Raw genomic sequence first — 72,089 nt, 5'->3', positions numbered from 1 at the left:
GGTTCACACCGACCTTTGCTGAGTCCGTGAAGACAAGGATGGGACACAAGCTCCACCTGACCCTCGGGTTGCAGAATTACGAGCTGAGCTCGGAGCCGTCAAGGACGAGCTCCACCAAGTTAGAGAAAGCCGAGCTGACGCCTTCACCAGCCAGATCAATCCGATGAGAAGGATGGACGCCTTCACCTCGGATATTATCTCCGAGCCGCTCCCCCAGCACTTCAAAGCTCCCGCACTGGAGATGTACAACAAGAACATGGACCCCAATGACCACTTGGAAACCTTCAGGGCACTCATGATACTGTATGGGTATTCCGATGCATTGACATGTCAGACTTTCTAGGCCACTTTCAAGGGGCCACACAATGGTGGTTCTCTACTCTCCCACCTTAGTCGATTAGCTCGTGAGAATAGTTTGCCAACTTATTCCTTGCTTGCTTCATTAGTAACAGACGATGCTAGAAGAGGTGGTCTCGCTGATGTCCATCAAGAAGAAACAATATGAAAGTCTGCGGTCCTATATTGACCGCTTCAAGAAAGAAGAGCTTGAGGTCAGAGACCTTGACCCCATAGAATAAAGGACCCCCGAAGATGAAAAGGGAAGCCAAGCGTATCAATGGACCCCTGAAGAAGAAAAGGAAGGGTGAAGACCACTGCAACAACAATAGAATAAAGGACAACAAGAAGCCACCGGCCTCAGCCCTGCCTTACAGTCAGTACACACCACTCAACTCCACCAAGACCCAAATATTGATGCAGGTCGCCAAGGAGAAGTACATGAAGTGGCCAAAGAAGATGAAGAGGAACCCCAAGAGGGGAAATCCAAAAAAATATTGCAAGTACCATCGTGGACACCTTAAGCAATTTGTCGAAGGCGAGCCTGGTGCCTCATCCTCCCAGCATCAGCAGCATCAGCAACAACACCAGTAGATAGCCAGCATTATCGACATCATTGTCAGGGCATGGCCTAAAGTGGGGCCTCGGCCTCGGCCCACAAGGCTTAAGCTAGGAAGTTGAACATCCAGGGGCTTGCCCCCAAAAAGTCAAAGCACCAGGAAGCCCTTGCCTTCACAGACGAGGACCTGAAGGGGGTCACAGTCCCCCACGATGACACCCTCGTAATTTCAACCGTCATTACCAACTTCATAGTAAAGAGGATCCTAGTCGACAGTGGCTCCTCGGCTGACATCCTCTTCTACAAAGCGTTTGAGAAAATGAAGTTGGTGCCCGAGCACCTCCAGCCTGCCGATGTCCCACTTGTCGACTTCTCCATAAATGTGGTCAGACCGGAGGGAAGAATCACCCTACCTGTTATAGTAGGAACCGAGCCATGGTAGGTGATGAGGATGAATGAGTTCCTGGTCTAAAGGATCGGCTCGCCCTACAATACAATCATGCGGAGGCCAACCCTTCACACACTCAAGACAGCCATATCCTCCTACCACCTTGCCCTCAAGTTCCCCATCGAATACAGCATCGGAGTCGTTCGAGGGGATCAACAAGCCGCCCGTCAGTGCTATGTGGCAGCACTAAAGGGCAAGAATAAGGAAGCACTACCACTAGAGGGCCTCGATCTCTGGGAAGAGCCAACAAGCCAAGGCCAATCGGCTGAGGATCTCATCTCGATTCTCCTAGACAAGGTTGGGCCTGAGAGGACAGTCTGCGTCGGGTCCAACCTTCCCCTAGAAAGCCTATCCGAACCGACTGAGCATGGACCCAAACTCTAGGCCAGTTCGAAAAAAGAAGAGGAACTTTGCACCAGAGCGTTGGAAGGCCATAGGAGAGGAAGTTGACAAAGTGCTCAATGTCGGCTTTATCCGAGAGATACATTATCCTAACTGGTTATCAAATGTGGTTCTAGTAAAGAAATCTAATAGGAAGTGGCGGATCTATATTGATTTCACTGACCTTAGCCAAGCCTATCCTAAGGATAGTTTTCCTTTGCCGAGGATAGACCACTTTGTCGATGCCATTGTAGGGTATGAGCTACTCAGCTTCATGGATGCCTTCTTCGAATATAACTAGATAAAGATGCACCCCGAAGACAAGGAGAAGACCTCGTTCATCACCGAACATGGTACCTACTACTAAAAGTGATGTCCTTCAGCCTTAAGAACGCAAGGTCTACCTACCAACGCCTCGTCAACAAAGTGTTCAAGGACCATATGGAGAGGAACGTCGAAGCCTACATGGACGATATGATGGTGAAGAGCCTTAAGGTTGAAATGCACACCTCGAACCTGGTTGAGACCTTTGATACCTTGCAAAGATTCAACATGAAATTTAACCCCAACAAGTGTGCCTTCGGCGTCACCTCGGGCAAGTTCTTAGGCTTCATTATCACTTAAAGGGGCATTGAGGCTAACCCTAACAAGATACAGGCCATATTGGAAATGGCGCCAACTTGGTCGGTGAAGGAGACTTAAAGACTTACCGGCCGGGTAGCCCTTAATCACTTCATGTCAAAGTCAACCGACCGCTTCCTTCTCTTCTTCCGAGCCATTAAGAAATTAAAAGATTTTCAATGGACGAAGGAGTGCCAGCGTGCTTTCAACGAATTGAAGATATACCTCGCCTCACCTCACCTCCTCGCTCGGCCTACACCAAGAGAAACCTTGTATTTGTACCTATCAGTCGGGGATGAGGTCGCCATCTCAGTATTGGTTAAATAATGTGGAACACAGAAGCTGATATACTATGTCATGTTCTTTGTGATGCCGAAACCAGGTATCCTGAGGTGGAGAAGTTGGCCTTTGCCCTCATAGTCTCGGCCAAAAAGCTTAGGCCGTACTTTCAAACCCACACGATTGCGGTCCTGACAAAACAGCCCCTTAAAGCCACCCTCACCAAGCCTGAGACCTCGGGACATTTGATCAAGTGGGTCGTTGAGCTCTCTGAGTTTGACATCCAGTACCAGTCAAGGCCCGCAATCAAATCACAAGTTTTGGCAAAATTCGTGGTAGAATGCACCTTCAGCTGAGCCCTCCACTGAGACCCCGAAAATGAGATGGAAGAAGGAATAGGTCGGATGAGGAAGCTCAGCCTATGTGGAAATTCTTTGTCGATGGGTCGTCCAATGCCAAGGGAAGTGGAGCAGGCCTTATACTCCTCACCCCAGTTGATGTTATAGTAGAATATGCATTGAGGTTTGACTTCCCAGCGTCCAACAATGAAACCGAGTATGAAGCCCTCCTCGCCAGACTGCAGCTCGCCAAGGACCTCAGCTCTCAGCATATCGAAGTCTTCAACGACTCACAATTGGTGGTGAATCAAGTCAATGGAGAGTACGAGGCCAAAGAACAAAACACGGCCAAATACCTCGCCAAAGTTCTAGAGCTAGCTCGCCACTTCCGATTCTTCTCACTACAATAAGTTTTGCGAGCCGAGAACACGAGAGTCGACGCCCTTTCTAAGTTGGCAAGCACCTCAGACGCAGCCCCCAACCGCACCGTCCACGTAGAAAAACTACCTCAATCGTCTATAGAAGAAGCATAGGTTCTCCCGGTAGAGGCCGAGCCATCGTTGATGGACCCCATCATCAACTTCCTTCTGACTAAGCAATTGCCTAACGATAGGAACAAAGCCAAGCGACTTCGACGTCGAGCAGCCCATTACACATTGCTCAAAGGAAAATTGTACAAAAGGTCATTCACCCTCCCCTACCTCCGATGCCTTTGTCAAAAGGAAGGAGAATATGTACTCCGAGAAATTCATGAAGGCATCTACGGCAACTACATCGGTGGTCAAACCATAGCTCAAAAAGCACTAAGGCAAGGGTATTTTTGGCCAATGATCCAGAAGGATGCAACCGAGTTGGTATAGAGATGCGACAAATATCAGAGACACTCCACCTTATGCCATTGGCCAGTAACAACACTTTTGGCCTTCAACAGCCCCTACCCTTCACCAAATGGGGGATGGACCTCCTCAGCCCCTTTCCTCAAGCAACGGGGGGCAGGAAATACCTCATCGTCACTATCAATTACTTCACTAAGTGGGTCAAAACCGAACACTTAGCTACCATCATAGCTCGAGCAATACAGAGCTTCTCTTGGAAGAATATCATTTGTCACTTCAGCCTCCTCCACATGCTAGTCACTAACAACGGAAAACAGTTTGACGATGCTAGGTTTCGGGAATGGTGTGCCTCCCTTGCCATCAAGCAACAATATACCTCGATAGGTTATCCCCAGACAAACAACCTAGCCGAGGTCCCCAACAAAACTATCTTGGACATACTAAAGACCAGGCTCGGTCGGGCTAAAGGCCTATGGACTGGCGAATTGAACAACATCCTATGGGCATATTAGACCACACCTCAGACGCCCACAGGAGAGACCCCGTTCGGCCTGACCTATGGAACCAAAGTAGTTGTCCCAGCACAAATCGGCCAACTGACGCTCTAGATCGAAGCGTACGATGGAGGCCGAGAACAGTGAAGCACTTAGAGTGAACCTATACCTACTGGAAGAAAACCGAGAACAAGCACAAATAAGGGTGGCTGCCTACTAGCAACGAGTGGCCCATTACTACAACTCAAGAGTAAAAGAAAGACACTACCAAGGAAGAGACTCATCCTTAGGAAAGTTATGGTCCCCGAGCTCAATGTAGGCAAGCTTGGCCCCAAATGGTAAGGCCCCTACAGAGTTAAGCAAGTCATCGGCCCCAGTACCTTTCACCTTGAGCACTTAGATGGAAGACTCGTCCCTTGGACGTGGAACTCTCAGAATCTCTAGATGTATTACCAGTGATTGTAAACTTAGCGGCCAAACAATTAATGTATAATGCAAAGTTCCTCTATGGCTCAAATCCCAGCACGTGTTCTCACTAAGTTCCCAGGACTCCTCGACCTCGCGATCGGCCGACGTGTACAACCTCCTCCGAGGACCATGCACTTGGACCAGACCATCGTCAGGGCATACGACTCCCTTTGAGCCAATAACGAACACCCAACTCCAGCACCTCACGAAGCATGAATATGCTAGGGCGGCCGAGGCATCGCACACCTCACCACCAACTTCGGTGGCAAATGGCCCCTCAGCTCCCAGCACTTGGTGTGATAGTAGGAAAAATGGCAACCCCAACTACCTCGGTGGTATGCCTCAGCTTGTGACCCCAACCATCTCGGAGAGTCACCTCGGCTTTGCCTAAGCAAGATCTTGGGAGGAAAGTAGGCCAGGCAAGTTGCACCTCAGTCGCACAGGTCTGCCTCAGCCTCCCCCTATCCCAGTAGGCCACCTCGGCTTCGCTTGAGCAGACACTTGGGAGGAAAGTAGGCCAGGGGAGCTGCACCTCAGTCACACAACTCTTCCATGGCCTCTCCCCCCAGTTATCTAAAGTGAGTGCTTAATGAGCCATTACGAGCTATTGTTTTCCTTGTGATCTCTTCAAAGAAAGGACAGGGACCCCTCGATAGAAAGAGAGAGAGAGAGAGAGAGAGAGAGAGAGAGAGAGAGAGAGAGAGAGAAGAGAAGCACTACATACAAAAAATGCTCTTTGTTTCATTCATTTCGCCAAGTATAAGCATTTACAAAAGTTTTTTTCTCTTTGGCCTCAAAGGCCGAGCACATACACATCAAAAAAGAACTAAGTAAAAACAACACAAAAGCACATAAGCGTGACGCCAGTTATGCTTCACTATCAACAGGAGGAGAAATAGAATCCTCGACGCCATCAGCAACCCTGTTGGGGACCTCAGCAGTCTCTTCAGGAGTGGGGGTACCCGGTTACACCTCCAACTCATCCACCTTGAAGCCAGACATCATCTTCAGGATCATCCTCTTAGTGTGCCCTCTAAGTAGGACTTGGATGCGTAGTCAGCAAGGCACTTCTAGTACTCCATCGTCTACTTCCAGATCTGGACAGCCTCTACTGCCTGTACCTAGGCATCCGCTACCTGCTTCTAGGCCTCCAGTGCAATCCTGTCGAGGCGAGCCCATTCCTCCTCGGACCTCTTTAAGGCCTCCTTCGCACGGCCAAGCCAAGCCTACTCTACCTTCAAATCATCCTCCAACATTTTCCAAGGTTGCTTCTCCTCTTTCAGAGTTGAGATAGCTTCGTCTTGACTACTCTCCACCGAAGCTACCCTCAGCTAGAAAAGAACTTTCCCTGAATGACCAACCTCCGGGGCAGGAAATGTAAAAGAACTTGCCCTTCCAATTATGGACAGACGAGGGGTTATACTCCTCCGTAGCTGAAAGTAATACATGCCAGCCTCGGAGGAGTGTTACCTTGGCACAAACATAGCACGGAATAGGCTTGGCATCAACTCCACGTCCTGAAGCCAAGACAACACTAACATGGTTATTATGGTCTTGAGGGCATTAGGTACAATCTGGCTAATGGTGATCCCGTATCATTGCAACAACTCATAAATTAGGGGATGGAGGGGAAACCTAAGGCCAAACTCTAGGAAGTGTTGATAGACGCAAATCTCCCCTTCCTCAGGGGTCCACGACCGGTCTCCAATATTGGGTACCCTAAGTGTATAGGACTGAGGTATGTGGAACCGCCTAGCCAAAGACTTAACTTGGTCCATGTCTGGAGAGTTGTCAAACTCCAAACGTGGTAGACGATCCATAGTCACCTCCAGGCAGCGTGTTCGGCTACCGCCCTAAAGTTGGGTTCAGGAACTGGCTCCCCCTCATCCTATAGGGACCCCTCAGGCTCCCTTGGTGTCACGAATGTGGCGCTTTCATAGGGAGGGTCATCACCCTAGTGGTTGCCCTTTGCACCCCCAAAGGCTACCCTCTCCCTCAGCACCATCACCCCTCACTGAGGAGAGACCTCGACTGCCAATAGTCCCAAATTGGAACTAAGTGGAGTAGGGGTCCGAGGAGAGCTCCCTTTCGAGAGATTGGGAAGTTCATAGCACTTGGGGCCTGAATCTAAATAAGACATTGGAACGAGGTGTTACCTAGACGGATGAAGGCCGAAGGTAACTAGAAGAAGTGAACTAGTCGAAGGCTCTGGGAGCATAAATCACTTGACAACAAGGGTGACTAGAGACAAATGACGAAGAAAAACACGACTAAGGCCCCTATTTATAGATGAACGAATGACCCAGATCTGTGAAATCCAACGGTCGTAAAGCCTCCTCCTTCTTAACCTATCCGGGGCATGACACTCGGCACCTACCCTCGAGGAGACAAAACTACACTGGGCGAACCAACAACCCCGCTCACCGTAGTCTACCAGTTTGGGTGCATCGACCGAGCGAACATGCAGTCCGGTTCACCCGGGGACCCGTCCCCCCTACGGAAGACTCTCCTTGTGCTCGACCCATATTGGGAACAATCCCAACGCATCAACCCATAGTACCCATACCGCGCACTACTCCAAGCCATCGCTGCAAAAGTACAAGGCACAGGCTCGAGCCCCTCATGCTCGGACTCTCTAGCCAGAGCTGAGCCCCCTACAACTTTGTCCTTCTCCCACGAGCAGGAACTGAACAAAGCATAAGCAAGATAGATGTGATGCCACTGTAGGTCATCCTTCACCATACGAGCCCGAAGATGCCTACCAGCATTGACACTTCCATCAGCCGAAGCCAAAGCCTCACCCAAACCTCCACCTCAGCCTTGGGAATGGGGGGCAAGTAGACATGTTCATGGGCGGCTCGGGCTGGGCTTTTACTCTTCATTAACAAGATTTTTTCAGGCCCGAGCCCGAGTCCGACCTGACCAACTAGCCTACAACTTGGGCCCGAGCCCGACCCTCATAAAAAGCCCAAAGCCCGACCTAATAGAGGCTGAAATGCAGGGCGACTAAGTTCACTAGTGGTGCGGTTGGCGCCGGTGCCTGAGTTCGCCGGTTCCTAAATCCTGAGAATATGCGAGTGCATGCGAGTGAGAACTGTGAGAGAGACGAGAGAGAGAGAGATATAGATAGATAGATAGAGAGAGCAAGAGAGAGAGAGAGAGAGAGAGAGAGAGAGAGAGAGAGAGAGAGAGAAGACTCACCGCCAGAGAGAGACGATCGATGCCTGAGTCTGTTGGTGCCTGAGCTTGCCTATCACCTCTGAGACTGAGAACAATGGTTGCTTGCTTGAATTCACGCCGGTTATTGAGAGTGAGAATGAGGAGAGAAAGATAAAAGATGAAAAGAGGGAATAGGAAAGGTTAATCGGCTATGGTTTACAATAAAATACAAATTGTTGGGTTAGGCCGTGCCGAGCTCGGGCTAGGCTTTTGTGACAAATCTCGAGCCCGACCCGTAAAATAGTCAGGCTCGGGCTTTTAGGTCCGAGGTCAAGCCCACGGGGCTAAAGTTCATGCGCAAGTCCGTTAGGGGGTCGAGCCAGGCTAGGTCGGCCCATCGGGCTACCGACCCATGGACAAGTCTAGGGGTAAGTGATATAGGCGCATTCGGTTGGGACAACAACGAGTTGATGTGTTTCCAGCCAACAGGCTGCAGTCGGGATCCATTACGGTGTATGCAAGGCTATGCTGCGGACCTCGTAGGCCCAACCGCGGGATGCCACGTGGCATTGCCAAACGACCACGTCCTGCCCCTCATACAACTCACATATGGGCCATTTGAGTCCAACTACCTCTAGGCAGCCCCAAGTATAAATATGAAGTAACCCCCACAAGGTAAGGGATCTGGAACCAAAAAAGACTCTTAGTATTCCCGTTATTGGAGACCTAGTGCCTGCTAGTGACCTGGTTCGGACTCTCCTGCTTCAGATCTCCTACTTGCCTTGTGTGTGAATACTAACTTAACTGTCGGAGTCTCTGCCCTTTCTCAGATCTCAAAAATAAACTTGCAGTGAGTGTTACCCTCGGCCAATCAGAACGACAACAATAAAACTTGTCTAAAATTAAGGATGTCAAATTAAATAAATCATAACATCTTATGCTCGAATTTCTCTCAACAAAATTCGTGCGTCGCATGGGTTCCAACCTGTTCGCATATAAAGCAATACCCCACTTTGCAGCAAAGCACACATACAAAACAGCCATCTTTATCTCCATGCACATGATATGATGTATATTATCGGCTTAACGGTATAAAGTTCATTATACCAATAGAAAAACTGATTTAAAATAGTATTTAAGATTTAAGATTCTTTTGGTACTTTGTTAAAATTTAAGCAATGATAGACTCTGGGATATTAAGAGACATCAGACATGTCTTAGTTAGAAACTAAAACTCATGTTTACAGGCCAAGCAAATGAAGCAATTGCCTCCATCTTTGTTAATGACCAATCATGCTAATTCCAAATAAGTATGTAAGAGTGATTATTAACTGCAAAATTTCAGATCCATGACCATGAGAATGAGTGCTCTCTCATTGGATTGGGTACGTCCACGTGCTTCTCTCAGTCGTCTCTCTTTCCCAGAAACGATCATGAGAGCGATTAATCATCAATTAACAAGGTGGGGGGTGGGGGGGTCCCGACTCCCGTGTCCCGGCCGCATCATCATATTCCCAACAAGCAACACGTAACGAATGGATTCAGAAATTGTGATTTGTGGTGAATGAGGAGTAACCGTCTGTCTGAAAATTGTTGACCTCCTACTCCTATTGTAAATGCTCGATTCCATTCCCATCATGCCAGTACTCCATTTATCTTCATCCTAAACGAACAAATAAACTCGTGAACCATTAACTTCACCGTACGTCCATAAATTCGGCAGGCGGTCAACTAATTCACTTTCTTTTGGTTTTGGGCTTTTTCCCCACACCGAATCCGGTGCGTTTGTAGAAGAAATCACATTTCGACATGTTGGAGTAAATTTACAACCGACTCAATAAAAACCTCAAAATAATTAACAGAACGAGGGCAACGGGAGCGATCTCAACGTTGATACTTCGGAGCTGGCTTCTTCCCTTTTCATTGGTTTAAAGTAAATTGCAATTCGCGCTACATTAATACATTAGAGCTTTTTTCATGGCTTGTATTATTCCTGAATTGCGACCATAACAAGAAGTTGGTCAATATGATGAGTGGCCATAATATAATCATTTTCCACATGCAGCAGACACTGCCCATATCGCTCTTGTTGGTTATTGGCACCAAGTGTTTGATCGGAACCAGCCATTTCAAAGACTCTCAACTTTCCTTTACTCCAATTAGGTTCAACAATATAACTCATGAGGTGACATGCAAAATGAAAGCAGACCTTTTCCATTTTTAATGAGTCTAACAGCTTCCCCCTTTGGTTAATATCTTTGATTATGTAAAGGACGATCCCCTTCAAGTGATTAATGCATTTCATGAGCTTGATCTTTAACAAAAGAAGAAAAAAGGTTAAAAAAAAAGAAGAAAAAACAGAGCATGAAAACAAAAATTAAATTACCTTCAAAACTTTGTATAACTTCGGTGGTACTTGATAGTGTGTTCATCTCGTGGATGAACCATTTCAGTCCACACCATAGGGTGAATTCACCGTTTTATTGATCGTGGACGGGATTGGTCCACAATATATCGTGGACCATCCTCGTCCACAACCCAAAATCTCAGCCACATTTATATCTCGTGGATGTGGCAGGTCCATAATATTTCTACATTGTATTTTGATGCAATACATCTCTTCTATATATATATTTTTTTTATTTTTAAAGTTTGAAATAAAAATTTTTAATATTTTATCAATAAAATAATATTTTTAATGTCAATTCTAGCACAAGCCCAATGATGCTCATTTTTCACTCTTTTTTAACTTATTTAAACATAATTATTTTAAAGTTTTTTATCAACAAAATAATATTTTTAAATATTTAAATATTTTTTCTATTATTTTACTACCACTTTATTAAAATTAATATTAATTTATCAATATATTTTTTTAATATATTTATCATATAAAATACAAAAATTAAATATTTATGATCAATTATATAGATCATTCATAAAATATATATGAATGATGATGATTTATCCATCCTAATAAATGCTTGGTGATGATTTATACATAGAGAGTTCATATTTGAGATTGGTGATGATTTATACAGAGAGAATTCATCTTTGAGATTGGTGACGATTTGTATAGAGAGAGTTTAGATTTATAGGGTTGAGACGGAAGCCAGACGGTTTTAGAACTCAAGGTTGAAGGCTTTATTTATATATTTATTTTTTAACAAAGAAAAACTTTTTAGAGAATTGTCACTCGAAGAGAAAATCCCTTCGAGTCCAAACACAGTGGATCCAGGATCCAGAGTGCTTTTGGCCTTTATTACTATTAGTATTTTAATCTAACCAAATCCGGTGAAAACCCAAACCTGGCGATCATCCCTTAACAGAGCATGATTAGAACAAAGCACAGTCCTAAACATCGTCGCATTCACGGAGTCTCGGTCTCCACTTATGCTTCTTCCACGACAAGCAGCGGAGGATCGGCCGGCGTAAAGCACGGCCACGTAATCCATGAACACCAGGTACGTCATAGTGATTTAATATCTTCTCAAGTATGGGCGACGTGGCTTTTTGCTTTACCGTCGGATGGAGCAAAGGTTTTTGACTTTTTTCTCCTTGCGGGTATTTGACTGGGCTAAGCATACCTTCGGATTTACACATGAGAAGGAGAAATTTCTTTCCCTACCTCCTTTTTACATCTACTTCACGAGACGGACAGCTGCTTCTGCTTCCCAGAGCTGTCACCTACTTGTGGTAGTCTGGTTGAGCAGTACTTTGTCGCTCTACACACTCCTTGGGATATCTGGTCTCTCTATCTCTCTGGCGTCTACTCTACTCTATCCTCCCTCTCTGGATTCTGGAACATAAGAAGCGGAATGGGGAATGCACGTCATAGACATTGATGATAATGATGCTTCACGGTGAAGAGAGACTAGAGATCAGAGGAACACTTGGAGCTCTCAAACAAGAATCCAGCCTCATTGCCTCCCTCTCATTTTCTTTTTTTGGCAACGAAAGAAACCCAATGCGGCAGGGAAGGGAAAGAAGAACTACTACCCTTGAATGAAAATGTTCTCGTTTCTCCTTGCAATCATTGTTTCAGTTTTACTACTCTCTCTACACAGCTTAGTTCCAGCTACCGCTACTACTCATCCTACCGCCTTGATTTCGCCTCCGGTCAACTTACTTCCTCCCTCTGATGCTCTCTCACTTCTAGCGTTCAAATCAAAAGCAGATTTGCATAACAACCTGCCCTTCTCGGTTAAGAAACGCTTCGACTACTGTCACTGGCAGGGAGTGAAATGCTCAGACGGCAAAGTGGTTCGCCTCGTCCTCGAAGGTTGTGCCCTCGCCGGTGTCTTTGCTCCCGACACATTGACTCGTCTTGACCAGCTCAGAATCCTCAGCTTGCAGAACAACTCGCTCACCGGGCCGATCCCCGACCTCTCCGGATTCGTCAACCTCAAGACCCTCTTCCTCGACCACAACTCCTTCTCCGGTGTAATCCTCGCTTCTATATCGTCTCTCTATCGCCTTCGCACCTTGGATCTCTCCTCTAACAACCTTACAGGCCCAATCCCTTCCGGTTTGACCCGTCTAGACCGACTCTACTATCTCCGGCTCGATAAGAACCAGCTGGTCGGCGCCGTCCCTCCGTTTAACCAGTCCTCTCTCCTAGTCTTCAATATTTCACGGAATAACCTCACCGGCGTTGTACCCGTCACTCCCACGCTCTCCCGTTTCGACACCTCCGCCTTTTCCTCCAACCCTGGTCTCTGCGGCGAGATTATACGCAAGGAATGCTTCCCGCAACTACCCTTCTTCAGGTCCTCGGTACCCGCACCTTCCCCGGCAACGTCCGGACAGAACCAACAGGTGCAAGGGTTTATTCTACCCCCGCCGTCTAAGAAGGAGCACCAGCGAACGAACGTAATCCTGGGAATCTCATTTGGGATTGCAGTTCTACTTGGCTCCCTGGTGTGTTTTCTGCTGACGTTAAACAGACGAAAAGGCCAAGGGGTCCTGACACCGATGATGGCTTCGGATTTAGTAGCTACCGCCGACGCTGCTGCTGTAATGCGCGTAGAAGAAGAGAACGAATTGGAGGCGAAGGTGAAAAAGATGCAAGGGATGAAGGTGGCGAAGAGTGGGTGCTTGATATTCTGTGCAGGGGAGCCGCAGGTGTACACTCTAGAGCAGTTAATGAGGGCTTCGGCCGAGATGCTAGGTAGGGGGACAATCGGTACGGCTTATAAGGCCGTGTTGGACAACCAGCTCATCGTCAGCGTAAAGAGACTCGACGCCGGTAAGACGGCGGTCACAAGTAAGGAAATGTTCGAGCGCCACATGGAATCTGTTGGGGGCCTCCGACATCCAAATCTAGTTCCGCTCAGAGCTTATTTCCAGACCAAGGAAGAGAGACTCCTCATCTACGATTACCAACCCAACGGAAGCCTCTTCTCCCTCGTACACGGTACGCTAGCCACCACCCTCATAAGTCCATTCTATTGTGCCCACAATTGGCGGGACTCAATGCTTCGCCACCGAGTCAAGCCATTCGACTCGGTGTTGCAGGTCGTGGTTGCTTAATTTCAAACTAATAATAATTAATTAGGAAAGCCCAATCCTATAATTAATTAAAAACAAAGTGAAACAGAGATTCCTGCATAGAAACGAGTCCCGACTTCGACAGTCTCGCCTGTCGCCGATGGGAGAAGGCTGTGGAACCAGCGATCCCGTCTCACCCCACCCTTTTTCTTTTCCTCGAAAGAAGAAAACGAAAAGAATGGGGATGATGTAACTCTTCAGAATTCAGATACCTTTCCATCATGGTGGAATGTAGGGGCAGTGCACGTCCGTGCATTCGTCACTCGTCAGAGAAGGTATCTGTACACATGGCAAACATAATGGTTAGGGCCTACCACGTTCGTTGGTTCAAATACTTGAGTGACTACACATTAATTGCCACTTGGATGCTTTTTTCGGGGAGTCCAGAGTCCAGACAATTGCCAACGAGGCAATGACGACTTTTTGATAATCACTACTCTGAAATGTGGGCTCCACACTGATGTGCAAGTTCACTTTTGCTACGAGATGGGCTAAAACCAAGAATCATTGTGGGGACATGGCAATGCATCAAAGGCTCTGATTTATTCATTGTTTAGCGTATCGCTAAAACAATGTCGCAGTAAAAGTGGAGGGTGTTCACTTTTGCTGCGACCTGATTGTAGTTGTAGGGCTGGGCTAAAACCGATAATCATGGGCTCATGGATCATGGTGTATTACTGTGGCCCTGGCCCCCAACTAATTCAACATGGGGATGGGGTCACCCTTGCAATACATCTAAGGCTTTGATTTTGCGTCGTAGGCTCGTAGCAAAATTGTGTCAACTGTTTTTGTCCGTCTAGATGCTTGCTACATTGATGCTGGAACCCTAATATTAATAGTTCATGGATTTGTGTATTTTTCGAGTCCCGAATTCATTAATTTAATATTTGAATAATAATAAAATAATAAATAATGACACAGGTTCGAGATCAACACGGGCTAGGCCACTCCACTGGACTTCATGCTTGAAAATAGCAGAGGACATGGCGCAGGGCCTGGCATATTTACATCAAGCATCCAGGCTCGTTCACGGCAACCTCAAATCCTCCAATGTACTCCTGGGTCCCGACTTTGAGGCTTGTCTCACCGATTATTGCCTCGCTGTGCTCGCCGATACTTCTTCCGAAGATGAAACTCCTGACTCCGCCGGATATAGGGCCCCTGAGGTCCGCAAGTCCAGTCGTCGAGCCACCTCCAAATCCGATGTTTATTCCTTCGGCGTCCTCTTACTAGAACTTCTGACCGGAAAACCCCCATCCCAGTATCCCCTTCTCATATCTAGTGATCTGCTTAATTGGGTCAGATCCGTCAGGGATGGCGACGGTGGCGAAGAGAACCGGCTAGCCATACTTGTTGAGATAGCCACCACCTGCAGTCAGACATCTCCGGAACAGAGACCCACGATGTGGCAAGTGTTGAAGATGCTCCAGGAGTTTAAGGACACGGTGATGATGGAAGACAATCCCTTGTAGTACTGGTTCTCTTTTTTTCCATCTCTAAGCTCTAGCGATGGTGGTTGTCTTTACTACCTACTAGTTACTATTCACACGATCCAACAATCCAACACCAACGACAAAAGTGGGCAGCGGTACCTCCTCCCGAATTGCAATGAAACAATGTATCAACTCCCATTGTCAGTGAATAGTAAATTAGTAATAAACACAACAAATATTTGGAGTTGATCCACTTCTTCTATACCCAAGATATTGGAACCCCATTGAGATTCTGCGCGTTGAGAGAGTTTGACTTGTATCATGCCCAATGAGAGAGTGAATGAGTGATGAACTGATGATGCATTTCTGTGCAAGCAAGGCTTACAAATAAGTATCAAATTTTTCTTCACAAATATGCATCCTGCAACATAGCGGGAGTTTTCGAACCTGATCCAACCCTAGACGCTTCAACTCGATACCGACCTAACTTTAACCATAAATAATGTAAATAACATATTAATTTATAATATTTTCATATACGGTTCTGAACTTTTAGGTGTTAGGGGTTATTAAATTATAAATTATAATATTTTCACCATAGCGTACTTTATTAAGAGGGTTGAGGCTGTTACTAATGGTATTGGTGAAGTTATCATTTCGTTTCTATGCATGTGTTTTGTTTTCGGGCATTTTGTGATATCAAAATACCGTCATGTCATCAATAATTAAATCACTATTTTTTCTATTACTAGTAATTTGGCATGTGCATTGTACATGATAATTTTCTTTTTCTTGAATTTTAGATATATTATAGTTAAGATAGAAATTAAAAATTAATAAAAATAACAATATGATAAAAAATAAATTCAAATGCTTGTAGTAAATATATACATACATTGCATATGAAAATTTTAAATTACAAGCAATTATTATTATTATTATTAAATTTTGTTTTTCATTGCTATCAGCCTATCATTAATAAAAATAATTTTTACTTCAACAAGCATTTTTGTTTAATATAGAAATGTTCCAAAATGTTTTATTTCAATTATGATATCATGAGTTTCTTTGAAAAGTTGGACCGTTGACCTCCATCTATATAAGAAAATAGATTAATTTGCTTTGGGATTAGTTTTAAATTATATATTTCATCTACAATATATAAATAATTTTACTTATTGCACTTAATTTTTGTTTGAAATAATTAATTATTTTTTATATCATATATTTATTTATTTTAATTTTTTTATTATTTAATTATGACATTATTCATTAACCAATTTGACCCTAAATGGTTAAATTGCTTACCCACCACCAAGAGAAAAGAAAATGGTTTTATTTTCAAACTACTTCTCAAAATATTTATATTTATACTATTAAAATTAATGTTGTGGATTTAATTAATAGAATTTAATGATGAGAAAATTATATCTTAAATATAGGATTTAATGAGAGAATATACCTTAGATAATATAAGATTAAATGAGAGAATAGGAAAATAGTTTTATTTCCAATTGGTCTTAAATTTTACATTCCATTTTCATCATTAATAAAAACATTTCTTATTTATCATACTTATTGTTGCTTAATATGTCTAATATATGATGTTAAAATGTTCCCTTTTTTAATTTCTCTATTTTTTGCATTTTATCTATTTTTTATTTTTATTATTTAATTGTAGCATCATGGATTGGCCCATTTGACCCAAATGGTTTAATTTCTTACCACTACCTAGATGAAAACACTATTTTTTCTGGTTAGATTTTAAATTTATAAGGTTTTATGTTATTGGAATTATTAATTTATTATATATAGATTTAATTAATAGAATTTAATGATAAGAAGAAACAAAAATGATTTAAATATATGATTCAATGAAGATGAATGTAAGTTAATACCTTAAATGTTGAGATTTGATGAGAGATAATTGAATGCATTGATTATCTTAAAATTACCTATTTTCAACTTATTTAATATCAATAATAGATTACCTTATTTGCCCATATTTTTTATCAATAAATTTAAACATAGAGCAATAAATTTTGTCTTTAGAAAATTCTAGAAATATTCTAGAGACTATTCGTGCTTTTTAAAATAGTATAGATATTCATCTGTGCATATTGATATTTACAAAAGTGAGTTTTAATTTATGTGTGTGTGTATCAACCGTTGGGGGAAGCTTCATTTTAACGCTTCCCCCAATGGTTGATAATTTATTCACTGTTCCACTAATGTGGCACCTAGTTGTCCATAAACGATTTATCAAGTACTTTTCTCAGTTTTGAAGACAAATCAAGTACGAACATTTATTTAATAAATGGAAACTATAACAAACACATACTATATGTCTTGTTTGTTGATTGTAATGTATATATTACTTCTTGCAAACTACTTAAATGTTTTTTTACTCATGTTTTTTTATGAATATTTATACTTAATTATGTTCATTATGCCTGAATTATAATCATTTGACCCTTAATTTTATATTATTTATGTATTTAGAGGATTCACGTATTTGACCTTTGTTTGCAAGTCCTTGGTAACATCTGTCCGGCATCATAGATTTTTTTTTTTATTAGAGATGCTTGCTTTGTAATTTAGGTTGTGTTTGGTTGCAGTGCAATTTTATTTGCACTAGTACAAATGCATGGGGTGCAAATGAAAAGAATGCAAATTCTGGTTTAATTTTGTTTTAGGTTTTACTTTATTTTACTTCATTTGTACCATGGTTTTCGAACCGTCGTTGACCTAGGCAACCAGTTTTGTTTTACCCTAAACCTGGTCCCTGGCCAAAAATAGTTGAAAAAGTCAACAACCTGTTGACCCGGGCGATCGAACTATCAATCCATCAACCCATTCAACGGTTTTCTGCCATATTTTATTTTTAATTATTTTTTTATTTTTTTGTCAAAATGGGTCATCCGTTCAAACCAGACGGTCGGACTGTCGACCCAAAAATCGATGGCCAAAATGGTTCTGTTTCTAAGTTGTTTTTTAAAACCATGATTTGTATTGCAATCAAACAAAATAAAGTAAAACTAGAAATAAAAATAAATCATAATTTGCACTAACATAATTTTGTATCATTACAAATTTATTTATGCTACAACCAAATTCAACCTTAGGTTCAGTTTGTAAAGAGTATAAATGCAAATATATACAATACAAATACATACAAAACATATGGTTTTGCACTCTAAAAATGTGTATGCACTTAGCCTCAGTTTGAAAAGAGTGCAAATACAATATCTATAGCATAAATACCAGGCTTAGAAATACCGTAAACAAGGTTTTGCATAAGACATATTTGTATTGCACTCTTCCTTTGGAAAGAATACAAATACAAATATGTACAACGCAAATACATACAAAATAATACAAAATACAAGGTTTTGCATTGTACATATTTGTATTTGTACTTCTAGTTAGTTCCTAATGCGTTCCAGTATAGTGAAAATATATGATGTCGAAAATATACGGTATTGGAAGAGTTTTGACCAATCAAAACACACCTGTAAATTTTGATAAATACCACCTGATTGGCTGCCATGTTTCTGATACCGGTTGATTCATCACAAGTTTTTGGATATTGTCTTTCCGGTATCATAGTTGAACCCCAAAATTTATTGTGTTTCTTAAATTTCAAAAATTCACATATGTTCTCTATTTCCTCAAGTGCACAAGGCTTGAATAATAATAATAATAATAATAATAATAATAATAATAATAATAATGTGAATGTGTTCCTCAATATGCATATATCTATCAGAAACAAATAAAAATGTACCACCTGATTAGGGTGTTAGAAGTTTTAACTTAAATTATGGTGCCATTCTTTTCGTGGATATGATACTGATAATCCGTTTGATTCACAATTGAAATCAAATCAGTCAGAAACGGAATGGTTTATGACTCTATGTATTACCCCACTTGTTTGAATCAAACGGGCGGAATCATGTGGAATGGAATTCTTATTCCTAAGAGGGAATGGTCATTCTCTCAAATAGGGAAATGCCGTTTCATTGAGTATGGGAATCGGATTCTAATTCCACCCAACCAAATGGTTGGAATTAAAAAGACCACTCAGATTTCAATTTTAAACCCCTATTTCTATGAATAAAACGGCCCCTGGATTGAAGGAATAGGGAAACATGATTCATGTAGTTGACCACATTTTGGGGCAAGATTTAAGTGATAATGATGATCTTTTTTTCAATCTATTGGTATTATAAGAATACAAAATCATTTAATCTTTTATTCATAAAGGGTTTCCTTAGCTACGGGAATTGCCTTTTTCCAAGGGGCATAAGCATAATAAATGAAAACAAGTTCACTAATAAGAGACATGCCTACAGAACGCATGTTAAATTTAAACCATTTTGAAAAGGATAGAATCCTTTCTGAAGTTAAAATATAGAACATTTCAACTCAAATCCCCAAGACAAAATTTGTAAAAAATTATCATCATACAAAAAAGTGCCATTATTGTAGTAACTACTATCATTATTTATTTATTTTTTAAACTTATAAGGCTATCTAGGAGTGCTTCCCCTTACATATGCATAGCTTAGGCCCGAGCTTCAGCTTTGATTTAGCTGCTTTTATTGAGCCACTTTGTTATTATGATTTTGCATTCCCACCTGATAGAATTTGTCTCTCTTGCCTTTAATGGTGTAAATCAGGCGGTAGGCCTGTAAATGGATCGAATTCAAATTGAATCCGGCTAGTTCGAATTTGAAACTGATTATAAATACTAATATCTGAATTCGATTTAATATCCGACAGATATCAAATATATTGATATAAATTCGATTTTAATCATTAAATCGAATATTCGATTTGATTTGAATTCGACCGATTGACTTTTCGAGTATAAATTCGATTAGATTAATTGTTTTACAATAGACAAATTTTGAAATTTAACTGCAAATTACAATTGAACCCCAATAGAAGCACTCTAAAAGTAATACTATAATCAAACTGACTAAAAAATAATATATTAGAACATTTATTAATTAAATACTTAATCACATTCCACAAAAACAACTTAGACTATATAATAAAAGTTAGAAAATAAGGAGTTAAATGAATGTACCTTGGCAAGCTCACAAACAACCCAATAGCCAAACAACAAAACATGGATCCTTCATCCTTCATCCTTGATGGATAAAACGAAAAATATTTAGAGTTGAGACTAGTTATCTACTATTTAGACAAGTTTGACAAGGACAAAATACTAAACTATTTTAGTTAACGCAACAGCTATTTCATTATTTCTATCAAATGATCTGAGGAGGTGCCAATCATATGTCCCCCAAAAAAGAAAGTTTGCATTTTATTTTGCATGTATATATATGAATTTCTTTTACTTACTTTTCTTTATTCTCACTACTTAAAACAAGCAAAGAAGACAAATAGATTGAATTCTGAGACTAAACACCACCCGGAATTGTAAATTAGAAGCAAGGGCTTGGCTTAATGATTAACCTATAAAGTATAAACTAAGACTTGAACACCAGACTTGATAATGATCATGTCTGAAGAAAGCACTAAATCCAAAAACTGCTTTTTTTTTTCTTTTAAATCATTGCAACAGCTGAAGAGTGTCACAGTTAAGGCTGCAATCGAACTGATTTCTAATAGGAATTACCACATGCATTTGAGCTAGGTATTACCCAGCAACATCTCTAAAATTTTGGCAGCCTGAAACCATTTTGTGAGCAAGTTAATTTATCTCATAACTTGAAACACCTTTCTTTTTTATTTTTAACATCTGCAAGTTATAGTTTAATTTACACAAACCTTAAAAACCTCATCAACCGAAGCCAAATACTAACAAGTAATGCCTGTTAAGGAATACAGATGCTGTTTGATTATCAACACCAATACAAAAATATTGTTTGATTATCAACACTACTATCTATGATTTATTTCTTTATATTTACTGTTCTAATGAGGGCCACTTTTTTCAATACCCATAAAATGGAGATAACTCTGCTGAGACACCAATGCTGACCAAAACATTGAACCTTCGTTAAGCCCTTCAAGCATGAGAACTTACAAACAAATATCTACTTAAAGGTTATTTCAGTTCACTTGCATCATAGATATATTTTAAATAAATTTGAAGAGGAAAACAAATATCAATGCCAATCTATATATAAAACCTGAATTTGTGCAACGAGCTTCTGAAACCAAACAGAACTTTTTTTTTTTTTTTTTTTTTTTTTACATCTCACAAGTTAATTTATCTCAAAACTTGATAAGCTGAATTTTTTGTAAATTTCCATAAGAGTAGCATTAGATATTTCAGCCATGTTCAGTTCAATCATACATGGACTTGATTGGGATTTGCATAGTTTTAACTTTTTTCGTATCAATTCAAAAAGAACCAAATCAAATTCCACATTTTGGAACTTGAAAAATAAATTATATTTCAAAAGGTGGGGTAGGTTGACTCTAATCAAGGCTATGCTCTCCAATTTTCCTAATTGGCAGTTCTTTGACTCAAATTGCAATTGAACCCCAATAAAAGAGCATATTCAAAACCTTACTTTGTTATGAACTTCTGCAAAATAAAAAAAATAAAAAAAGGAAAAGAGGGGAAATAAAACTACAGGATTATAACTAAAGAAGCTGGTTTTCTACTAACAAGAAACTGTTGGAACTTACCATAACTGTAAAATGTGTTTCATATTCAAAAAGGCTGGCCTTGTCCAAAGAATATGTATTATTTGCTAGTCTAATCTAGGGGGAGAAAAAAAGAGCTCAATGTAAAGGATTGCATCTTAAATGCCATTATAGAATGAAGTAGGATTATTTGCTGAGGATTGTTAGATGACACATCCCATTCCCTCACTTGCCTATCATCCAAGGCTGCATTTGGATGGATTCTCACTTGTTTTTCCTCAACTTCAAACCAAAAGCCTGCAAAAATTAAAATTAATTAATAAAATTGCTTTGAAATTATACTTTTGAAAAAATAAATATAAAGATGTCAAAACTCAAGTATTACCTGTTCATTGCTTCCCTTATTAATCAAAGCATGAACTATTCAATACTTCAACAACCATAATCAATTAAAGAGAAAGAGAAACATAATTTTCTTGATTACTTTAGATTATAATCCAAACCATATTCATCAAACTACCAAAATTAAAGACTCGCATAGCTATACTAAGTGTTAATTCAACAAAACCAAAATGAAGAAAAAAAACTAACTAGCATATATCAAAATCAGTCCCAAATAGTTTATAATAACCAATTTATCCATACAACCATCATAGACAAACTATAAAAGATAGTTCAATGCTTCAACTCTCCAAGGAAAATGACCAAAGTTCAAGCTAATGAGCAATCCTTCTTGCAAATGACCAATTAACGTCTTTAAGGCTCCAAACTATCCTTCATGCGAATGACTAAAGTTTAAGCCTACAAAAAAAAAAAAAGAGAAAGAGCAAGAAAAGTATAAAACCACATGTTAATCCAAATCTTGGAAAACATCAATAACAATTCATAAATATTTAAAAGAATAAAAATTATTTTCAATCTTACATATGCTAATTGGATGCACCACTTGCATGACCACCATTTCCATCAAAATTTGTGCTTGCACTTTCACTTCCACTTGGATTTGAGGATGGAGTCATTAGAGTTTTAATAGATTTATCAATAGGAGAGATAGAAGAAGCAGGTGCTTCGTCAAAAGAAATTAAAACATGCAAAGAGAAATATAGAAATGCGATTACTACATTCATTTTAAAAATATGATAAGCTTAATACCAAAAAAATATATGAATATAGTTACTTACATGGAGTTTTTGGTTTAGGGAATGCTTCAATCCAATCTTGTGCACAAAACAAAGCCTTCACTATTTATGGAAGCAATTAACACCGATAAGGATCCAACACTCTACCACCTATACTGAATGCTAACTCTGATGCAGTGGTTGTTTGAATTGCTAGGACATCATAAGCCATTTTTTAGAGAGATTTGAATTTAGAAGAATTAATCGACCACCAATTTAGCACATCAAAATTTGGCATTTTTGGAATCAAGATTCCTCCAAGTATTGGTCCAATTTTGATTTTTTGTAATAGAACACTGATGTTGTTTCATCACTTGTGCACCATTTTTGAAAGCCTTTGATATACTTCTTCTTACTCTCTTGCATCACACCCGAAGCTGAACTTGTTATGGATGATTCAAGGGGATTATTCTCTTCATTAAGAGTGAATGAGGTATCAAAATTTTCATAATGAAAGTAAAGGTTATAAAGGCATTCATGCACTTTTTCCACTTCATCTTCACCCACATAACCATAAATCCTATGCAAATTATACCTCACAAATGCCAAATTGTATCTTGAATCAAAAACCACTGCTACTTCCAAAGGCAAATTAACTTCATCCCAATATTTCTTGAACTTTCCCAATATTTTCCCAACCATTGCTTGAATATAATCATACTTGCTCAATAACCACTCATCAATCTACACATGAATCTCACAAATATTAGGAAAAAAACAAGTTGGATGTTAGATATGTAATCCCTGAAAATGTATTAGTTGCCTCATAAAAATATTCAAAACATTCACAAACAACTTGACCAATATTCCATTCCTCAAAAGATGGATTAAGATTATATTCTTTATCAATTTGTTCCAATCGAGCAAATGCAGCCCTGTATTCCATCTTGTGGAGAAATTCAAAACCAACTCCTTTTTACTATGAATCGTCAATTGACTTTTTATCATTTCAAATTTCAGATTTCTTTGGCTTGAAGCTTGTAGATATTTGACCGATTCTCTGATTTTTCCCATTAAGTGCCTAACAATATCCAACCCATCTTGCACAATGAGGTTCAAAACATGTGTTGTGCAATGCACATGAAACAATTCCCCTAACAAAAGAAGTTTACCCTGCCCAAAAAACCACTCCTTCATGTTTCTAATTATAACATCATTCACAGAAGCACTATCAACAGTGAAAGCCATCACTTTCCTATCAAGGTTCCAATGCAAAATAAGATCTTTGATGACTTTAGTAAGGTTTACAATATCATGCTTCTCTTTGACAGCCCAAAAACCTATAATCTTCTTTCTCAATTGCCACTTATCACCAATGTAATGTGTAGTTAAACAACAATATCCAATATTTTGCCCTGATGTCCACATATCAGTAATGAAACTGACCATGGAATCAAGCCTATCAAGAATGTCATAAAGATTTTCTTTTTCATCCTCAAAGTCATATCTATTATTTATGGGATTATATTTCCATCCCTCTAGTCTGCGGGTTGACTTACTTACATTTGTAGAAATTATCAACATTTGTTGTTAAATTTTTCTTTTACCCTTTTGGTAATGCAGCACTAGTGCTTGTTGCATTAAAATCTTGTTTACAATAATTACAAACAACCATTTCCTCTTTTTTTGCATTAAAGGTTATGTTAAAAATGCTTCCACACTTCAGATGTTCTTTTTCTTTTTCTAGAGACCAATGGGGCAATGCAGCACTAGGACTATTCACATTTTCACCATTTTCACTATTGGCATTAAGTTCAGTGCTAGATTAAGAATGATTAACTGATCTAGGCATTTAATATTTTCTTCAAAAGTAAAAATGGAACCTAAATAAGATTACACAGAATAAAGTTTAAAAAATATTAGAAGTTTAAAACTAGCAAGATAAATGGATAATCATAAAATAAAATTACTAAAATATGAGAAGCAATAAATATTTACATTGTCATTTAGGAATTAGGACAAAAAAAAATGCAACATAAGCACTATCTACATGAATAAACCAATTCATAAATCTATAATCTATTCTATTTTTTCTGTCTCATTTAAGCTGAAAAATCTAGCTCATAAGTCATAACCAGAAAACAATAAACTAATAATCATTATCTAAAATATTGTCAAAATTCAAAAATCTGTAATTTATTCTATCTCATTAGAATAGGAAAATCAATAAACCAATTCCTAAATCTGTAATCTATTCTATCTTATTTAATTTGAAAAATCTAGCTTATAACCAGAAACCAAAAAACCAATAAATCGCTATAAGAAATTTGTAATCTATTCTATCTCATTAGAAAATTAGCATGGGAAAATGTGCTGAAAAATCTAGCTCATAAACCAATAGATCAATCTATAATCTATGAAATCTATGAAAATCAAATTACCTTGAGAAAAGATGCAGGGGATTGATGGTAGCAGGCGTGGCTTACAAGCGGTGGGCCAAGTGTGAGTGTGTGACGGCGTGAATTCCCGGCAACAGTCGTGGGCTGCAGTACATGGCCAGTGATGTTAGACTGTTGAGGGTTGCTTGAGCTTGAGTAGTGGCAAAGGAGACGGCGTTGAGCTTGAGCTTAAGCTATGGCTGGTGACTGGTTCTCAACTGCTATCACTGGTGCTGCCACCAATGATGGTGGTTGCTTGGGCAACGAGTCACTATCTCATTGAGACTCTGAGAGAAGAGAGATAGAGGAAAGATGACTAGATGAGCGACGACGATGTCCGATAAAGGGCTGGTGGTTGCTCGGATGATGAGGGGCGGTGACCAGTGATGGACTGATGGTGATTGCTCGAGCAGTGTTCGGCAACAGCGAAAGGATTGATAGAGGGTTAGGGTTTTAGGGTTTTGAAACTTGAGAGAGAGAGAGAGGTAAGGTTCAACAAAAGACCTAAAGAGTTCGATTTTCAAACTCATTTCTCATTTTATTTTTTTAACCTTTATATTATATATATATATTTATTTATTTATCAAATCGGATCAATGTATATCTGAATTTGATTCAATTATACCGAATCTCAGTCTCGAATTCAGATTTTTGAATACCGTTTATAGGCCTATTGGGCAGTGCTTCAGGTCAATGGGCTCATACCGCACAACACAACTATGCGGGTTGTGCTTATATAACATTTTATTTTTAATTTTATTATAATATTTCATTTTATTATTGCATATATAAACAATTTTATATATCAAAATTCATATAAATAAAATTTTAAGACTTTTTTATTTTTCTTCTAATTTGTTAATTTACTTTAAAATTTTTATTATTTTTTTTTAATTTTTTTTAAATATACCTCTCATGGTTTGGCTTGGTCCACAGCCAGCTTGGCCCAAGGCTTGGCTTGTAGACCAGCCTGACCCACGAAACAAGCTCGCATGGGCTTGGGTCGTGAGCCATGCCATCCAACCTCCCAAAGTATCCTAAGAGAGGGAAACACAAGTGGCCCATATCATGTCGGCCCAACACGACCTGATTTACACCTCTAATTAGAGGTACAATGAGAATGATGTCATCTAATGTCCTACCTCATTCTTAAATACATAACCCTTCTACTTCTATTATCTTTAGGTCACATCATTTTACTTCTCAAAAGCAAATAAGACAATCAAATCATGTCGGCCCAACACGACCTGATTTATACCTAGCCTTTTTACAATTAGATGCATTTACAAGTAAAACACAGCCTTAATCACAAAGAAAACTCAATTTTGTTTCTCAGTCAATAAAAGCTAACCTAAAGGCTTTACCGAATTGATATTCCAATCAAAATGCCAATCACAAATTCAACCTAATTTAATTTATCAAAAGCAAAAGCAACTATTATTGTATGTTAGGACCTGAAGCAAAAGCAATTATTGGTATAGACATTATTATTATTATTATTATTATTTATGTTGTTGGGGCAAATTCTTTAAAATATACTTATGAGTTAATAAATTGATTAACTCTATCCTTACTATTTATATATTATATCCTTAAGTTTTCAACAATTGTCTAAAACCTCCTTCACTATTAACTTTCTGTCACATTTTGTCATTTGTAACATCAAATCATATGTTTTCCAAAAATTCTTTAAGTACCCTTTCTAAATGGCTGACTGCATTACAGGCATTGAATAGCTGAAAAGAATGAATTGAGTATAATTAGAAACCTGGTTAGCTCGTCCATTCCACTTCGGTGATTGCTCGAAGTCACTGCTATGTACCGCTTCTTCAGCAGACAATTAAGCCGAGATTTCTCTTTTCTCACATCATTTTTCTCCTCCATTTCAAATCCTAAAATTGGACGCCAATCCTTCCTTCCTGTATGGATCTTCGTCTCGAGAAGAATCGCACTAACAGTCTTGCCATGACCAAAAGCTCCTTCAAGTTAAAACATGCATCCACGGGAGAGGAGGCAGGCGGAAGCTGCTCGTATAAGAGAGATGTTATAGAATACCAGCAGTAATCGTGGAGAAGGCTGAAAGGAGTGACATTCCAGCCAAATCTTCGTAAAGTATTTTTTTTTTCAGATATGCCAACTTCGTGGGTTGATGTTGCTGAATTTTCGGCTGAGAAGCCAATTGCTGTTTCTTTTGCTAGTAGTGGTGTTGGTAGCACTTCACATCCTGCCAGATCTTCTTATATGCCTCTACATCTCCATAACCGGCCATCTTCTCTGGAACCTCTGATGGCTCTAGCACACAGTGGTCCTTCTGAGCAACGATCGACCCGGTTATATATGGTACTCAACCTAGTGGAAGCCATTGGGGTCAGGGGCAAAGTTAGGATTTTTTATTCAGGGGGTCAGGGGGGTCATGGCTCCCCTCTGCCACCCCCTGGTTCCGCCCCTGATTAGGGTGGTCCTAAGCTTGATTTGGGGCATCTTGGATATGGTATTGGTGGTCGCCTTGGCAGTGGTGGTGGTGGTTGGCAACGGACCTAAAGGGAGAGTCTACAAAATTGAATCGACCAACGAATAGAAAATTTTCATCAGTTTGGTTTTATATATTTTGAAACTTTAAAGAATAGTGAAGGAAAATTTTGATATTTTGTTTTTATATTAGCATTTAACGATGATATCAATTGTCAGCAAACTTGAGGGTAGACCTGTTCATGGGCCAGGCCGGGCTTTTACTCATCATTAATGGAAATGCGTTAGGTCTGAGCCCGGCCCAACCAACGGGCCTATAACTTGGGCCCGAGCCTGGCCCTGATAAAAAGCCCGAAGCCCAACCTAATAAAAAAATTACAATTTTTTTTCCCTTTCTTTTATGTTTTAAAACACAGTTTTACATTCTTAAATAAAAAAAAAAATTATTCAAATGAGCATAATCACATAACCCATTTTAAGTATAATTTTAGGTTAGGTCAGACTAGGCTCAGGCTGGGCTATTTTGACAAAACCCGAGCCCGGCTCGAATTTATTGCGGGCTGGGCTTTTTGGTCCGAGTTTAAGCCCATGGGCCTGTAAACATGTTTAAGCCCGTTTGACGCCGGCCCGGCCTGTCAGGCCACCCGACCCATGAACATGTCTACTTGAGGGTAATTTAAGATGATACATAAACAGTAATAAAGTAAGTCAATTTCCTAAATTGTAAGAATACTTTAAGAAATTTATTCTTATTCTTATTCTTTATTATTATTATTATTATTATTATTATTATCATCTAGCCATTTATCCTTTTAGCTGGGCTTACGTTAAGTGGATTAGGATTAGTTCGGTATCATGAACTAATAAAGACCCAGAACTGAACCAAACATTAATTGGACAATTGGATTTAGGTCTGACCTGATTTGTTTAAGCCCATGGGCCTGCCTGGCCTGTCGGGCCACCCGGCCCATGAACAGGTCTACTTGAGGGTAATTTAAGATGATACATAAACAGTAATAAAGTAAGTCAATTTCCTAAATCGTAAGAATACTTTAAAAAATTTATTCTTCTTCTTCTTCTTCTTCTTCTTCTTATTATTATTATTATTATCTAGCCATTTATGCTTTTAGCTGGGCTTACGTAAAGTGGATTAGGATTAGTTCGGTATCATGAACTAATATAGACCCAGAACTGAACCAAACATTAATTGGACAATTGGATTTAGGTCTGACCTGATTAGAAAGGAATTTAGTTGGTATCTATCATTAGCTATGATAATAACAACTTAATTAGGACTTCAAAATTACAAAGACCACCCCTGTATTATGAGATCTATGACAAAGGCTCCTGTACTTTGTTTTGCGACAAAGACCTCCTTGTACTATGACCGTGAGACAAAGACCCCCTTCTGTTATGTTATAATATTTTTTAATAATTATTTGAACAATTGAAAAAAAAATACTGTTCATCTTCCCTGACCTGAGATACACGAACAGCAGCGGCAATAGACTTCTGTTGAAGTCCTCCCTCTCTCCCTCTCTCTCCTCCTATCTCTCTTCTTTCCCTTCCCCTTTCTCTCCTCCCCTTTTTTCTTTGAGACTTCCTCTGCTTTTCGTTCCTTGCAGATGGAGAAAAATCGGACTGGGCACACCAAAACAAAATTTCTGGGTGAACATCGACACCGGAAGTAGCTTGAGTTGGGTCCAATGCCAACCCTGTACTAACTGCTCCAAAATTATAATTCATCTGATGATTGTATAGTGTTACAACAACAACCATGATCTGAGTTCATTATGATACTAACCCACCTCTGATTTGTGACTGTGAAAGGAGGAGCCAAACATTCACAAATTTATAAAAGGTTTTGGCTGATTGGCTCATGGCTGTGACTCTAAGCGACGGGCAGTAGTTGGATTGTTGGAAAGATTCTCTGGCTCTCATCTTCTCCTCACCAGTCACCCCTTTACACACTCCATGATTACTATGTCTATGTAAGTGAAAAAAGAGTCATGAGAGAGAGAGAGAGAATATATATGTATTGTCTGAACATGACAACCGATCCATCCATTCAATTTCCAACTGGCCTTTAAAAACTTTACTTCCATTGATACCCATCACCCTATCCAGCTATCCTCCGCACCTTGCTTTATTCTTCCATTCCTGAGCCCCAACATAGCCAAATAACCATGCTAGCGAAAGAAACTGCATTCTTGTAATTAATCTATCATCGTTGTTGTTTGGTATAGACTAAGCTTGATTGGAACAATACTAGACGAATGAACATGGCTAGTGTAGGAGGATGGAGCAGAGAGGAGGAGACGGCGTTCGAGACTGCAATTGCGATGCACTGGGCTGCTGATGACTCAAAAGACCGATGGGAGAAGATTGCTTCCATGGTTCCAAGTAAGACTGTAGCTGAACTGAAGAAACACTACGAGGTTTTGGTCGAGGATGTAGATGCAATTGATTCGGGCCAAATCCCAATTCCCACTTATGTCAAGGAGGCGGCTGCCAGCAGCAAAGATCAGCACCTCTTTCTTGCTTCTGCTTCTGGGGCTGTTGATAAGAGGTTGAACTGTAATTTTGGAACTGGATTTTCTGGGTTGGGCACTGATTCAGGCGGGGTTAAATAGATTTTAAGAGAAAAATGGCAAAAAAAAAAAAAAAGAAAAAGTTTAGTGGGGTATTTTGATAACTTAACGCATTCCGTTATCTGACTTAACGGTCAGGAGGGGTCTTTATCTCATGGTCATAGTATAGGGGGTCTTTGTTACAGACCCCATAGTAAAGGGGGTCTTTGTAATTGACCCTATTTTTTATCTAGTAAAATAGCAAACTGTATTGATAAAAATTACAAAAGATAATCCCGGTATTAGTGGAGGATGTGGCATTCTTAGAGACGATTTTGGACACATGATTCTTGTTTTGTCATACTTTTTAAGGGATTGGCACAAATATCTTAGCAGAAATCTTGGTCATCTTAAATGTTAGCTGTTTTGCTCATTAGCAGGTTTAATTGTCAAATTGTTACAATAATTATAATAGAAAGTGCTTCTCTCATCTGCGAGATTGATCCTCTATGGTTTATCCTCAAAATCGACTGACAGGATTTATAAGTTGGTAACCCAAATGAATGTCCCTTTCCAATATACCTTCATGAAGGTAAGGTTGCTGATGCTTGCAAAGAGATCGGCTTCAATCAGTGTAAGGCCTGTTTGAACACTGTTTGAACAGATTTTACAACTTTGCATTGGAAACATTTTACGGGGGAGATATTTTCAATGCAAGGCTATGATAGTTATTCGAACGGACTTTGCACTGATTCAATCCGATTTCGCTTGCAAATCTTTGAACGAAGAATTCTATGCTGGTGAAGCCCTTTTTTTCATGACATCGGATTTTTGATTTATAGTTTCCTTGTATAAAAATTATTAATGGTATTGTGGATTGTAGGTTGTTAAACATACACATGAGCTGACATGCCCCTTGTATGGATTTTGCAGAATTGCAGGGTAAGGCCTTTACGTCCCACTTCCCAAGAAAGTAATAAGTAGACACCGTTTATTAAAATCTTTTATAAAAATATTCAAAATATTCATGCAATTACTTTTGACAAAATGCTTATTTTCTAATTTTTATCTTTGTATCTATTGTTATCCTAAATCTTTTAATCTCTTTCTGAAATTGATTTATTTTTCAAATTTATCCTTCATATTAATGGCTTAAAGGTAAATCTACAACTTTAAACTCTCCTTCTTTTGTTATTCATAAAATGTGTATTGTTTTTTATAAAAATTAGCTTTAATTGTAACTGCATAGGCATTTTGGATATTTTTGTGTCTCTTGTTAGAAGTTTCTAACAAAAGGGATCTATTTGCCAATGTTTTCAACTTGTCGTTGACTCGAACAGTCGAACCATTTGAAACCATTAGTGTTGGGGGAGGACTAGGTGGTTTTGATGACAGCAATGTTGGTCGATTGGTTGTTCACAATGCTGATGGAGCAGAGGAGGACTTTAGTGAAGAAGATTATGACCTTAACTATGATATTAGTGATAGTGAGGAAGGTGAAGACGATAATGACACTGAAGACCTTGATCTTGAGTTTGAGACCGAGGGAATTGAAAGTGGGGACTGTGCCAACAATTATTTGTCTGATTATGAGCCAACTTCTGAATATGAAAGTTTAGTTGGTTCAAATGATGAGGATAACAGAAGGCCAAAAACTAGAAGTCGGTATGATCTTTCCAACAGTTAAAGAATTCAGAGATGCTCTTCGAGAGCATTCAATCATTAAAGGTTTTCAAATTGTTTATATTAAGAATGAAAAATCTCGAGTAACTGGTCGTTGTGCAAATAATGAGTGTAAAAAGGCGCATACATGTTTCTCCGCTCCAAGAGGGCACATTGCACAAAGAGCATACTTGCCCCCGTGTTTTCCGAAATAAGCTGACAACAAATACATGTTGGCATAAAAAATAGGGGACAAACTACGTAATGACGCAACATAGAAATTGCAGTCAATTATGTTTGAATTGAAAAGTACATATGATATTGAAATTTCAAAGGCAAAAGTGTATAGAACAATTAGGGAGGCAATGAAAAAGGTTCAGTAAGTTGCCTCGGTATTGTCAAGCAATATTACAATCAAACCCCGGAAGTGTGGCAAGGTTGCATGTAGAGAGAGTTACCAATAATTCACCAGCTATTTTCAAGAGAGTGTTTCTCTGTTTTGCTGCTATGCGTAGAGAGGCAATGGATGGATGTAGAAAAGTTGTTGGTTTGGATGGATGTCATCTAAAGGGCCCATATGGTGGGGTCATGTTGATAGCAGTATGTTTGGATGCAAATAATAGCATTTTCCCAATTGGTCTTGCTGTGGTGGAAGTAGAAACAAAACCAAGTTGGACTTGGTTTTTAATTCAATTTAGGGATGCCATGGACATAGATGATGGGGCAGGTTGGACTTTCATCTCTGATTGGCAGAAGGTAAAGAATTTTCCTTTTATGTGCATTTTTTTTATTAAAAGTACAAACTACTTTTACAACCAATGTATAATGACTTGTATATATATATATGCTGTCCATGACATTATGCCTAGTGCAGAGCACCGGTTTTGTCTAAGGGATTTGTATGCCAATTTCAAGTTAGTGCACAAGGGTATGGCACTAAGGGATGCCTATTGGGATGCAGCAAGGGCTTATACAGTTCAAGACTTTAATGAGGCAATGTTGAAGTTGAAAAGTTTAAGTCTATTAGCTTGGGAGTGGGTGAAGGCCATACCTCCAAAATGTTGGAGTAGGCATGCTTTTAGCACTAGTGCAAAGAGTGATGACTTAACTAACAATATGTCTGAATCCTTCAACAAGTGGTACAAGCCCATAGTGTCTCTTTTTGAGTGCATAAGGAGAAATTGGATGGTTAAGGCAATGGACAGATATGAAAAGGTTTCAAATGATAACAATGTTCTTCTTCCAAAGATTGCAAAGTGGGTTTCCAAGCAAAGACATTTTGCAAGGTATTATTCTAACAATTACATTTTTATTATTTTTTATTATTGCAAAATTCAATTAAACATTATTTTTATTTTTTGTATGTAGGAATTGTCAAGTGTTGAGAGCTACAGAAACTGAATATGAAGTGCAATATAATGGGATTTGGAATAGCTTTACATGTACATGTCAATTTTGGGATATTAGTGGAATCCCTTGTCGACATGCAGTAGCCGTAACTATCCATAGGAGAGAGAGAATAGAAGAATACTTCAATGTGTGTTGGACTCGAACAAAATATTTAGAGGCTTACACTCCAAAGGTTCATCCTATTTCAGATGAGAAATTTTGGCCTCTTAGCACATGGGATACTATACATGCACCCCCACTAAGAAGGCAACGTGGTAGACCAAGAGTGTCTAGGTGTAAAGCACTAGATGAAGGAACATCAACTCGTAATCAAATCCCATTAAGTCTCTGTAGAGCAACCGGGTCACGTAAACATGTTAGATGCACTAAATGTGGTTAATCAATATATAACTTAACTAATTTAATAGAAACACTGTATATATAATGAATATGGCAAATGTTTGAGGTTCCCACTGCTATATTGAGACACAAACAATAAGCCGACTTTTATGTTGGCCTCATGAGCAATGACATAACCACAAATACAAGGACAATTAGTGCCATTAATCTTGTTGATTTTTTTTACCCTTCAACTGCTCTATCTTTTGAAAAGCATATTGTCTAATACATAATCGGCATTACCTAACCCATTATAACAAGTGATGGTAATTTAACAATATCTAACTATTTCTTAAACCAAAAATCAAACAGGTGGTGAGCAATATTCTAAATTTCCTCATCAAAACAAATCTAATGATCAACTAATAGAAGGGTCAATAAATAGATTTTGCACCAAAGGTCAGGGGAGGACTTTGCAACGTTTAAAGGTAAGGGGAGTTTTAAGTACTCAAAGATGTCAAGGGAGGTCTTTGCAACGTTTAAAGGTGAGAGGAGGTTTAAGTACTTATCAGAAACGTCAAGAGAGGTTTAAGTATTTTACCCAAGCATGATTCATGAGTATTTTGGGTATTTTAAAAATTTTGAGCAATAAATATCTATTTCTGTTAAATTTTTAACGTGCAACTAACAGAAGGGGTCAGTAAGCAACTTTTACACCAAAAGTGAGGGAAGGGTTTTTGCAACTTTCAAAGATGAGGAGAGGTTTAAGTACATCTCAAAAATGCCAGGGGAGGTTTAAGTCTTTTACCCTAAACTTAACAACTTAACGTTTGAAACCTCTACGAGGTGTTTATAATCGGGAATCGGGATACAAACCATAAACCCGAATCAATCGGTAATTCGGTCGGTTCGGTTCTATCAGGTAAACCCCGACCCATTGACGGCATTATGCTGTGCCCATTTGGGAGGAAGACGGAGGAGGATACTTCATAGAGCTCTTGCTCCTAAACCACTTGTGTGTAGAGATGTGGGAACAGCCTTGTAGGCCGGGGCCTTGATCTTAAGCTCCGACTTGTTGGGTGGCTGGGTCATGGTTCAGCCGCTCAGACGCTCAGCAACCAGAACCAGACGTTATATAAGCCTATAAGGGATGGTGGAGAGAGATTATTCTGCCAGAAACATCTAGTGTTCGTAAGGGCGGAAAAGAACACAAAATTTCATTTTATTTCACTGTCGTCATGATACAGGAAGAGTGAGGCTGGCAATGGAAAGCGAAGCGGAAAATATCGGTAAAAGAACAGCCGATACCATGGATCTTACCACAGACATGGATGTAGAGACCGAGCCGGCGACTGTGGCCGCCACGAAGCCAGAGCCGACGAACAACAACGAAAGCTTGACAGGTTTACTCGCATTGGCTCGCCAACTCATCAACGAAGGGAAGCCTTCTTTAGCTCTCCAAGCGGTAACTAATAAGTACACAAAACCCTCTCTATTTTTCCTATTTGTTTCTTTCTTTCCCAAGATTGTGGAGATGATATTCATTTTCTTTCTTCCCACGGAGAGACCTTGTTGGTAACCAGAATATTTATTGTGTATTTGTAATTCAAACTTCCTGAATGCATGTTGGGATTTTAGAAATCTTTCACAGTGTTATTATTTTTCAATTATTACTGATTTCTGTTATAGTCAATAGGTTAAACATTGAAACTGAACTACTATGCGATGCCCAGACATATATAATCAAGACTTTACCATTTATTGGTTATGCGTTTCCTCTAGTAGCTAATTCCCTTTGTTATTTCGGGGTTATATGCTTCTTAGTTCTTGTCAAGGTTGGAGCTAGAATTTTTCATTTTTAATATCTTTTTGTTAATACATAGATTTCTATCGATTTGGTTTTTTTCTTAGACTTGATGTTATCTACCATAACTTCCATCCTTTTTTTCCCTACGATCTTCTTCAAGAAAGTGTAAATTAAATATTAAATAAAAAAAAGTTGATCGAGCATTCGATTTTACGAATTCAGTTGTTAGTCTTGCCGCATATATAGGTCTCATTGTTTTTTCATAGTTTTGCCTTTACAACAAAAACCGTAGGTTTTATTTTATACACAGAATGGCCATTATCCAATAGGTAAACTATCACGACCAAAAGAACAATATCCCTTCTAATTCGCGAACCAGGAATGATAACTTCCCCTACCTTTCCCCACCCAAAAAAATGTTTCCATCAGACTCAACAAATTACCCCCCAAATCCTTTCCCCATCTCTAAGACTCTAACCATTACTGGATTATAACCTAACCACTGTTCCAGTCCCCTGTGTAATAAAAACATGGACATGAGATGAAAGGTATAACATTGGTGAGAATTGATGGCTGCTAATGAGGAAACAGCAACATGGGAGTACTCTCAATGTTAGCTATGAATTGGTTTTGAAGGCAGAAATTCTTGAAGGTTGACTATTGGGAGGTGGACTATGTGAATTTGTGAATTCTGATATTGAACAGAAGGCATTTGGAGTGGTGAGTATGGTGAGACTTACTCAGTTTGTTCTTTCCTTGGTGTTTTTTTTTTTTGAGGGTGTTCCCATGTTCTTCTTTGTGGATTGCTGTTATGGACAAACTTTATATATATATTTTTTGATAAGTAAAAATGGACAAACTTTATATTTTACACACCATTTGTGACTACTGTAAGCTGGTGGAGGTGAAATGGTATCAAACAATGAATAGGTGGTGGACACACTTATCGAGTCTCTATCTTGCCTACAAAGAACTTAGACCTAATTAGAGAAGCAAGGCTCTAGAGTATGGGCAACGATCCTTTGTATATTCTCTGTTGGATTGTTTTGTGTAGCACTTCTCAGGGTTCCAAGCATCCACTCCCCTGGAAGTGTGTATTCAAGAACCAACATCCTGTCCAAGCCAACCTTTTCTTGTGGACAGCCTTGCTTGTTGAGATTCTTACAATCAATAATGTATTTTCATGAGGTTGTTGTAAAATAAATGCTCTTTTTGTGGGATTACTGAGGAGTTAGATACACATTTATTTCTTCGTTGTCCTGTTCATTTAAGGTTTGGGTTTACTTTATTTATTGCCCTCCTTAAATATCAGTGGGCCACCCTAACAGACTTACTGGGCTTGGTATACTCTTGGCCAGTGAAGGGATATTGCAATAAGGGGAAGGAATTGGGAACATGCTCCCAGTTCCTTGCTGCTGGGCTTTTATTGGAAGAAGAGAATGCATATATTTCAAGAGAAGCTGTCCATTGGAAATAGTAATTGGTAAAATCAAGATATAATTGGTCTTTTGGGTATTCATTAGAGGACTTCTGAACATTTTAACTCCAAATCCTTTTATGATTTAATTGGCCTCTATAATTTTTGTTCTTTCGATGCAACATAATGCTGTTCATGGTTGTCTGTTTGTATGTGCCTCTGTGTATTTTAAAAAGTTTGAGTCTTATCCCTTAGGTCCATATCCTTGTAATTTCTCTATACCTTGGTTAGCTGGGATCATTGGGTAATGGCCCTTAAGGCTAATACTGTGTTTGGTTGCAAAGAAAATGGAAGAAAGCCAAGGGAAACCAAAATAGAAAAGAAAGATGAAGTAAAATAGGAAGGTAAAATTTCTTCTTTTTTTTTTTATCTCTATTTTCTCTCTTGAAAGGTAGAGGAACACAGGAAAAGAGTGGAGAGAAAGAATAAGTTAAACCAGGAATACATCAGCAAAGAATTAGCACTATACAAAAAGTCCCTATCCACTCCTGACTTAGTTAAGGCATCAGCTGTGAAGTTCAATTCCCCTGGGGTCCATCTGGATTTACAATCTAAAGAGGCTGAGATATCCCGGGTTCCATTAAGGAGGTGAGCAAGTCTCCGAGGACCCATCTCCTTTTTTAGTATTCCAACTGATAGCATTTCTGGAATCCCCTTTGGCAACTAGGGAGCTGGATGGCTGGATGGACTTGGTGACCCTCAAGCTCACTAGGAGAGCTCTAACTGTAGCTTCTGAAACATCAATAGCTCCCATTGGCCCATTGAGAACTCAAATAACATTGCTGTCGAATTTGAGGATTAAGCCCCTGATCCCAACCACCCTTAGATGGCCTAAGACACTTTTGCAGTTGTAATTAAACTTCAAGATAAATTTTGTATCAGGCCTGGAATTAGGAGTATGTCTTTTCTTCACTCCTTTCTTTTGTCATGATGTTTGTAGTGGTTACAATATCAAAATTTTGTGAGAGGTTGATGTGGTGTTAATAACTTCTTGACCTTCTTATTGGTTCTTCAATCTTCCTTAGTCTAAGGATTGTTGTACAATTTGAATTTCCTAATCTGTGGTCGAGGGGAGTTTATTGAAGAAAAAGCATTTTCTTGGTGCTGCAAGCGTAATTTGTAGACATTAGGGTTTTTTCCCCCTGATATCTGGTTAATTTGTTTTTGTTAGGGGCTTTGTTATCAAAATGACACCTAACTATTAAGATTAGTAACTATCCCATTCAACGTGCAGAACAATTCTTGCTCCACCCAGTGATTTAAAAGGTGCGCCTAGGCACACAGGCGAGGCACATTTTAGGGTAGGCGCCTCACCTAGGTCCTAGGCGCAGCCATTCCAAAGGCGCACGCCTGGTGTGCCTTGCGCCTTAGCCCAGGTGTGCACCTTTTGAAAATTTGACACTTTTTCCTTTTTTTGAGTCTAGTGGCTGGGTTGGGGGCTCTGCCCCTGAGTCCCCGTGCCACGCCCCTCGAGGCCAGCCCAAACAAGTCCATGTTAGGGTCTTAAATTCTGACTTTTCACACAAAAAAAATGAATTTATAAGTTTTAATTTTTTGATCAATAATTGATTATATAGTTTTAATTGCTTTTAAGAAGATATTTTATTAGGATGAATGAATGGACAACATTAACAAATAGGGGGTTCTCAAAGCACAAAGGCGGCTTGCAAAATTAGGAATGTAATATGTCACATTAGCTACTTGATTTAATTGAGAATAAAGAGATTGTGGGTTTTATATGCTTGAAAATGTTTTATATGTTTGATTTCATTTTTAAATTCTCGTTTGAATATGCTTTACATATTATGTTTATGTATTTTAATTTTAGATAATAGGTTTTTTTAAAACATTTATTTTAAAATTTAAGTTTATATTTTTATTAATATTATGTTTTATAATTTTTTTATTCTTTTTTTTTTGACTTTTTTTTTAATTTTGACATTTTTTTTTATTTTTTAGCTTTTTTTTTTAATTGTGCGCTTTGCCTCAAAAAGCCGTGCACCTCGCCTTGCGCCTCAGGTGCAAAATGGCCCTTGCGCCTCAGGTGCAAAATGGCCCTTGCGCCTTTTGCTTTTAAAACACTGGCTCCACCATGGAGAATATACAACCTTGATTTGGAACTTCCACAACATCATTTGGGAAGGGCAAATGAGATCAAGTACCATCGTTCCTTAAGGGAGGCTAATCAGGCAGTGAACTTTCTAGCTAGCATAGGTCACTCTCTTAATGTGCTTAATATCGATGATTTAATTTGTAAGAGTGATTCGTTTTATATGCTGATAAAAAAAAGAGTGATTTGCTTTATATTTCCTTTATGGACTTGTGGGGGTGTACTTCTCCCCATTCCTTGTACTGTCTTTTCCTAACTATCAAAGAGTCTTGATAAAAGATCAAGAAGTTAAGGAAAGATGGGCAAAAAAAAACAAACAAACTATTTTGAAAAGTTAGTAAATGAAGAACATATAGAGGGTGCATGTGGAGGAGGGATTAATAACTCTCATTGTACTTTCATAAAATTATAATTACCAAAGTGGAGGCGCTTAACAAGTTAAAGGAAGGGAAAAGCGCCAGGACTTGGTAGATTGGAAAGGTATGGGGGAGGTAGGCTTATTATGACTAGCTAAACTATTGAATGAAATAATAATCCACACTGTGAAAATTTGGGAGAGAACAATTGAGCAAAGGTTATGACTTATAACATGTATATCATAAAACCAATTTGGGTTTATGCCAGGGAGATTGACCATGGAAACAACCTTTCCATTAAGACAATTGATAGAAAAGTTAGGAGTAGAGAGGTCTATATATGGTTTTCATAAAAGCATATATGAAGTCCCTAGAGAAGGTAATATGGTGGGTTTTGGAAAACAAAGGAGTCCCAAAATGGTATATGGACCTAATTAAGGATGTGTATGAGGGTGAAAAAACCAATGCTAGAACACCTATGGGAGAGACATTAGATTTTATAGTTACAATGGGTCTTCACCAAGGGTCAGTAAGTAGTCCTTATTTATTTGCATTAGTCATAGATGAATTAACATAAACATATTCAAGAGGAAGTTTCATGGTACTAGATGTTTGCTGATGACATAGTATTAATTGATGAAACTAATGAAGGATTTTACATTCAAAATTAGGCTTTTGGATGAATACATAGAAACAAAAGGTTCTAAAATAAGTAGGACTAAAATAGAATATATGCAATGTAAATTTAGTTGTAATAGGAGTCTGAACCAGGGTATACTTAGGATTGGAGACCAAGTGATAACTTAATGTGACCTCTTCTTCTGTTACCTTGGTTCAACATTCAAAATAAAGGGGAGATTAAGGAGGATGTCAATCATAGAATTAGAGAAAGATGGGCAAAGCGGAGGAGTGCATCTGAGATCATATGTGATACAGTGATAGGCAAATACCGCTTAGGATAAAAGGACAATTCTGTAAAACAATTATAAGGCCAGCTATGTAGTATGGGGTTGAGTGTTGGGCAGTTAAAAAACAACATGGCCTCAAAATGAGTGTGGCAGAAATGTGAATGTTTAGGTGGATGAGTGGTAAAACTTCAGAAATGAAGTCATATGAAGGAAGCTAGGAGTAGCTTGAATAGGTAATAAAATGAAGAAAAGTAAATTGAGGTGGTTTTGGTCACGCACATGGAAGACCTTCTACAACACCAGTTAGAAGAAGTGATCAGTTACAACACCATTTAACAATGGATATATGGCACTGAATGTATTGGAATGGTGAAACATGATTCATGTAATTGATCCCATGCTGTTGTGATAAGACTTAGATGATGATGATGAAGAACTCTCTCATTCAAAGTTTTGCTTGAAGCAGGAGTTTCTGATAGGGTTGGATGCCCAAAGTTTAAAAATGTTAATATGCTCATCAGTTTAAAATTGTATTTATTAGGTGTTTGTTGAGCAATATGTTGAGAGAGTTATTTTATGTTAAGTCTTGGGAGGCAGGAATCTTGTAATTTTTAGAAGAAAATAAGGGCGCTTCAGTCCGAAAATTATTATAAACAGGGGCACTATTGTCCTTGCACTTTGGACTCTAATCTTCTCTTCTAAGAGATGTTCATCTGTTTCTCTTAGCCCCAATCTCTCTTTCTCTTCTCCCTCTCTTTTCTTTCTTCTTCCCGGTCTGAATACTAATACAGCTTTGTTACATGGTATCAGAGCAGGGAGATTGGGGTATCTTGTTTGTTCTACTCCATCTTTTGTGTTCTCATAGCTCATTATCTTATCAATTGGATGCCATCTTTTGTGTTGCATAATCAGATTCCTTACTCTGTTCTCGTTCCTAACTCACCTCTATTTCCTCTCCCTTCTTGTGTCTTTGGATGTGTTTTCTTTGCTCATCTCTTTGGTCATCATAGGGACAAACTTGAACCCTTGGCTGTTAAATGCATTTCTTGGGTTACTCTAGGACACAAAAGGGCCACAAATGCTACAATTCTTCGCTTTGTCATCATTTCATCAATGCAGATGTTACATTCCTTGAATGTATTTCCTATTTTTCTTTTCCCAATTATCCATCTCACTTGCTCATTCATGATGATCCTCCTCTTCCTGTTCATATTCATTCATCTATTTAGGTTCTTGTTCTTGTCTCTCTTCCTGCCAAACCACCCCTTTAGTAGGTTTATCTTAAAAAGAGAACATCAGTTCAGCCTTTACCACCATTTGCCTTGCCGTCTGTTGATCCTGATGATGTAGTGCTGACACCTTTGCCTTCAGATATTGATCTTACCTATTGTTCTCTAGAGGGGTAAGCACACTTGTATTGCACACCCTAGTAGTACCTTTGTTTCTTATCAATTTGTCTCCATTGCCCGTGCATTTTTTTACATCTCTCTCTACAATATCTATTCCTAAGTCCATGCAATAGGCCTTATCTGATCCTGGGTGGAGGACAACTATGGAATAAGAGATGTTAGCTTTACATCAGAATGGTACTTGGGAATTGGTTCCACTTCTAGTGATAAGAAAACTGTTGGTTGTAGGTGGGTCTATATTGTGAAGTTTCAGCCTGATGGGATAGTTAAGAGGCTCAAGGCTCGTTTTGTTGCCAAGGGTTTCACTCAAACCTATGGCATTGATTTTGATGAAACCTTTCCACCAGTTGCCAAGATTAATCAATGCGGGTCATTATATCCTTGTATGCTATTCATCATTGGCCATTGTATCAACTTGATGTTAAAAATGCCTTCGTTCATGGTGACCTTGTTGAAGAAATGTATATGGAGCAACCACCTAGGTTTGTTGCTTATTGGGAGTGTCAGGGAATGGTTTGTAAGCTAAAGAAGGCACTAAATGGACTGAAACAATCACCTTGTATGCTATTCGTCATTGGCCATTGTATCAACTTGATGTTAAAAATGCCTTCGTTCATGGTGACCTTGTTGAAGAAATGTATATGGAGCAACCACCTAGGTTTGTTGCTTATTGGGAGTGTCAGGGAATGGTTTGTAAGCTAAAGAAGGCACTATATGGACTGAAACAATCACCTTGAGCTTGGTTTTGAACTTTAGTGATGTAGTTATTGAATTTGGTTTGCATAGATGTCAGATTGACTATTTTGTGTTTAGTAAGACTTTAGATGCAGGTTGTATTATTCTTGTGGTTTATGTGGATGATATTGTGATAACAGGGAGTGGCTCGTAAGGGATTAGCAAGTTGAAGATGTTTCTACAGGAGGGATTTCACACTAAGGATCTGGGCAAACTTCTGTATTTCCTTGGGATAGAGGTTATGAGAACAGTCATACAGATCTCGTTGTCACAACACAAGTGTACTTTGGATTTATTTGAGGAGACAAGTATGTTGGGATGCAAACGAGCTACTACACCAATGGATCCCGACTCTAAACTATTTCCAAGTCAAGGGGAATTTGTTGATGATCCTAGTCAATATAGAAGGCTAGTAAGGAAACTCAACTATTTGACCATCACACGCCCAAATATCTCTTTTGTTGGTGAAGTTGTCAATCAGTTCATGAGCTTTCCTCGTATTCCTCACCTTGAGGCAGTTTTTAGAATTCTATGGTATCTTAAGGCATTAGGCATGGGAGTAATCTACAAAGATCATGAACATTTGAGTATATTGGGTTTTACAGATGTAGATTGGGATGGATCACCTATAGAAAGAAGATCTACCACAGGATATTTTACCTTCTTAGGTGGAAATCTGATTTCTTAGAGAAGAAATAAAGTGTAGTGGCACGGTCTAGTGATGAAGTTGAATACTGAGCTATGAGTTAGGCAATGGGGGAGTTAGTGTGGCTCAAGAACTTTCTTCACGAAATAGGGATTCCTATAAAACTTCCCATGCACCTGCTTTGTGATAATCAGACAACCATTCATATTCCCTTGAATCCGGTATTTCATGAGAGGACAAAGCACATTGAAGTAGATTGTCATTTTGTAAGGAGAAGGTCCAAGATTAACTTCATCTCAAGCAAATTAACTAGCAGATTTGTTGACTAAAGCTTAACATCACCCACAAATTAACTTCATCTCAAGCATGTTTGGTAAGGGTGAGCAAATGGGTAGGTTCTACTTGGAACAAAATGGAACCGACCTCAAACAGGCCTTGAACTGACCCTACCCAATCTGTGTCGAATGATTTTTTTAATCCAAATAATTCATAACCCAAATAAGTGGGTTGGCTAGTTTGCTAGCCAAATCATCAAAACTATAAGAAAGTGTCCCGTATGGGAGTTCCCACTCTTTAAGTGGGAGGGACACTTCACCTAAGAGGAGGAGGTAGTTACATAACTACTCCACTCCCTATTTAAGCACCTTAAGGAGAAGCTAGAGGGTTTCTCCCTATCTCATTGGAGAAAATTGTCTCAAGAGATTCTTAAGAAAAGCCAAGATAAAGAGAGGAGAAAAGAGAAATTCCCAAGGGAAGAGGAAGACAGGGAAGGAAAAGAAATCTCACTAATATAGGTAGAAAAAGGAAAGTCCTCTCCGTGAATACTTCCTATATATGTCTTTTGCTATGTATCCTTCTTCTCTCTTTTATTTTTACTTTTGAGAAAGTAAATAGAGGGAAATAAACCATCTATGATCAGTTGTTTCTACTTGGTCCATTATGGTCCCTCTTTCAAGACAAAGTTAGGGATTAAACCATCTATAGTCTAATTCTCAAGGATTGATTATGGTTCCCTTCAAGTGAAAATGAAGAATAGGGGGATAAAAACTGTCTACAATCAAATATTCAATTTGGTTGACCATGGTTCCATTCTTGTATGCAAAAATCCAAAGGATTAAGGCTATCTACATTTAGAATTTCATTTGATTGACTACAACTTATTGTGAAGAAAGGAGTGAGAAGGAATTCTTTTTTTTGTATCAAAAAGAAAAAAGAGAAATGTATTGTTGTAGAGTTTCTCAATTGTATTTTCTTTTTTTTCTTCTCATTCTTGACACTTGATGTAAAAGAAATGCAAATGAAAAGGTCTTTTTAAGTATTCTATTGTTCTTCTCTTTTGTTCTATGCATTCATTTCTCTAAGTTAGAATCATAAGGTGTTTTCTACTTTCTTGTGGAGATGTAATTAAGGGGAACAATTAGTATGACTCCCTGAATGGGCCTTAACCAAAATAATAAAAACCCAATCACTTGATTGAGTGAATTATGTTGCATGAGAATTTATTAAAAATTTCACACCAACAATCTATTATAGGGTAGGGGTTTTCACACCAACCCCTACCCAGGCCAGTTCCAGGGTCTAGGGGTTTACATTACCCGAACCAACACGATGAACTGGCCTTGGAACTGAACTTGCCTTGAAATAAACCCCAAAATACTTTTTGGGGTGTGAAGATTTGAACCCAAGCACTCGTGGTTACAAAGGCCATGGTTTCACTTGACCATTGAGTTACTTAAGTGATTTGATCATTTGTTTTTATTTTAATATTTGAACGTGTACAATAAGTAGTATAAAAGGTAATATTTACAAAATTTAACTTTAAATTATAAGTTTTGAATCATATAATGATAATCTACATATTAAGTTATCCAATTTAATCAATAAAGATAATATAAGTTTGAAACTATATATTATATTTATTAAAAATCAAGTTTTTAAAGAACATGCTTTTTTTTTGAAGGGAGAGAGTAAAGAAAGTACAGGTTCCATGGGTAGACCTTGGAATCGACCCCATAATCACCAAGGCCAGAACCGACCTTCACAGGGTAGGTTCCGGTTCCAAAAACCTGGAACCAACCCCTACAGGGTAGGTTCAAGGTTTTGCCATGAAACCTAACCGAACCGGCCCATGCTCACCCCTAATGCTGGGTCTATATAACATATACAGTCCAGCTTGAGGGGGACTGTTGATCGAGCTATTTTATGTTAAGTCTTGGGAGGAAGGCCCATGCTCCAGTCCTAAAATTATTATAAACAGGGCCACTATTGCCCCTGCACTTATTTTTCATTAATATATATGCTGGGTTGACTTTCTTAGAGAGATTGGACTCTAATTTTCTCTTCTAAGAGAGGTTCGGCTGTTTCTTGTAGCTCTAATATCTCTTTTTCTTTTTCTTCTTCCTCTATTCTCTTTCTTTTTCCTGGTCCGAATACTAATACAGCTTTGTTACACAATAGCTGCTTGTTTGGTTGGATGTCAAACACGAGTGAGGTGAAAAACCTAGAGTAGTAATTCCTTCAACTATGTATGCTGTGACCAGAGAATCATTCTTGTGCTAATTCAGTAAGTTGACCCTTTCATTCTATCTTCTTCCTTAATCCATTTCCAAGTTGCTCTTTTGAACTTCTGATACATGCATTTTACAGCCCTGCTATCTTTAATCCAATTCTTGGGATTCAATTACTTATTATAAACCCTAAACAATAACCCATTTTCATTCCTACATTCGAACCCTGCATTACCATTTATAGTACCAGTTAGCCAGTCATAGGTAAAGTAGATTGCCATCTTATGTGAACAAGATGCCATGAGCAAGTCTATGACCAACACTGATGGGAGCCACATGCCCATCCATGTGGAGAAACAAGGATTGGGTTGACATACCTCTGCCCCTTTTCAATCCAGTCTGTGTTCTCTCATGTGAATGGAAATGTGTGATGTACATGTTGAGATAGTCTTATTTACAGTAGATCCAGTCTCACATTTAAGTCCATATTCTGCCCCCTTATAAGGATAGTATTAATATGAAAACTGCTTTTTTAGTTGCATCCTTTACAACCCTTAGTTGTTTCTGGCACATGGCTCCTAACAGCATTTGCAAATGCAATTTATCCTGCATTACCATATAGATTCTGCATACTAATTGTTTCTTGATTCTTTTTACCAAAAGGAATGTGGAATTTTCTAATTTCTTTTTTCTTGAGAAAAATAAGAGACAATACTCTAAACCTATGATTGATGAACTTGGATGGGTGAAAGTAGATAAAATTGGTTCAACTTATGACTTATCATGCTTGTCTTTATCAGAATACAGTCCACCAGATTTCTTTTAGTTGTTTAACTTTCTAAACCCTAGCTTCTTCTTCATGACAAAATTAAGTTTCCATACTACAGTAACATATAAGGCTAGCGTTTTTTCCCAATCGAGTTCCGGGCAAATGGCTGGAAATAGAATTTTGGAAATTATAGTTATGAGAGCACCAGAGACAGCTTCTTTGCATGTGCAGGGGTAAGGCTGTTTACATCTGTCCCTATCCAGACCCTGCATTGGTGGGAGACTTGTGCACTGAGCTGCCCTTTTTATAGTTATGAGAGCACTCAATTTCTCAATGCAGACCCTATTAGTTCAACTTCAAACTATACAATTTCAACAGTTGTAGTTAAGTTGAAGTGTTTTTTACAAAAGTGAAAGTCTTGTGCTCATCTCTATGTCAGTGCTTCACTTGACATGTGATAATTTGACATGGCAAAGGCAAAATGATAACCTACATTGTTCTAACCTTCTAGTTGGGTTTGGATTTGCAATTCACTGGATTTCACATTTTAATGATTGCAATTTGTCTTAAAGATGATTGTTCTTCATTACAATAAGGGTCCTGAAATGTAGATATGATAAATGTATTTATAGAACATTTTTAGGACATAAGTGGAAGATTGCCTTTATTATGGTCCAAGAGCTTAGATCCTGGTTAGGTTAGATTACAGGGGCTGGACCTTGATCAAGTTAAGATATTTCTTACCTCAGGAATTAAATTAAAATTGGCTCCATTCTTTCTTTGATAACATGGTATTTATCAAGTACAGCAATGAATATTTAATAATGCAAACATTGTATTTCCATTTTATGTGTAGTCTTAATAAAACTTGTGCAAAGAAATTGGAGATAAAGTTGTTTTGGCCTGATTTCTACTTATGTTTTGACTAGAAGAATTATCTCATGATGCTGACATGATAAAAAAGGGGGAAAAAAGAGAAAGCATGAAGAAATCAAATTTCTCCAAATTCCTCATCTAGTGTTTTTCCGTTTATTTTTTGTAATTTCTAGAACTATTAAATCAAAATATGGTCCCTTCGTTTTGTGATGTTGTGGTACTTGTCAAGTATAGGCATCAGACAGTGTGTCGCCATTTTATTCTTAGAGCTGCTCAACTTCTATGAGGAGTATTTGGATTAGTTGTCTCATCCTGAATTTTCTCATTGATTGACTAGGACCCTCAGTATTACCTATTGGTTCAGATGCAATAAAAAAGAGAGAGAAGACATGAACAAAGAAACCAAATTTCCTAATTCCTCATTCAGTGACAATTTTGTAAATTTTAAAAATGGTCTTTTAAGTCTTTTATCTTTGGCTCCATGTTTGTCATAAAAATCCCTGATTGTCCCAAGGATCCCTTTAATTAGTTAAAAGTTGCAAAAATTTGAAGGGTCTTATTAGAATTTAGAGAAGTTGAAATGGTAAGTTCATTACTTAGTTTTTTTTATAGATTCATTTTCACTTTAAAAATTGTATAATAGATCACACCCATGTAAGGGGACTGTAAATTGGGAATATACAGAAAAACTGCCAACACCCCATTTTTCCCTTACCAGTTACCCAAAAAGATTTTCGTTAAAAGGAAAAGAAGTATGTATTCTCTTTAAACAATTTAAGGATTCCTAAACATGCATACAGCATGTCTTGTAAATTAATTTCATTCCCGACAGCCTAAGCTTTTTGTGTTTTTGATTTTTGTGTCATTATTTAGGCTTTCAGTTGCCTATTCAGTGAGACAATTTTTTTTTAATCGTGTGTTTTTGGAAAGTTATGGTGTTAGTGAAGACTCCATATAGTTGGGATATGGCTTTAAATAGAACAGATTGATGAAGCAGGATTCATGTAGTCAACCCCTTATAGTTGGGATAAGGCATGGATGATGATGATGTGTTGGTGGAGACAATCATTTCATAATTAATAAGGAATTAAATATTTAAGAATCTGTTACTGGGTTTTGAGTTACTAATAAGTCCTAAGATCTTACCAACCCATGTATTTAGATTTAAAAATACTCCTTATTTTAATTGAATATGGAGATTTAAATGGGATGGAATTGAATTGAGATTTGTGTTAGATGGTCCCGACCAATTTTAGTTCATACCAGGTTCTGATCGTGTGGTGTCCTTATTTTTTTGGAATATTCTCATAAGATTCATTGTTCCACAAAGTTGTGTTGGAACCAACGAAGAGTATTATTCATAAGAAAAGCCCAACAAAGAGTATTACACTTGTATTATTATTGATAACGACTGCATTAATAATTAGTAACACACTTTGATCAATGGGTTACTGAGTACAACCAGTTATAATTTCGGCCAAGTTAGGAGTGGAAGGGAATTTGTTGCACCAAGATTACATCCAAATGTCAATTCTGGAAAGGGTTCATGGAGAAAACTCTATTGTTAAGAAAAACTCGGCTCCACAGGCACAGAAACTTCATTTTGTGAAAATTGTGGTTTCAAGTCACTGCATCTCTTAAGCTGGGGCCTGTTTGGTAGTCAAAGAAAGACACTTTAATTTGGAGTATATATACATCTATAAATCGGGTGTTGTATCTTCTAAATAATGACTAGCTACATTTGAGATGTCCTTTAGATGAATCAAACAGTTGTATTGGTATTTGGTAATGGAACTGTGATTAATGTATGGAGCTATATTGCCTAGAGAGGAAAAAAGCACTATTAACATTCCATCTATAGTCAACTCAACCAGTAACACTTTTTTTTTTGTCAATTTGTTCCAATCCAACGTGTATCCATGAATTTCAGTTTCATAAGATAAAGAGCTGATGCAACCAATCAAAAAAAAAAAAAACCCAAAGAAGAAGAAAGGAAAATACAGAGCTGATTCAGTGAAGTTCTGACTGAGGAATAGCTATAACCAAGAATTATTTCTGTGATGTAGTAATATGATTGTTGAGATCTCCAAGATTCACATTTCCCTCTTTGATTACTAGTTTGAACTGTTTTCTTCTTTATGATTGCTTTATCTCTGGAAGTTAAAATCTGCCCAGAACTTATCTTCCGGCATGGAAAACAGGTGGTGATGGCAATGAGATCTAATGGTGGAGAGGCGGCTGTGTTCCAAACCTTACATCGTGCTCGGGAGTTATACAGAAGTAAATTGCAAGCAAATGCTGCTGTTGATGAGTTGGCTTCTTTATTTGCAGAATGTGCAATTGCTGAAGCATGTCCAATAGAATCCAGCAGATCATCATCATTTGCTTCGGTCTCAGTGGGGCCATCGCCATCCGTCATGTCAGACGTTCATAGAAACTCTATTCTTGCAAAAACTGGTAGGGAGCAAATTGTGTTAGATGCCTTTTCAGATGGGAGCAGCTTCATATGTTTACAGTGTGGGGGCCTAGTGAGTAATCATCGCAAAGAGGAGCACCTTGCGTATTGGTGTTGCCAAATCTAGCCATGGAAAGGTATTGATATTTTACACAGCTTAGCCTTTGCATAATTGGTTTGGTGAGGTCAAATATGACGATGATATGGCAAGGTTACATGGGTTGAATACCTATTTTGCATAATATGTAAATGCTTTTAGAAATATGTATAATTACCATATTGCTTTCATAATTGTATTTTGCTTTCTTGCTCGTGTGCTGAAGATGTCAGCTGAGTTTCGTTTGGCATATTATCACCGCTTCAGTTTAAAGTCAAACTATCTCTAGTCTCTTTGGAGGGAGCGAACTTTCACGGATATAATCTGTCTGTAAGACTCTTTTCATGTCTTGTATCTTGAAGGGCCAGTAATGTGTTGGTAAGAGGAACTTGAGCAGCTTAAGTCAATGTTTCTCGTTCTCGCTATTTATAGACAAATTATTGATGGTTTTACTTTTAAAGAAGTGCTTATGATAAGGTGAATGGGCACTTGCGAGCCACCAGTTTTGGTGCATGTGAAATGGGATGTTCTCATTTTTAATTTGCCACCCATTCGCCTAAAATGAACCTGAAGCAATGTTCTGATAAGTCCAGTAAAGGTGGGTTTCAGGCTTTCAGCCCGAGATTTTACCAGTTCAAGTAAAGAAGCATCGATCCAGATAATTCTTCTAGTGAATTCTCCTGTTACATGTTAAAGTTCCGAAGCAATGAAGTGGCATGAAATTTTATTGTATTGGGTCTATGTACGAAAAAAGATTTGTTTGGATTGCACTAGTAAGGAAGTGATTTGTTTGTCTGTTTTCAGTTTCGTGCGTCTTTCTTTGCCTAATAAATATCCGGCGGCCCCCAGTTTGAGTAACTGCAGGTGTCAATGGACTCAATTTCTATGCCCGATTCATCAAATGCAGTTATCCTTTGGATTTAGAACTTATATCCATATTACATATATAAGTATATATATCTAATTAAATACTCTGATGTGGGAAAGACTTCTGACCAATCAAAATCCTCTGAATTTTAATGAAAACCCATTTGATTGGTTGTCACTTTTATGATTCCAGTTGATTGGCTACAAGGTTTTTGGCACCATTTCTTTTCAGCATCATAATTGAACATTTGAATCCATACATTTACTATATTTGTGAAGGTAAAATAAGTATATATATTTTTTAATTTTTAAGTTCTTTTTGTCATTTTAAATACAGTAAGATGGTTGCAGATTAAATTTGAATCCAATTTGAGTCCAGCATTTTAGAGATTTTGGATAGCATTTGGATCTAAACGTTTGAAAATCAGATTACAGCCCTGTGAGTAACCATGTGAACAGCGTGAAGTTAGTCGTTCATTGCCTCAAGAGAAAAAGAAAGTTATCAAACTAAACATAGCCTATATTTTTCCCTTTTATTTTTTGGGCTAATGAGCGATGGAAGAAGTTAGGTTTACACAGTTTATTGAGGTGCCGTTTGACAAATCTTTTTAGAAAGATATTCTAACAGCTCATATGGCCCAAAGACATGCTAAGCTTCCAAGGCCTTGGCTTTAAAGATCAAGACTGTTTGGGTAAGTGCCTCAGACTATAAGGCTTTCAAAAACACATTATTGCATGAAAAGACCTAAAAACTTCATTTGAAGCTTTGTGACATTCACTGATTTCAAAATTTTTGGACCTTTTTAGGCATGTATCTTCTAGTCTTCCTAGCTTTCTTTTTCTTTTTTTTTTTTTTGATAAATCCAAAAGGGGCTACACAAAATGGGGGGTAGAATGTCCCCAGCAATCACTAGACCTGGCAATTGGGTTGAGGGGTCGGTTGGGGTTGGGTCAAGGTATTTCGGGTTGATTTTGGGTTGGGTTGTTAAGTGCTAGACCCTAACCCTAAATGCTTGGGTTAGGGTTGATCCATGGGTCAATTTAGGTTATCCCAAAAAATAATTGAAATTTAAAAAAATAAAGAAAAATTACATGAAAAATGTCAAAATTAAAAGAATTAACCTTAAAATTTCAAATATAAATTAAAAAACTTGAACATTTAACAATTTAAAGAGTAAACAATAAAAAGTAAAGACTAAATAGAAAAAAAATTAAAGAGTGGAAACTTCTAACAATGCATAAATAATCCCAATTAGACTTGACAATCGGGTCAGTGGGTTGACCCATGACCCAAGCCAACACAACCCAGTTTTTTTGGGGTTGGGTCGGGTCGAGTCATTTTTACATTCGGGTAGCTAAATATGAGACCCTAACCTTGTTTTTCGGGTTGGATTGGGTTGGGTCAATTTTTTGCCAGGTCTAGCAATCACTAAAACAAATAAAAGAGAGTGACCAAGGAAGGTCGTTAAGGTTGGAGACAGACCCATTTACTACAGAAAGAGCTTTGTGAGCCAAAAATTCAACTGCCTGGTTTGTTTCACGGAAGGACCAAGTTAGGCCCTTGTGCAAATGATTTCCCATCTCCCATCATCCTTGAATAATCCTTCTTAGTCTCCATGGAGGATTGAGTTGACGTTGCAGACTTTTTTGAATCACCAGCTTTGAATCCTCAGCCAAATTGATGGTAGTAAGACCAAGGAAATAAACTTTAAGATCCACTACCTCTCCAAAGTGGTAGGCTTTTGTTTGTTTGAAGCCGAAAAGGTAATTTCCATTCAACTAGTGCTAGACTCATTAACGCAAAATTTGCAGCCAAATGTGACAAAACTGAGCACGTGGAAAACCTTCGTGCGAGGCATCTGCAATCCCTGATGGGGTTCCTTATCTTCCAACAGTGCCTTGATGAAAAGGGACTTTCCAAGAACTGTAGACTGGAGACTAAGCTCCAGTGAGCCTCTTTCTCAATGGCTGAACAGCCATCAATGTTAGGGGATGTTTGGAAGTGTGGCAAAAGAAAAAAAAAAATAGTGTCACGTTGGATCCACATAGGCGTTTCAACAAATGTTCATGTATCTCATTGTTTGGTTCAGTCGATTATTAAAAAATCAGGCATGCCTCGAAAACTGAGACTTTACCAATGCATGAAATGTCAACGGTTGACTGATGTGTATCCTATGTGGTGTTTACCTGTCAGTACATACATGAAAAATGGTGATAAAAATCACCTTACCAAACAGCATACTGTTGCTCACTGCCTATGTGATAGAAGCGTTTTTTTTTGTGAAAAACGGGTCTTGAAGGCATGGGCATTTTTTCTTAAAAATTGATCCTAAAAAGTGCCCACACTTTCACACACCATGTTAACTGTTCTTCGTTTCTTTTGTTTATTTTTGTCACGTACTTGACATCTTACATTCTGTAAGGGAAAAGAAAGTTTGGAGAGCCTCATTTTAATATGGTATCACTGCTCATAAATTGATTCGTTCTATCAACGATGCAAAAAAAAAAAAGCCTTTTACTTGGGGATGAGTTGAAGATCGAAATGGGGTTTGTGCAGGGAATAGGAAGATCAACCATCTATGCTTTATGAAACCAAAAAATGGAAGGCCCAACAAGGGCTGGTTGAGAAAAGAGCTGCAAAACTAGGGGCTGAGACCCTTTGATCTGGTAAGCATACATATGCCACATTTAGTCCCGTTCCAGGAAAATGAAAACTGATAGCCTTTGGATTTATATACGATATTTAATACAGTATGTTCAAATTAATGGAGATGTGGATCACTCTTTTTTTTTCTCTAATTTTTTTATATGAAAATTTATAGCATTTATTTTACACATGAATATTTAATTTGTAAGACGTTTCTTTTTTTTTTTAATATTATTTATTAGTGATGTGGCCAAATGCCAATCTTTAGCTTGGAGGGTGGTAGGACTGTAAAGCATCAGATCAGGTTTACTAAAGGGTATATCCATCCAATAAAAAATCCAAATATCCCAATTTGATAAGAATCTGTCGGATTTTCAAGAATATGATTTGAATTCTAATAAAAAAAAATTGATGATATAATATAATTAATATAATATATTATTTACATAATATATAATATAATAAAATTTTATAATATATAATATATAATTATATAAACAATATATAATATTTCATAACTAATGGATTGGATGGAATTGTAGCAGTTCAGATCATGGTATAATCAAATTCGATCGATTAACTATAAGGATCGACTTTTCTGATCCAATCTGATTTCTTACGATCAAAGAGGTATCCAAATCCAATTCTTATCGGATTGAATTGATCATGGCTAGATCTTACTAGAGGTCTTCTACCAACAAAGAGGTATCCAAATCCAATTCTTATCGGATCAAAGAGGTATCCAAGTCTTCTAAATCTAGTTCTCCTTGGAACAGATGGCTAGATCTTACTAGAAAGGTACCACATATCCTTTAATCACAGACCTAATTTCATTTCACAAGTCAAATTCAAAACCCATATGAAAGGTTGGTAAGACTTACCACATGCATTGCATATTAGGTCTTCTAACTTTAGTTTCCAACTCAAATAGAAAACTGGAATCGAAGGACGCATTTCATCAATCTCTTGTGCTGGACTCCCCACTCCCCAGTCAATACTTATCTGTAGTTGATCATGTCAGCTTCTCAGAATCTAGTAATGTTTGGCCCTAATTAGCATTCATTTTACACTTCTTTAGGGTTGTGGGTCAATGGTTTGACTGACTGGGTCGAACAGTTCAGACTGTGCCACATTATTATATATATATATATATATATATATATATATATATATATATATATATATATATATATGCAAAACAGTCTACATCTCCATTATCCTTACCTTGCATTCTCCTTGAATCTCTCTCCTCTTCCCTTCCCACCACTCCCATTTTGCCAATTCAACACCATTTCTCTCAATTCCTTAATTAATTCAATATATTATCTATAATATCTCCCTCACAACTACTCACGTCTCTCACTCTCTTTTCCCACATAACTAGTCTCCTTAATTAGCTCAATTCTTTCTCATGATGCCATGTCACCACCCTTTTAATATTGGTAACCAATTAATGTCCATTACATTTCCATATTAGGATAGTTTATCTCATTAGTGAGATATACATCCCATAGAGTAGGACTAGTCCTTACAAAATTGGATAAAGTATTTTGGGAAGATTTTGAACAATCTTTCATTTCCATATTCTTCTTCTATTGCTAAACAATATGAGTTGCATTAAAATCTTGAGTCAAAACCTCGAAGACCCCATTCTTGGGTTGTATAACACCAATGATTTACATAATTAGCACTAAATAATTTAATTTGTTTTATTTACATAATTAACAGTAAAATGGTTAATTATAAGTTTCCATAATAATTACTTAATTTACACTAATGAATTTACTGAAATTTTAACACTTTAAACCTTTAATTTATTAGGTTGCTTAATAAAAATTAGTTATATTGTTTAATTAACAAAATTACTTAGAGATGACAATTTTCCCTATCATCGCTGGGTACTCGACCTCCTTGACCCATTGGGGATTAATAGGGCGGGGATAGGGCAAGAATGGGAATGGAGATTAATAGGGATCCCTAATTGGGGATGGGGATGAGGATGGAGAGTGAAGTCCCTGACCTACCTTGACCTTGATTATATATTAAATATTATTTACATTATATATACATCAAAATATATTAAAAAATATATTTATATTTTAAAATTTCCTCTATTTTAAGTGAATCTATTTTTCAAAAACACTTTTAATTAAAATTTTAATTAACTTTAATGACATAATTAACAGTAAATTGGTTAATTTTGATATCTTAATTAAGGAATGAAGAGAAAGGGTGTTAAATTGGCAAAATGGAAGTTGGGAAGGGGAAAGGAAAGAGAGTTAAGGAGGAAGAGGGTTTGGAGAAATGAGAGGGGTAGTTGACATGGACCACTTTTCTTTATATATATAGTATAGATTATTTACATTATATATATCAAAATATATTTTAGATATTATTTATATTTTAAATTATTATTTATTTTAAGTAAATTTAATTTCCAAAAAATACTTTTAATTAAAAAAATTTGGTGCTTCGGGTCCCTGTGGGAAACCTATCTTCGTTAGGGATTAAGGATGAAGGGTAACTTTTACCCCTAGCAGTGGTTGGGGTCGGGGATGGGGATTTGTTTCAAAGTCAGGGCTGGGGATGGGGAATATGGTCTCTGCCCTGAACCCAATTTACTTATTTTACTATTAACTAACAACAATTATTTAAATTTAATTACAAAATAATAATAATTTATTAACAATAATTATAGTTTAATTAACTTTAAATTAGTAGTAATTATGCATTTATTATTTTATTGTGAATATGTGTATAAATGAATATATGTGTATATATGTGTATATGTGTATAAATATATATTTTATTAATAAGTATTGTATAAATATGTTTTAGATATGTTATATGTATATTTATATTTAATTTATATTTTTTAACTCAGTTTTTAATTTTTATTTATAAAAATATTAAAATTTGCAATTAGAGGCCAAAAATGGGCTTTTACTTCTTTTTTTTTTCAAAAATAGTGGGGCAAGGTGCTTACATCACCTTGGGATGCATAGATCTCGAAAAATTACCCAATAAAAAAAATACCCCAATCAAACATCAAAGTGCGAAGATATGGCCTCTGAAAGTTTGTATACATTGAGTGTGCAGCCCACGACCCGATGACTGGGTCACACGGGTCAACGGTTGAACCGATCGGATTGAACATTTTTTGATTGTCTAATGGGTCTTGATTGAACCAGGCTTGAAATCTTAGTCAGGTATTGGTTTGAACGGTTCGATTGGATGGGCCAATGGTGGGTTGAAAACATTAGGCCAAAACATTTTATTTGATATGATATTAATGATTTAATATCGATCGATATAATTATAGTGAATCTATCTATCTGTCAGCAACCAAATGACCTTACCGGTTGAGCCATTAACCTATTTAACCAGGAAAATAGACTATAATTAAAACATTAATTCATTTTTTTCTTTGTATTTTAGCTATTTATATCTTTACTAACAATAATTCTTATTTTTTCAAACATATTTTTGTTTAATATGAAGAATATATAATATTAATGCATTTCAAATTTTTTCTATAAAATTTATAAACAAAATTCTATATTTTTATTTTTTATTGTTTAATTTAGGAGATAATAAAAAATACTTATTTACCAAGAGGAAATGCTATTCTAATATATTGTTTGAATATTGGTTTTTAATATTGTGGTCAAATCAATTATATATATATATATCATTTATATATAATACATACGTTATTTATATTGCATTTTTGTAAACTTCTTATATGATGAAAATAGTTGAAAAAATACTTATATTTTTTGTTTTTCTTTATTTTAACTATTATATTTTATTTTTCTTTTAATAATTTATTTTTTTAAATTAAATTGGGCCATAACAGATTCAAATATCCAACATATTGATCAGATTCAAATTTGAATCAATATTTATGAGATTCGATCAGATTTTCGGATCAAATCGAATTCAAATATACACTGATTCAAATCCGATCTGATCTATTTGCCTCCCTACCAAACCACTTTCCTACAATTATTTATATAATTAAATCGTTGAACCATTTGACATGGTTAGTGGGGCCATGTGTTAGGCATTAATGCTTTTTATTTTTTATCCTATTTTTTATCCCATTTCTATCATTAATGAAAATAATTATCATTAATCACACTTTTTTATATGATAAATATATAATATTATAGAATGTACCCAAAATTATCGACAAATTTCTACATTTTCTAGAATTTATGTATTTTATTATTTAATAATAACATCCATTTGACATGGATAGTTTAATCACTAACCCATAACTTTGGTTAAAAAAACCATTTTACTTTTTCGGTTGATTTTAAATCATGTATTCCATTTCATCATCGATAAAAGTAGTTCTTATTTTCACATTTATTTTTGTTTAATATGGTAAATATATAACAATAGAATTGTATCAAAATGCTTTATACAAAGCTTATATTTATCTTTGAATTTATATATGTATGTATGCATTTAATATTCATTACTTAGTTATGACATCATAGATTGATCCATTTGACTTGAATTGTTAGATCATTGACCTACCTACCATCTAGATATGGAAATGGTTTTATTTTCAAATTGGTTTTAAATTTTGCATTTCATTTATATCATTGATAAAATAATTATTATTTATCATACTTATTTTTGTTTATATTATTAGTATGTGATATTATAGATGTGCCCAAAATTGTTTTATATTTTTTGTACTGTTCTTTTTTAAAAAATTTATTTGTAATTATACATCATTGGTTAACCTATTTGACCTGAAAGGTTGAACCACTAATCCACCCCTACATAGGAAGATGGTTTAATTTCCCATCGGTTTTAAGTTGTACTAGTAGAGACCCATGCAATGCACGGGAAAATCTGAAAGATTTAATAATTTTATTTTTCATTTAATATTAATTTATAAAAAATAATTATTGTTAATTGAATATGAACAAATATTTTTTAATAAATTTAGTTTTATTAATAATCTGTTGTAATTTTAATAATTTTTATTCTTTTTATTATTTTTAAATGAAATTTTGATTAATTTTAAATAAATAAAAATAATTATGAAACGGGGTGGGTTCAGGGCAAGGCACCACATCCCTTTCCTTGCCCCATAGTAAGACAATCTACCCCATCTCCAGTGTCACATGGGTTCAGGGCAAGGTAACCACTCCTCAATGTCGAGCGAGTTCAGGGGCAAGGCACCCCACTCCTCATCAAGGATGGAGAATCTTCGAATTTCCCTGCCTTGTCCCCAGTGTTGGGTGGGTTCAAGTAGAGGTGTAAATTGGGTCATGCTGAGTCGACATGACATGACCCACATGTGGCCCGCACAAAGTGCGAGTTGTGCTGTACTGGCCCACGAGGCATCCCAGGCTGTACCTCCCTCCTCTAGGATAATTTGGGGGGTCGGTTTGGCACGACCCACAGCTCGAGCCTACACGGGCCCATGCCGTGCCGTGGGTTAGGCTGGTCCATGGGCCGGGCCTTTGGCCAAGCCAAGCTCAAGGAAAGTCACCCACTCCCTATCCAAGGTTTTTAAAATTGGACCTCATAGGAAACTATTTTAGGGTCAAATGGTCTGACTATTCGGACCGAGCAGATGATCCACTCTGACAATAAATAAATAAAAAGATAGAAAAACAGAAAAGGTCAAAAACTTTTGTCCGGGTTGGCGGTTCAACTACTTGGGTTAGAGGTTCGCTAACCAAATAAACGGTTTTTGGACAAAAAGCGGTTTTGAGGTGAAACAGTGTCCAGTTTCCAGTTTTTTCAGTCTTTGGTTTTATTTAGTTTTGAAAACATTGTCCTGTCAATCCAATATTCAATTTGATAGAAATGATCAAAAGGATATATAGAGTATCAACCACATGGTAAATTTCTAAAACTTCACTAAATTGTTTTTAATATTAAAAAATTTAATTTTATGAAAATTTTGAAAAATTTATTGTACTTGTGTAATTTTGAAAATTTATTAAATAATTAGTATATGATATTATAGATGTGCCAAAAATTATTTTATATTTTTTGTACTATTCTTTTTTAAAAAAATTATTTTTAATTATACATCATTGGTTAACCTATTTGACCTGAAAGGTTGAACCACTAATCCACCCTTACATAGGAAGATGGTTTAATTTTCCATTGGTTTTAACTTGTATATTTGATGTACATCATTGATAAAATTATGTCTATTTTATCATAGTGATTTTTTAGTGAAATTATCTAAAACCCACCATCACTTTTTTATGAATTCTCTTAAGCTAACCACAATTTTTCAAAATGTCCAAAACTCACCATGTCAGTGAGATAACGGTAACTTGACTAACGGACATCGCTAATTTACTATTTTACCCTTTATTATATCCAACCTGTTTTATAATATCCCAAAATTACTCCCACCCTTCTTCAACCCAAAACCTTAATAGTGAGAAAGCATTGGCCCTACTTCTTTCACCATTGGCCATTGCTTCTCCCATCGTTTGAGATATTCATTCTCTTCCCCCTCTCCCCCCATCACCATCATCTTGGACCTGCTCTCTTTCCTTCCTGCAACGACTCTGACACTCACCTTGGCGCTGTCGCTAGAAGATAGGGAAGTCTTGGCTTATCTTATCTCTTGCTCCAGAAGCTCGGGAAGCTTTTCCGATAGTCGAACCAGAAACAACCACAAGAGTCTTTCTGGAGATCACCTAAGTTTGTTTCACTGCAACTGCTTCAGTGCTATACAAGCTATTGGGTTCGCTGGGACTCTTCACCTAATCGTCAACTGATTCATGAGATAATTGATGCTTTTGAAGACGATTTGATGCAGAAGACGAACACGAAGAGCAAAAAAGATTAAAAGAAGAGAGTGTACAATGAGGGGTCGGATGATGGGAAGTGTCCCGAAGAGATTTTGGGAAGAGAGGAGCTGGATAATCTGGAAACATTGGAGGTCTGTAGTGTTGAGACAGGTGAAAGTGAAGAAGAAGAGGATTTGGAGAAGGGTTCGGTAAGTGATGATGCGCATTTTGGCAGTTCCCCGACTGGCAGGTGGCTTGGATGCCTGGCTGAATAATTCCTACATGGAATGTGGCTTGGATGCCTAGCTGAATGGTTCCTACCTGGAACCAATGATGAGCTGGAGAGGTGGCTCTAATGCGACCTGCAAGGGCATAGTGTTAGAGTGCCCAGGTTGCTTTACCCATGGTGGGCACTCCGATGCTTAAGTTAGCGAATCAGAGATTTTAAGATATCTAAATGTGAGAGAGTTGGAGAGGTGCGAGAACTAAATTGAGCATCATGCAACACGTCCGGGATCTCTAGGAGGATGTGCCTAACTGCTCCGAAGTCCTCAGAGGTAGTCATGGTAGGCCAATCTTTGCGCCTTACTCAGTTTCTCCCAAAACATTCGGTGTGAGAGCTGTCTTCTGAGAGACCCAGGAGTGATGGGATGCGTGCAAAAATCGATAGCGAGCACGTCTTGTAGGTTGCCAGGTCGGCGCTAGAGGAAGGTCGCCAAGTCAGCGGTGGAGGTAGGTCGCCAGGTCGGCAACAGGGGCAAGTTGCTAGGTCGGCGCTAGGGGCAGGTCGCCAGGTCGGCACTAGAGGCAGGTTGCCAGGTCGACACCAGGACAAGTCGCCAGGTTGGCACCAAGGGTAGGTTGCCAGGTCGGCGACAGTGCCAGGTCGTTAGCTGGGACTCCATCATTTTGGCTAAGAAAAGCTGTCGCCTAGGTGGTTCTGGATGTCACCTAGTTGTTCTGAGATGCCATGTGTCATGATGTTAGTGGAGGGCCAAATTTTCCCTCATCAATTGCCCCCCACTCCCGAGCTGAGATCAGCTCAATGAATGGAGTAGATTTGTACTTCGTTGTAGGTCCTAAGGCCTGTTACCAACATATTTTGAGGTCGGCTCAGGGGTCCTTGATGTTGAAGGCAGTTTGGCTTTCCCTTGTGATATGTGCGTCGATGTTGGAATTTAAATAGCGTGTCAATGCCACGGTTGTGCTGTATAAGTCTTTTAAGGTGCTGGTCGTCTACTTCTACGATAAACCACAAGGATCTCAACCTGCGGAGGCAGCTTTACAAACTACAAGTTACCAGCTCGCATGGGAACCTTGAAAGGCTCAACTCACAAGGGCGATTGTAGTCTGTTGGCCGCCAACTCCTGCGGGAGCCACAAAGGGCTCGACCTGTAGGGGTGACCTCGCGAACAGGGCTGACAAGGCTCGTCCAGGCTGATTACGTGTGTTTCCAGGTCGGCGGAAGTAGGTCGCCAGTTCGGAGGCAGGTCTCTAGGTCACCAGGTCGTCAGAATTTTGATAGTCTAGTTTTTCTCTCAGCACCTTAGCCTATAGACACCTCGTCACCTCGGCAAGACTAACCTGCGAGAGCGGCTCCATAACCTACTGGCCATCAACTCCCACGTAAAGCATGGAGGGCTCAATCTACGACGCAACCTCATATTTTGTTGGCTATCAACTCCCACGGGAACCACGGATGGCTCAACTTGTGGGGTGGCCTCACATTCTATTGGTTGTCAACTCTCACAGAGAGCACGTAGAGCTCGACATATGGGGGTGGCCTCACAGTTAGGGAGATTCTGTCAGGGCAAGACTGCGAGAACTTGTCTGGGCTAATCATTTTGCTTCTGCCCCCCCTAGGGGGTTCTTTCGATCGAGCACTGTTGTTGTTGCTTGAAGATGTCATTACTTGAGGCTCAAAGAATTGGGTGAGAAAATAGCCTTTTGTAGCGTTTCCCACAGACGACGCCAATTGATGATGTGCATTTTGGCAACTCCCCGGCCGATAGGTGACTCGGATGCCTAGCTAAATAATTCCTACCTGGAATGTGGCTTGGATGCCTAGCTGAATGGTTCCTACCTGAAAGGTGGCTCTGACGCCTAACTGAGTGGTGACAAGCTAGAGAGATGGCTCTGTTGCCTAGTTGAATGGTGATGAGCTGGAGAGGTGGCTCTGATGCGACCTGCAAGGACACAATGTCAGAGTGCTCGGGTTGCTTTACCTGGGGTGGGCACTCCGATGCTTAAGTTAGCGAATCAGAGATTTTAAGATAGCTAAATGTGAGAGAGCTTGAGAGTCGCGAGAACTAAATTGCACATCTACCCCCTGGAGTTGGAGGTAAGGCCTTTATATATGCATTATTTGGCGTGAGCATCACACAACACGTTCGGGATCTCCGGAGGACATGCCTAACTGCTCTGAAGTCCTCGGAGGTAGTTGTGCATGTAGGCCAATCTTTGTGCCTTACTTGGTTTCTCCCAAAACATTCGGTGTGAGAGCTGTCTTCCGAGAGACCCGGGAATGATGGAATGCATGCAAAAATCGACAACGAGCACGTCTCTTAGGTTGCTAGGTCGGTGCTAGAGGCAGGTCGCCAAGTCGGCGGTGGAGGCAGGTCGCTAGGTCGGCACTAGGGGCAGGTCGCTAGGACGGCACTAGGGGCAGGTCGCTAGGACGGCACTAGGGGCAGGTTGCTAGGTCACTAGGTCGGTACTAGGGGCAGGTCACTAGGTCGGCACCAGGGGCAGGTCGCCAGGTCAGCGCTAGGGGCAAGTCGCTAAGTCGGCACTAGAGGCAGGTCACCAAGTTGGCACTAGAGGCATGCAAAAATCGACGGCGAGCACGTCTCGTAGTTTGCTAGGTCGGCGCTTGAGGCAGGTCGCCAAGTCAGCGGTGGAGGTAGGTTGCTAGGTCGGCAATAGGGGCAGGTCGCTAGGTCACAAGGTCGGCACCAGGGGCAGGTCACTAGGTCACTAAGTCGGTGTGAGCATCACACAACACGTCCGGGATCTCTGGGAGGACGTGCCTAACTGCTCTGAAGTCCTCGGAGGTAGTCGTGCACGTAGGCCACGCCCAAGGCCTGGCCTGTGGCCCAGTCCAGCACGGCCCATGCCCAACATGACACAACATGGGTGGACTTGGACCGTGGGCAGGGCTGGGTCGACCCCCAAGTTATCCCCCCATTTTACACCTTTACTGCATTCGCACAAAAAGAAATGACCATTTACTAAAACACCCCTTATGATTTCATGGATCATTAAAACCTATCCTATAACTTGCAACCAATTTATTTAATTGATCTTCCATTAGATTGAAAAGGAAAATGACACTTTTGGTCTTAACATCCCTTCATATAAATTTAATCTACAAAAAACAAAAATGTAAATTTCATTATTGTCCCTAATAAAATGCGGGCAATAACTTTATTTGATCAAATTTGTTGTTTGTTCAAAGAATGAAAGCACACCATTGGTCCATTGCTGAGGAAAAGCCTACATACCAATGTTCTCTCTTCATTTTGTTGAAACAAAACATTGTTGGATAGATCTGAAAAACAAACTTTGTTTCTTTCTAGAAGTTTGATATGAAAATTTAGGGGTATTAATTCCTAAATAAAAAAGCATGTTCTCATACCCTTAAGCATTTTCCACTTAGGCTGTATTTAGTTTGAAGGAAAAAGTAGGGAAAGGTAGGGATAGGTTTTCCTACCTTTCCCTTGCTTTCCCTACTTTTTCCTTCAAGCCAAACATAGCCTTAGTTTATAAGGTTACCTTACCATTTCAAACCAAACAGAAATGTAAAAGATATTTATTAGAAAGTCAATTAAGTAAATTGGTTACAAATTATAGAGTGTGTTTTAGTAAAATATAAACTATATGATATGTTTTAATAAATCCATAAAATTACAAGGAGTGTTTTTGGTATAAATGAACCAAAAAGAAAAAAAAAAAAGCATAATTTCCTTTATATATTACATGTTAAAAGGGGTTGAGTGAGGAATATGGACAAAGCAGGATGAGGATGCTCAAGTTAGCATTTTACATTGTTTTGCTATGCTGGATTCATTCAAATTTTGACAAAATCCCGAGTTAAACCCACCCAGATTGCATCCATAACCTTATCGTGAGCTTACAGTTCTGAGGGGTTGATCTTGTGCGCCAAAGATGCTATGCCCCTATGAAGGAACTTAGATCTGGTCCCAACAACTATTACAGTTGTGCATTGAGAACATTTCACATTCCTTTCACTTGTCCATAACAAAATGTTCCCCTGCAATGGCCGTTGAGACCAGATGTAGACTCCTTTTGACGTGTGGGATCAAATCTGTGTAACTTCAGGCACTCATGGTAAGGTGAATGAACATCGGGTGAAACCTAATCCCCTGATCAACTGATGGTGGTTAGTTACCAATTTCTTTGGTTCAGATTTAGGATCGAGAGTCCGGATCTTTTGCCCACGACTATCGCACTTAGACATGTCATCCTCTGCATAATATTATGCAGGGGAGATGTTCCCAATTCATGGGTAGTGTAATGGGGGTAGGCGTGGGCAGAATTATTGTGGGCAGGAGATCCGGACTCTTTAGGGTCAAATCCAATTGTGATGTTAGGGGTTCTAGCCAGTCTACTCTTCGCAGATCACTTGAACATCTCCTGTAAATAATAAAATACCAGGATACCGAAAAAAAGTACCTGTACTACCACTGTGAGAAACAAACCTGAATGGTTGAATGAATTTTTATTTCTTAATTTAACCCCGATTCAGTCAATGCAGAACCTGTTCCAACAGCAATTATAGCCTTGCACTGAATGAAGCCGATCTCTTTTTAATTAGGTTATGATACCGAAAAAAGCTGATAACCAAATCAACTGCTATTCATCAAAATTTTATCAAACTATCTGCCCCTAATAACTTGAGGTTCAATAGTATATTATCGTTAGTTAACAGATGTGCAAACTTAGTAGTGCATGCTCTTGCTAAACGAGCAGTGGGGGAAGAAGTTTGCATTTTGGGATTCACATGTTCCCGATTGTATTTTTAGCACTGTAATTGTAAATGCTGAGATGTATGATGATTCTGTTGAATGAACTTGCCTTAGAGGGTGCAAGTTTTATACTTCTTGTCCCCGTCGCTTTAGTTAAAAAAAAAAAGAACTTACTGAAAAACAAGGGCATGACATGATCCTTAGATATCAGACACATATAACAATGGCTTCTACCAAAAGGGAAAAGTGGGACAAAAAGATTATTGTAGGCAGTAGGAATCATTGACTGTCTAGTCGCTACTGATTTAACTGAGATTCAGTCATCAGACGGCGGTCAGAGAGATATAGAGAGAAGCGCTTGGAAAGTGGTCTCATCGACGATGTCGAGCCGTTGGGGGGCCGGGGGACGGAAGATCTCTTGAACGAAAAGGCGGAAGGCTCTCTCCATTCTGGTCTGTCCGTTGGGATGATGGTGTAGACCCCGGCCGGTAATTTGGCGCAGCCTGAACGCCAACAGAGATGATGCGGTTGAGATGGTGGTACATATCCCAGGCAGATGCCGAGCTAGTGGAAAATAGAGATTGAAAGGCCAAAATAGCGGAGACAACTTGAAGTAGCCAAGGAGAGGCAGCTTCACCGCTGCCACCAAATGGATCACCATCTGTCTCTCCACAAAACCGAAAGAGGTGTGGAGTAAAAAAAAAAAGAATATATATATGGATAGATAGATACACGAAAAAGTGGAAAATTCTGGAAAGCTGAAGAGTGGTCTTGATAATTGGCAAGAAAGCTTTTTAAAGAATCAGAAGAAAGACAAATTGGAAGTTTGTTTGTATGTGTATGTGGCGTGGGGTGATAATGGGGCTGCCGGGTTGGTGGTGCGTGCCTATTCTCCTTTCAGCATCTATCTCTCTCTCTCTCGAAATCGTCAATGGGCTACAACCGTCAAATCACGGCCGGCCTTCACTTCATCTTGAATAGATGAGGCCATTCAAATGCAGGGGTTAGAAGTAGCCACGCCTTTATCGGAGATTAGGGGTGTTTATAAGAAAGCCTAACCCGATCAAACCGATCAACCCAGGTCGACCTAACCTGAGTTGGCCGGGTTTTCATCAGCATCGGTCGGTTTCAGGTTGGACAAATTCATAAACCGATATATCGGGTCAGTTTCAGTTTTCTTATGCAAAAACCGAAACCGACCCGACCTGAACCAAACCAATTAGTCTTCTAACTAGTTCCTACTTAATTAGTCTTCTAGAGTTCTAGTTCCTACTTAACTAAATTGTATCTATCCTAGTTTTTATAGTCTTTTACACCAAATAGGCAATTAATTAGGAAATTACAATTAGAATTATGTATCATTTTTTACTTAGATTAGAATTTAGAAATTTTCTTGAAATATAAATATTTCAGCATTCTTTCTATAAAACAGTTTGACTTTCTATTTTATTGATAACTTTTGTCTTACTTGACACTTGTTTTTACATAAAGAATTTATTGATTTTATTCTTTACCTGAATTGAATTCAGATTTATCTTGGACTCTTGAACAACAACTAATCCAGATTTACATGAAAATTTATCTTGGACTCTGAATTGAATTCAGATGGATGAAATGATGGTCAAATAAATTTCCTTATAGTTCTAGGCTTCTCTATCCTTTTTGTACAAGAGCAAAACCGAAACCGACTGAAACCGACCCAACCCGACTCAAATCGACCAGGTCGGTTTTGCCTATCAGTGGGTCGGTTTCAGTTTCCACCTCAGGTAACTCGACCAGGTTAGGTCGGTTAGGAAAACCCCAGTGAACCGACCCAACCCGACCCGTGAACAACCCTATTGGAGATAATTCATTGATTAATTATGGGTCCTAGAATATTGTAACCACCGGTGTATCTCTTGAAAAGTAAGAGTGGTAATTTTGTATTTTTTTATATTTTATCTTTTGTATTAAGTGGGTTACCTTGGGAGCCAGAAGCTAAAAGGTTTAGATAAAAGTAAAATTCCTTTATATAATTTGTAATCTAAAACATTTTGTAGTAGAACTCATAATTGTATGTTGGCTTTTCATCTTCTTCTCTTCTTCTATTCATTCTATATCTTATTTTTTTCTTCTATAGATTTTTTGGTTCTTTCTTTGATTTTTACCATCACACTTTCATTCCTCCAACAAACTTTTGGTATCAAAACAAAGATCTATTCAACCATTCAAATCTAAAACTAAAACTTTCATGGCATCAAGTTACAACAGCTTTGTTTTAGATCCTTTTCAAAATTTCAACTTCTTATTTTTTATGGAGAAAACTATAATTATTGGAGCATATAAATGAAAACATTTTTCATCTCCATAGAGATTTGTGAGTTGGTAGAAGAAGGATACGAAGAACCAGAAAGTCGTAAGCAACTTGCAACATGGATTGAAAACATGGAGTAAAAGGAAAATAGGAAGGATAATGCTAGAGCCTTATACCATATTCAAAGTAATAAGTAAAACAATCTTTTCAAGAATCATGCCTACCAAAAGCTCAAAAGAAGCATGTGATATTCTCAAGAAAGAGTTTCAGGGCACCAAAAAGGTAATATCCATAAAACTTCAAACTCTTTGGAGAGATTTTGATAATATTATGATGAAAGAAAGTGAATCTATTCTAGAATTCTTTTCTAGAGTTGCTGATATTGTAAGTCAAATTAGGACATATGGAGATGTTACCTCAGATAAAAGAATTGTAAAAAGGTTTTGAGGAGTTTGCCAATTAAATTTGATCATGTAGTGGCTGCCATTGAAGAAGTCAAAGATTTGACTAAACTATCCATGTATAAATTAATTGGTTCACTTGAAACTCATGAGGATAGAATAAAAAAAAAATCATCTTCTTCATTGGAGTAAGCTTTTCAATCCAAAGTCACCACTACGAAAAATAAAAAGAATAATGGTGAAAAAGAAACTCTAAGAGAATCGTCATATCAAGGCAAAGGAAGATGATACAAAATAATGGAAGAGGACGAGTAAGAGGTACATCGTAAGGAAGAGGAAGAGGTGAAAAACAAAACAATGGTTGTTTTATTTGCAAGAAAGACAACCATTTGCCCCAAGATTGTTATTTCAGATGCAAAAAATGCAAAAATCATGTTCATGCCCCAAAAGACTATAGACTTAAGGAGAAAGAATAAATTCACTATACTGAAAATGATGATATAGAAAAAACATTTATTTACTCTTGTATGAATACCCAACAAGATCCAAAAGAAGTTTGGTATTTGGATAGTGATTGTATTAACCACATGGTGGGAAACAAAGAACTTTTTCTTGAGCTGAATGAACATGTTAATTCTCAAGTGAAGCTTGGAAATGGCAAATTTCAAAGTATTGAAGGAAATATTGTTATTGCAGTTTAAACTAAGCAAGGTAATTCTAAACTCATCTCAGATGTTCTTTACGTTCTAGGTTTGATTCAAAATTTGCATAGTATTGGACAACTTATACAAAAATGTTATGAGGTACACTTTGACAATGATGAATGTGTAATAACTGATAAGAAGAAAGGTCAAATCATTGCTAAAGTAAAAACGATTGCAAACAAAGCATTTCCATTAACCATGTCCAATGCTGTGAACTATGGGCTGAAGAGTGAGAAGTTGGATGAGTCCATGTTATAGTACTTGAGATATGGACACTTGAATTTCAGAAGTCTCTCTTTGTTAAATAACAAGAGTATGATGATTGGACTTCCTCAAATTGATAGAGAACATAAAGTATGTGAAGGTTGCGTCTATGAAAAGCATCATAGGCTACTATTTTTAAGGAGATCATGGCATTCAAAGATACATTTAGAGCTGGTTCATACATTTGTAGTCCCATGAGGATACCTTTCTTCAACAATAAGAGGTACTTCCTTCTCTTTATTGATGATTTTACTAGAGTGATGTGTGTATACTTCTTAGATGCAAAATCACAAGCATTGCCTACTTTTATTCAATTCAAAGCTTTATTTGATAAGCAAAGTGATTAGAAATTAAGAGTATGTTTGGTTCGAGGGAATAGAAGTATAGAATCGGAATCGAAATGGTTCATTCCCATTCTGAATGTTTGGTTAAACGGATCCCATTCTAAGCAGAATGGGATTCCCCCATATGGGAGAATGCCCATTCCCGACCCCACCCCAAGGAATGCCATTCCCATTCCGGTTTATGCTTTTATATTATATTTTTTGACAAAAATACCCCCATCGTTTCTACCCTCCCACGATACTCGTCATCATCATCGTTGAACTACCCTTCCACGAGGTAAGATCGCCGCCGACCCATTCTTCTTCGGTTCTTCTCCTCCTCCTCCTCCTTCCAAATCAACCACGCATGCTTTGATCTGGGATCTTCTTTGATGCAGGATCTTCTTCTTCTTCTCTGCTTCCTCTTCCTCTCCTTCTTTTTTCTTTTAACTGACTATAATATGATTTTTATTTTTTGCAAATCCGCCCCTGCTCTGATTCGGGATTGATCTATTTCTTCACTGTTGCCATTAAAGAGTTCTTCAAATCATTCAATCCAGGTTCTGCTCTTCAAACCAAGTTCTATTTTACAACTTAAAAATCAGTTCAGTAATACTCAAACCAGATTGGATAATCGATCAGATCCCGTTAGGTACACAGATAGATTTGTCACTGAAACACTTAACTAAAATCTCACAATCTGAAGCAACAATTGTCCTCTTTTTTACCCAACTTTTCTGCTAGACGCAAATCAACTAGCAATGTCTTCACTTCCGAAAACAGAGGCCATCTACGCTGATCATCTTCTAATGTTGCAGCTAGAAACCTGTGCGCAAATCATCTCATAGAAATTAATTTTTAAGTTGTTCTTTTAATAAAAATAATATTTTGATTATTTCTAATTCTAAATGAAACTTATTAATAATACACAATATCCAAATCCTTTATGAATCTGATGGATATGATCCAATTCAAATCCGAATATTAATGGATCAAATTTGAATCTGGGTACATCCAATTTGAATCCAATGCATTTGTAGCACTAAATAATTAAAGAAGTCCCTTCGATTGGATTGACATGATTTCGTCAATATATTTGTTTGAAAGGACATTGATAAGCCAGAGTGGAGAATGGAGAAGAACATACCTAGACAGATTATTTCAATTACAAGGATTACTTTCCTTGATATTTCTTAGAGGTCATAGCATACATAGATAAATATAAGCAAAGTTATGTTACTATGATTTTCTTTAGTTCTTTTGAACAATATAAAAGAATAGTACAAGAAGGCCATAGATATCTTTGGTTGGGTGGATGAGTTTATTGAATTAAAGATAATAAAACTAATCAAGTTAATTTCACTACTTTGTGAAAGTGACAACTTTTATACAAGACAGGAAGATAATGAGTCAGCAAACCAAACCATTTATCATGTAAAACATGAATGGGAAAAAAAGAATGTTGGAGCTTCTTATCTATTATTTAAAGCCTAAAGCCTTTAGGTCACTCCAACCTTCCACCACATAATTTTATTGTAAAACCTTGTATGGATATTTACTTTTTGTCTATCATTTTTCATTTTGGATAGCTATCGAGTGGACCCTAACTGTGACCCTGCTATTCCTATTAGTTTAGATTCAATGATCTTTTCTATTGATTGTGTAATTTATAGTAATCATTAATTAAAGAATAAAAAAATCATTAATTAGCACCCGATTGATGTGGTTGCTCTTACTTGTATTCCTTGGAGTTGGATGTCATCATGTATCACTTATGTTTATTTCTACAAGAAATATGTGAACTTGATACTCTTACAATGAACTTTAATGGGAGAGAAAAACAATTTGGATCTTGTTATTTTAGATTTGAAAATTTCATATTTTAATGCTTGATGAGACCTTTGTGCATATTCTGTGTGATCTCAGTTGTTTTCTTTGGACTATAGTGAAATGAACATTGCTTAATTGAAGATTTAGAACAATCATGGGAGGTTCACCAATACAGACTATAAACATCTCATACTGTCCTTATTTTTGTAAAATTTACTTAACACTTGGTCATCTATAACCAGGTGCCATTTTTTATCCATTTAAATATGATGGGATGCCTTGACTTTTTTTGTGTGTGGCCTTTATTGTTTCCTTGGTTACTATTTCCATAATCATAGTAGTTAACAAGCATGTCAGTATTACAACAATAAATACTGGTATGTGTTTCAGTTTATTTGGCAGAGTTATATGTTTCGGCTACTCCCCATATTGGGATAAGGCATGGGTGATGATGATGATGACGATATTTTTCAATTACTACTTAGGAAACATAGGATTCAACATATGCCCAAAACCCAGGTAGATTTTAACTTTTTCTTACTAACATAGTTTTCGTCCCTTTGATGGTCTAAAAGGTAAGTCTGACTAACATTTGTTCTATTTTTTGTTCTTATAGCCTGCCCATTGTTCATTTTGTCTTATTGTCCAACTCTATTTTTTCCTTTTGTACTTAGGTCTCAGAAGAGGATTAAAAAGTTAAGAGAGTGGTTTGATAGGTAGGCAAAGGTAACAAGGTACTAGTATTTTCATGCATTTTTCTGAAAATTTGTTGTAATTTCTGCAATTTTCTGATTTCTTGCAATTTTTGCAAAATTTCTGTATTTTCTATAATTTTCTCAAAATTATTGTAATTTCTACATTTTCATGCAAAGTAAATGATATTTTTTGTAATTTCAATAATTTTTAGGTAATTTCTGCATTTTTTTTTTTGCAATTTACTACAAAATTCCTGATACTTTCATGCATTTTTCTAATTTTTCTTGCAAAATTATTGTAATTTCTGCATTTTTTTTATTTTTTGCAATTTTCTGCAATTTCTGAAAATTTTCAGGTATTTCCAAGCATTTTCTGCATTTTCTACAATTTACTACAAAATTCCAGATATTTTCATGCATTTTTCTGCAAAATTATTGTAATCTCTACATTTTTCTGATTTTCTTGAAATTTCTACAAAACTTCAGGTATTTTCGAGCATTTTTTTACAATTTTATACAATTTACTGCATAATTCGTGATATTTTCATGCATTTCTCTGCAATTTACTACAAAATATCTGTAATTTCTATAATTTTCTGCAAATTGTTGTAATTTTTGCATTT

General features: G+C 37.9%; 2 protein-coding genes and 2 long non-coding RNA genes across 4 annotated transcripts; 3 read left to right on the top strand and 1 right to left on the bottom strand.

Moving 5' to 3' along the window:
- Window positions 1-11,052: 11,052 nt before the first annotated feature.
- LOC148877227 (putative inactive receptor kinase At5g67200) lies at window positions 11,053-15,155 on the top strand. Its single transcript, XM_088983240.1, has 2 exons — window positions 11,053-13,335; window positions 14,391-15,155. The coding sequence occupies exons 1-2, from the start codon at window positions 11,925-11,927 to the stop codon at window positions 14,939-14,941; spliced, it is 1,962 nt and encodes a 653-aa protein (XP_088839366.1). The 5' UTR covers window positions 11,053-11,924; the 3' UTR covers window positions 14,942-15,155.
- Window positions 15,156-21,983: 6,828 nt separating this feature from the next.
- LOC148877226 (uncharacterized) lies at window positions 21,984-27,599 on the bottom strand. The gene is made up of 3 exons (XR_016105543.1): window positions 26,857-27,599; window positions 22,457-22,528; window positions 21,984-22,333 (listed from the first exon to the last, which is right to left on the bottom strand). It is a non-coding gene; the product is annotated as an uncharacterized LOC148877226 (long non-coding RNA).
- A 5,051-nt stretch (window positions 27,600-32,650) lies between these two features.
- On the top strand, window positions 32,651-33,578 carry LOC148877225 (uncharacterized). Its single transcript, XM_088969028.1, has 2 exons — window positions 32,651-33,075; window positions 33,158-33,578. The coding sequence occupies exons 1-2, from the start codon at window positions 32,651-32,653 to the stop codon at window positions 33,576-33,578; spliced, it is 846 nt and encodes a 281-aa protein (XP_088825154.1).
- Window positions 33,579-34,534: 956 nt separating this feature from the next.
- On the top strand, window positions 34,535-50,129 carry LOC148877224 (uncharacterized). Its single transcript, XR_016112641.1, has 3 exons — window positions 34,535-34,982; window positions 49,319-49,709; window positions 49,896-50,129. It is a non-coding gene; the product is annotated as an uncharacterized LOC148877224 (long non-coding RNA).
- Window positions 50,130-72,089: the final 21,960 nt, after the last annotated feature.

This window comes from Nelumbo lutea, chromosome 1 (assembly GCF_056320005.1).
Source record: "Nelumbo lutea isolate HS-2025 chromosome 1, American lotus-T2T, whole genome shotgun sequence".
Lineage (NCBI taxonomy): Eukaryota > Viridiplantae > Streptophyta > Magnoliopsida > Proteales > Nelumbonaceae > Nelumbo > Nelumbo lutea.
This window is presented reverse-complemented; position numbering and strand designations above follow the sequence as displayed.

Coding starts and splice junctions, on each gene's coding strand:
- LOC148877225 (XM_088969028.1), top strand. CDS start 32,651: ATGCCTAGTGCAGAGCACCGGTTTTGTCTAAGGGATTTGTATGCCAAT. Junction 33,076..33,157: donor AAGCAAAGACATTTTGCAAG/GTATTATTCTAA, acceptor TTTTGTATGTAG/GAATTGTCAAGTGTTGAGAG.
- LOC148877227 (XM_088983240.1), top strand. CDS start 11,925: ATGAAAATGTTCTCGTTTCTCCTTGCAATCATTGTTTCAGTTTTACTA. Junction 13,336..14,390: donor CCTCTTCTCCCTCGTACACG/GTACGCTAGCCA, acceptor ATAATGACACAG/GTTCGAGATCAACACGGGCT.